Raw genomic sequence first — 72,089 nt, 5'->3', positions numbered from 1 at the left:
CTGAATGGTGGTCAAAGCACTAAGGAACAACAAAGTTTTTGGGACTTTATGGCACACCCGTAAAACTGTTACAAGCACCGCGAACGAGCTTGAGTGAATTACTGATGTAATCACTTGGACCACCGAATGCTCCCCAAGGGGTGGGTAAGGGGAGTACTGAAGAAATGCGGAAACTAAAGTCATATTTGCGTTTTGTTCTGGAACGGATTGAAAACATCTGCAAGCCTGGATCGATGCTAAACAAGTAGAGGATTATGTGCTGGAGCCTCCTGTTTTACTGGAGCCTCCTGTATCGATTAAAATATCGATTTCGATAAGGCTTTTGACAGAATCACAGGAAGTTAATATGTATGACTTTCCTTGAAATATGAAGGGGTATACCAGATAAGTTATATGCTATTATAAGAACATGGAGGAAAGTTGACAGACAAATTCGAAGTTTAAAGAGGACTCAGACAGGGTTCCATACTGTCACAAGTTTTGTTTTTATTTATGATAAGCAATGTACTTTGCACAGAACACTGTACAGTAGTGTGGTCCACTCTAGTATGGGAAAAATAAAATTTTCACATCCTATTGGTATAATACTGCTGAATTTTCAGCCTCCTATCTTATATAGAAGGGGTGCTGAATGCTGATCGATATTGAAAATTTGTAATTTTTTGGAAAAACGTAAAAAAAAACTATTTTTTTAAAGTTAAAAATTGCTTGAAATTTGTTTTTTTTACTTATTCTGAAATAACATCAAAATAATAATTTCTGGCGCTTTTTCCAAGTTAATTTAGTCAACATTTAGTACACAGACTTTTTTTTTGCATTTTTTACTTATAAATTTACTATTATTAATTATTGCTGACTTTTTTTTCGAAAAAATAAATATTTTTTGGGAGCGGGTCATAATTCTGCTTGTCAAAATTCTGTACGACAAAATTCTGTGGGGTCAAAATACTGTAATACCATAATTCTGTACGTCATTATACTGTAAATACAAAATTCTGTACGTCAAAATACTGTATCAACAAAATACTGACACGCAAAATTCTGTTTTGTAAAATTCTGTACGGCAAAATACTGTATATCAAAATTCTGTAAAAATGCTGTAAAAAAATATCGTTTTGATAATGTAAAAAAGTGCGCGCGCACTTTTTTACATTATCAAAACTATATTTTTTTACAGCATTTTTACAGAATTTTGATTTACAGAATTTTGATGTACAGAATTTTGAAATACAGTATTTTGACCAACCAGAATTTTGCTATACAGAATTTTGACTTTCAGAATTTTGTTCCTACAGCATTTTGCACATACAGAATTTTGACATACAGTATTTTGGCATACAGTATTTTGAATACAGAATTTTGCAACATACAGAATTTCGACCCCAACCCATATTTTTTATGGTTTATAAAGACAAGTAAAATTTAAATAAAATATTAAATTTTCCAAAAAAAAAAAAAAAACTGAAAAAAAATCAAGATTACGTAAAAAACCTAAAAATTTAACTGTTATCAGCACCCTTAATGTTATAGATAAGTGGAGCAAATTTAGCGAGTGGCGCGACCAAAAATCCTGTAATTTCATTACAGGCCAAGCAATGCAATGGAAGACCGAGAAGCTCATAGCCGTGAACAGTCGAGGAAGAGGCAACACAGCTCGAGAAAAGCAAGATTGAGCTAAAATACATCTTCCAAAATCGTTCACGTGTCGCGCGAAGTGTACTTCAGGCTCTAGGGATCACCCACAAGCTTAATAGTACTCAAGACCTAAATCAGTAACATTGTAGACAAATAAAAATAACACAAAATAAATAGTGGAGTAACAAAGCCCGAAAATTGGCAATATTAGGGAACCCGGCCGAACAGCTTAGATTTTGATGATCTTTTTTTCAAACGTAGGTAATTCAAAATACTTTAAAGTCTATACATTAAAAATTGCCGGTGTTGCCGTAATGATTTTTTAAATTTAATTGAAGATTTTTGTGAACAAAAAAAAATTTGTTTCAAAAATTTTTCTTAAATTTCATAAATTAATTGATGCCAAAAGATTGTCTAGGAAATTTAAGGAAAAAAAAATATATGGGAGTGAGGGACAATCTTCCATCGTTCAAGCGATTGATGCAATTTTCTTATTAATTGACTTCAAACACAAAAAAAAAATATTTGAACACAACGGCAACACCTACCATATTTAAATAAACATTTTTATAAAGCTAGAAGCTTATTCATATTTGTAAGATTAAAATTAAGTAAATTGAATTAAGGGCTTTTGAAAGAGTGGTAACTGAACTCAGATTTTTGAAAAAAAAAAAAAAAAATTATTGAAAAAATTTTAATATGTAGTTTTTAAAACTTTTTCGTAATATAAAATGCATTTATTTTCAAATTTTTTGGCCACATTTATTAAGTTTTGAAATTATAAAAGGAAATGTCAATATGTATTACGGTTTATGAAAAAAATTAAAAAATATTTCATTTTCGAAGAACTTTTTTAATACCTAGAGTTTTGAAAAAAAATGTAACTTATTTTTTTTTTTAGTTCAACATCTAAATATAAAATTATTTTTTATTCATTTAATAATCCTTACTGTTGAAAGTTAAATAGCAAAAATTTAAAGTTCTTATTTACCAAAGTCTTTGAGAAAATTAATTATTTCAATGCAAAAATTCAGTTTTTATCAAAAAAAAAAAAACCCATTGAAATTGAAGTAATTTTTAATTTTTTTCTCAAAAGTGTGATATATATTACCATTTTTGCTTCGGAATTCAACTGATAATATTTATGGCCAAAATTTTTTTAAAAATAAATTCATATTTTATTAGAAAAAGTTTGGAAAAAAGTCATTTTAAATTTTTGTAATTACCTTTGTTTTTAATTCTGAGTTTGAGGAGCATTTTTTCAAAAACTCCTAATTAAATTTAGTGGATTTAAATTTAAGAGATAAGAATGAGCTTCTGGCTTTTTAAAAATGTATTTCAAATTATTTTAGGTGTTGCCGTTGTTTTCAAAATAATTTTTTTGTGTTTGAAGTCAGATTGTGAGAAAATTGCATTTATCGCTTAAACGATGGAAGATTGTCCCTTACTCCCTAATATTTTTTTTCCTTAAATTACTTAGAGAATCTTTTGCTATCATTTGTTTTATGAAATTTCAGCAAAAAAAATGGTTTTAAAAAAAAATTAATTTTAATTAAAAAAAAAATCGGCAATTTTTAATCTAAAATTTTTATTTACCTACGTTTGAAATAAAAGGTCATCAAAATCTGAGCTGTTCTACCGGGTTCCCTAATAATTTGCTTTAGTTACCCTACTAAAAGTCTCTTTTAAGAAGCAAGTGCTAGACAAATGTTGGGGTACCTCAAGAAGGTGTAAGGAGTCCAATTGAGGTTTTACTGTTGTCGCCGGTTGATAACCTATTCGGTGCGTTTATGTGTAAAATATTGAATTATTTGTTTTTGTCCGTTCAGAATTTCTTTTCGGTGTACATACATTATATTCAAGCTTTGAATTTAGTTTTACCAGCTAGGAATTTGTAGTTTCTGTGTGGTTCATTTACTCTAAAAAACAAAGGGTAAGTCGCCCTTATATTGAGTTGATGCAAAGTGATTACTCTGAAAACCGATGGCTTTTCTTCCCTTAAGAATACTATCCCATGAGTAGTTTTTAAGAGTTTTAAAGAAGCTAGAAATTCTTTGCACCAGCAGAGTACACGTTAAAAGATATTTTAAATCGTTTTATTATACCGTCAAGATTTTGAAACAACATTGATATCGTAGTTCGATTCATTTTTTAAACTTAAATTCAATCAAAATAGGTAGTACACTAAGTTTTTAGCTCATATCAAATGCATGAACACATGTTAATGCAGAAAAAAACATAAAATAAAACTTTCTTAAACAAAAATCCATAAACCACTGCATAGATTCCAAACAAAGCTATAGAAACTGTAAACTTAGAAAAAGCATAAAGTTTTTGAAAGGATTTTCATATGCATATTACCCCTCTTATCCTTACTTGAGGATAACAAAGAGTGCATTATTGTCGTGAGAACTAAAGTATATGGCTTCGGCTTTATGTCTCGCGGTGTTCAAGTTTATATGTTGATATATTATACATGTTTTCTTGTCGTTGTGGTTTATGCACGCACATACACAAAAATTGTGCTCAAAGTTAAGTCCTTTTACATAGTTTCTGTGGTACAGATAATATTTTCTAGTTTTTGAGAAGTTTTTCAAAGAGTTATCTTAGATGTTGATTCACAAAATATAAAAGAAAAAAATGAAAAAAAAAAAAAAACCAGCTAAGAAACTTAGTAACTTTACATGATGATGTACTTTTTTCGGTTTTGAACAAAAGTTTTCGTTAAGTTTTTGCATTTTGAGAAAGTCAACAAGGTATGTTCTTTTTGTTTATAAAGACAAATAAATGACCATTTTATGAGGTCCTTGTAAAAAGGACTCAATTGTTTTTTTTTAATTTTTCTTGGTAACACAATTTGGTTAAGTACATAAATCGATAAAATCGAGCATCGTAGAAATGTGTTCACAGAACAGAAGAAATAGTGTTTTTTCACGAATGAATGATCAAAGTCAATATTTTATTTTTGTTTATTGTTCTCAGAATTCAGAAATAGTAGAGTAACTAAAGCAAATTATTAGGGAACCCGGCCGAACAGCTCTGATTTTGACGATTTTTTTTTTCAAACGTAGGTAATTAAAAATACTTTAAAGTCTATAGATTAAAAATTGCCGGTGTTGCCGTATTGTTTTTTAAAATTAAAATTAAATTTTTTTTTTTAACAAAACAATTTTTTTTGCTTGAGTTTCATAAAACAAATGATAGCAAAACATTCTCTAGGTAATTTAAGGAAAATATATAAAAGGCAGTAAGGGACAATCTTCCATCGTTTAAGCGATAAATGCAATTTTCTAACATTCTGACCTCAAACACAAAAAAAATATTTTGAAAACAACGGCAACACCTACAATATTTTAAAATACATTTTTAAAAAGCCAGAAGCTCATTCTTATCTCTTAAATTTAAATTCACTAAATTTAATCAAGACTTTTTGAAAAAATCTTCCTCAAACTCAGAATTAAAAAAAAAAATGTTATTAGAAAAATTTAAAATGACTTTTTCCAAACTTTTTATAATAAAATATGAATTTATTAAAAAAAAATTTTTGGCCATAAATATTATCAGTTGAAGCAAAAAATGTAAAATATATTACACTTTTGAAGAAAAAATGAAAAATTACTTGGTTTTTTTTTATTAAAACTGAATTTTTGCATTTTGAAATAATTAATTTTCTCAAAGACTGTGGTAATTAGGAAGTTTAAATTTTTGCTATTTAACTTTCAACAGTAAGGGTTATTAAATGAATAAAAAATAATTTTATGTTGAACTTTAAAAAAAAAATAAGTTACATTTTTTTTCAAAACTTTTATTAAAAAAAGTTCTTCGAAAATTAAATACTTTTTAATTTTTTTCATAAACCGTAATACATATTGACATTTCCTTTTATAATTTGAAATCATAATAAATGCGACCAAAAAAATTTGTTAAAATTTTTTCAATAATTTTTTTTTTTTTCAAAAATCTGAGTTCAATTATACCATTCTTTCGAAAGCCGTTCATTCAATTAACTTAATTTAAATTTTACATATATGACTAAGCTTCTAGCTTTTAAAAAATGTATATTTGAATATTGTAGGTGTTGCCGTTGTGTTCAAATATTTTTTTTTTTGTGTTTGAAGTCAATTAATAAGAAAATTGCATCTATCGCTTGAACTATGGAAGATTGTCCCTCACTCCCATATATTTTTTTTCCTTGAATTTCCTAGACAATCTTTTGGCATCAATTAATTTATGAAATTTAAGAAAAAATTTGTTTTTGTTCACAATAATCTTCAATTAAATTTACAAAATCAAAACGGCAACACCGGCAATTTTTAATCTATAGACTTTAAAGTATTTTGAATTACCGACGTTTGAAAAAAAAAGATCATCAAAATCTAAGCTGTTCGGCCGGGTTCCCTAATATTGCCAATTTTTGATCTTTAGTTACTCCACTAAAAACAGAGTTTTGAAATTGAAAAAGGCGTTTTATTATTAAATACGATTATGTTCCTTGGGTAGAATTTTTTTTATAGTCTTATACTATCCTACTATAATGGGTCGCTAAAAAAATAAGAGACAACTAGGTTTTGTCTAAAAACAAAAGTTACAGTATATACTGATTAATTATTCCATCCCTCATAAAAAAAAAAACAACAAACTATTTACTAAGGTCGTGTCAAGGGTTTGTGAGAAAATCCTTAACTTTTTTTTACGACAGGAAAAATATGTTTTTACATGAATAATGTTTGTATTTTTTTTGGAGAAAACAATTTTTGTGTTCATTCTTTATCTCAACTATTCCAAGTCACTAACCCAGGAAATGTTCTTTTGTACCTTAAAAAAAGGGTGCCTTTTTCTTTATAACTGCTCAACTTTTTTAAGGGTTAAGTAATAAGTCTCTATAGTCTCCAACTTTTAAGTAAACAAAAACAACAACAACAACCATTGTCAAAAAAGGACGAATTATTTAATTTTTTTCTTATTTTTTTCTATTTATTTTTTAAGTCTTTGTTTGTATTTTGGAATTATAATACCTTTTTGTTGTCGTTGGAATTCCTGTTGTTTGTGAAGGTATTTTTATTTTCTTCTATTTCTATTTTTGTTCTTTGGTTTATTGTTATGATATCATTCAGTCTCTGGGTCAGTGGTTTAAAAAAAAAAAAAGAAATACCTCGCGATATCATTTCAACGGCAATGTTGATGATTCAATAACAAAAGAAAAAAGAAATATTTGAACAAAGACTTTTTTATTTTGAACTGTTTCTTTTTGTTTTGTCTTTCTTTCCTTTTGAAGAAAAACATTGTTTTGTTATCCTTGAAAATAATATTCAGAGAGAGAATAATTTTTGCAAGGTGAATATTATAATCAGATGGTCTGGTTTATTGAACCTATTAAATAGATAAATTTAAAATTAAAAAAAAATTGATAAATAATGAAATTATTGGTTTTTATTGTATAATTTTTTCAGAATAAATAAAAAATCACGACCAGATTATTATTTAGAAAATATTTAGAAAATAAAGTAACATTGAAAAAAAAATGTTTTTAGGTCGTATTTGAACCCAGAACTTTTATTTATTTATTTATTTCGTCAAGCAGAGTTATAAATCTCTTATAGACTACAGAATACAATAAGACTTATAATATATATATTCTACCCACCACAGAAGAAAAAAGATATAATATTTTTTCTAAATACATCTCTGCTTAAAAACATATTGAAATCAGTAATGTTACAAACTGAGTTAGACTGTCTTAAACAACGAGTAATAGCTTCATTGTAACCATAATTCACCTTGTGAAAAGGGATCTCAAATAGCAATCGAGAACGAAGATTACGCTCAGGAGCATACCAACAGACTAAAGAAAGCAAAAAAGGACAATTGATTTTAAAGTTAATAATATCTCTTATAATAATTATTTCAAAATATATTCTTCTAGATTCAAGAGATTGAATTCCCAATAACAAACACCTCGAAGTATAAGAAGGCATATCAATATTCCCATGAAGAATTTTGATAGCCATTCTGGTGAAACGCTTTTGAATCCTTTCAATTCTCAAAGAATGAGTTTTATACATAGGGTTCCATACAATGCAGCAGTATTCCAAAATAGATCGAACGAAGCTGAAATATAGTGATCTTAACGTAAAAGGATCAGAGAAATCTTTTGAGTTACGATAAATGAAACCGAGCATTGAGCTTGCTTTGGACACAATATAGTCAATGTGATCAGAAAAGTTTAATTTAATATCGAATATAACCCCAAGATCTTTTTTTTTCAATAATTCTGGCTAAAGGTGTTTCACCTAAACTATATGAAAAAATTATTGGGAATTGACTTCGATAAAAAGACATACACTGACATTTAGAAACATTTAGATGAAGGTCGTTAACTTCACACCACTCGAAAAGCCTATTCAAGTCTCTTTGTAAATTAATACAATCTAAAGTTGACTTGATTCTGATATAGAGTTTAATGTCGTCAGCATACATTAAACATTTGCAATTACTGAACTGATCAGGAATATCGTTAATGAAAATAAGAAACAATAGTGGTCCTAAATGACTACCTTGCGGAACGCCAGAAGTAACATTTACAGAATCAGAAAGAATATTGTTGATTTGAACACGTTGTGTTCTTCCTGTAAGGTAAGATTCTAACCATTTTAAAATCGAGGAGAAAAACCCAATTTTTTTCAATTTTGATAGCAATATTGAATGATTTACGCGATCAAAAGCCTTTAAAAAATCCGTATAAACTACGTCACATTGAAAACCACGTTCAAGGGAGTTAACTAAATAGTTATTAAAGACTACAAGGTTCGTAGTAGTAGACCTCCCGTTTACGAAGCCATGCTGGAGAGGAGAAATAACTTATTTCAAAAGAAATACTAATTTGTTTTAAACGATTTTTTCGAAAAGTTTAGGTATTACAGGAATTTTACAGATCGGACGATAGTTACAAACTTCATTCTTACAACCTGATTTAAAAACTGGGTGAATGTATGATAATTTCCAAGCATCAAGGAACTCTGAGTTTATAGTCCATCGCTCTAAACATTTTGCCATGGGGTATTACATTCGATCAATGAAACAGTAAAATTAATACAAACTTTGTGTCATGAGCATGATTTGAATTTTATTTTCACCGCTAAGAAATAATTTGTCCTATATGTATACAGAACTCATATCGTAGTTCAAAATCATACCTAAAGTTTTCCTGCAACCATAAAGAAACTACACTGTCGAAAACATCTTTAACTCCTATTTTTATTTCCACCATCTTTTTTTTTGTGTGTTCTTGAATAGATTATTTAAGTCTTGTAGGGACAAAAAAAAAAAAAAACAGGAAAAAATTTCCCCCCATTTTTTCTTCTTCTTCAACTATAGCTACCTCGTATATTTTCAGGAACTTAATATGAGAAGTATTTCCCTTTTGCACAAAATGTAGTCGCAGTCAGGTATAGTTCTAATAAGAAGAAAAATATCAAAAAAAAAAAAAACTCCCGGAATCTGGGACATAATCATTGAAATTTTTTGTTTGTCTGTTTGCAAGGATGTTTGTATACCTACCAACATGTGGTGTAGAAAAAAGCTATAATCATATGTATATGACAAAAAAAAAAAGAAGAAAAATAAAAAAACATAAGTAGACATCCGTGTGCTGAATCTGATGTGTCGAAGGATGAAAATTCACCCCGAGGTGATAGTAGCAAGTCATTCTTCTAATAGGGTTTTTTCCTTGTCACGATATTATGCTCTAAACCAGGATTTTTATTTTTGTTTGTTTGGCAACATGGCAGGATAACAATGTTTATATAGGATTTTTTATATATATTTTTGTGTACTCTACTTGCTTGCACTCGTATATATTATTAGGCTGAACTAAAGCTAAAGACATTTTCATCACACACAAAATGATCTCATTTCAAATGGAACTTGAAACAAATACCTTACCTACTTGTAGTTCCCCTTTTTTATTAAATTCACAGACTATGTTGACTATACTAGCTGCCACCTTTATTTCAATTTTATATTTTTGGTTAAAAGGGAAAAACTACACAATCTTATGTAGGTAAAGTGTGGTAGTAATTACAATTTTTCTATTTTAAAATTAATAAGTCGTCTTTAAAGAAATCGAGATCATTTTCAACCCTAACAGGAAATAGTTTAATTAACTTATATGTCAGTATGTCTCTTACTTTTGATCCATTTTAAAGGATCTTTGTAGTGCGCCATCTGAAAATAATGACATGTGTGGTTAAAATTTTTCAATATAACAGACTCGATATTCAGAAAAAGTCATAATTTCCTTTCAGAGACAGACAGAACTAGTTTATTGATATAAGAAGACTAATAAAATAATAACACTGGTCTGCAAAATTTAACTTTTTTTTTCTCCTTCAAATAATTATATTATGAAAGATTAGACCTTCCTGAATCTAAATCTGGTTTCAGAAAAATTCTATCGGGTACAATTTTTGTAAAAATGATTTTTGAAAAATGTGGGTAGTTTCTGAAAAATCAACCTTTTAGATTTATTTGAACTCGTGCAAAATTAAAACTATTTGTAGCATTGAGCTCAAATTTGGAAGACTTATTCCTCGTAATATGGCCTATCGATTCACACCAAATATGTCCTTTTTCATTAATGTTTACTCACATTTTAAAATAATGATTTATAAAAAAAGCATAAATATCAAAATCCTTAACTTTTTAGTAAATCTAACATGAACAAAAACAACTTAATTAAGGAAAACGTAAAATATCTACGCACATTATATTTAAAAAGTCAAATATGTAAAGAAAACCATAATAAAATACATTAAACAAAATTTTTACATGTTTTGTAATTTTATATAGTGCGGACAGTGAGACAGTGCAAACAGTGAGACAATCCATTTTTCTCTTTTCTGAAAATAAGCACAGTAACGCTAGTTTGGGCCAAAACGTTTATTTCCCCGGCTGCGTCTTTTAATTTTGTCCCGACTTAATTAAAGCTGTCCATTTCCCTATACCGTAAAATATCACACAAAATCAGGTGAAAGTAGTTTTTGGAGTCTTATAAAAAGAGTGTATAACACAAAAAAATCTGGTTAGTGGAGAGAACTTTTTTTACATATGTATTAAATTTATATGTTCTTTCATAAAAAAATATCATGTAATTAGAATTCCTTCTCGTTTTTTATAATTTTATATTTTTCCGAAAAATGACAAAAAGTAAACAGTGAGACATTATGTAAAAGCAAACAGTGAGACATAAGATTTTTAAAAAGCAAACAGTGAGACATATAGTTTTTAAAAAAATCTATTATTTTAGAATGTTCAATATGATTTCGAATTTTTTTTTCTTTCGTTTTTTTTTTTGGGCTTTTTGTTATTTTTATTTGAAAAAATGGGTTAAAGGAACATAAATTAATTATTTATATACTTGTCAATTACCTAATTATTTGACGTTTTCGTAAATTTTTTGTTTCACCTAAGAATGTCTGACTGCTCGCACCCCTTGCAAACAGTGAGACGTTTTGACTTTTTCTACATTTAAGTCCAATGTGATGCTTTCATTCATTCTTTAACTACAAGTTTTTTTGCAACATTAAGATAAAATGTGTCTTAAACTGTCTTCAAAGTTTTGTTAAGCTATCTTGAAAACATTCTAAGATGTACCAATTTAAAAAAAGGGTGTCTCACTGTCCGCACCTCTCCCCTACTATTTATCTATTTAGAAATATCTTATTAGTAATAAACCATTCGATAAACTGCCTTGTAAAGCTACAGATTTGTTTCTCCTAGAAACAAATGTATACTTTTTTTTTTCATAGTCTTTGATGTGCTGAGTTAGAATTTGAAGTCAAAAAAATTCTATCACGTGAGGATTTTAAGATATTCGCATTAAAGTATCACAAAATCAAGTTTTTTCTTAGAAAATCTCAATAAAAACTACTATATCTCACAAACCAGAGCTGACCGAAATTTTTTGAGTTCGGATTCCAAATCAGCACACTAAAGTCCATAAGAAAAGTATATTTTTGTTCTAGGGAGAAAGATATATTAATTTTTAGAGATCAGTTTTTTTTTATGATAAGATATGCCAAACCTACTAAACTTACTTAAATTAAGATATCTCGCAGAAGAAAAGAGATATTGAGAAGATTGAAACTGAATTTGAAAGAAAAATATAAGTTCTTTTGTAAACCGTAACAATTTTAAGTGAAAAGTATTACATTATGCCAAAATATTTCTTCGAAAACAGCAAAAAAAAATGGGTTTTTGAGATTTTCTAATGGAAATATCTAAAAAATGTGACGTGCTAGATCAATTCTGACTTCGGATTCGTATAGTTTTATTTAAAGGAGGATTTCCTTGCAGACCAGTGTAATTAACATTTTTAATGACCTGTTCCTCTCCTTCTTTTGAACAATAATCTCAGTAACTGGAATACATATGTATTCAATCCATACACGAGTGATAAGTGTTATATTATGATAAATGATAAGTGATAAATGGTAAATGGTAATTGATTAGTAATAAGTTTTGAGTGATAAGTAAAAAATTATAACTGGTAAGTGACAAGCAATAAGTGAGTGAAAACCAACTGCCAATTGTGAGAAAAAAGCAAGCGAAAGGACAATGGCAGACTAGACGTTTGTACGGTGTGGAAACTGTAGTCAGATGGAAGGAGTTTTAGCCAATTTCAAGGGGTATCCAACACTAAAGGCATGATTAAATAAAAAAAAAGGAGATTTTTTGCGAAATTACGATAAGCAGGATTTTCATATCATGAGCAAATTGACTATCCATCCGCTTCGAATTCAACATCTTAATTTGAATGACTACAAACGCAGTAAATTTTGCAATAGAGTGAATAATGAATAATGCGGCTGGCACTGATCTTATCCCAACAACATTTACACAAATTTAATGTCCATTTTTGAAAAAACCGCCTAATGACCTCCACCTATCCAACTTCATGGAAACAAGTCAAAATATTTTCCATTTCCAAAACCACATAATATTCAAAATTTACAGAATATCGGCCGATAAGTATTTTACCTGTTTTATTGAAAGTAAACGCAAATGGTTAAAGGCTAAAACATTATTTTACGGCTTTGCTCAATCTCGTCTATTCTAATCATAAGTTCTTAAAATGTGATGAGTTTATCCTAATTATTGTTGTGTAAGATTTCTCAAAGGCATTTGTTTCCATTAGTCATAACATTCTATGCATAAGGCTCATTTGTGAATTTTATTTTCATACAAAAATCTTGGTGAAAGACGCAAAGCATTTTTTCTAATGACTTTTTTACATTTTTTCTATCGGTAACATCTGGAGTTCCACAGGAATCTATTTTTGGGCCCTTAATCTTCGTTTGTGTATTTACAACATTTAAACTGTGTTACTTTCATTGAATTCCATCTTTACGCTGATGAACGAACCACAGCTTTTCTTGTCAAGGCTACTTTGTCTTGTTGAAGATGACAAAAGTTGCCTCAATGACGATTTCGACTCTTTTCAATAATTTTCTTGTTAGTTTTTAACCATAAGAAGTCTACTATGATTGGAAATTTTTCGCCAATTTTGCTAACAACTGTGATAAGTGATAATTTAAAGGTAACAATAATTGAAAAGTGATTTAATAAGTGATGTTGAAAAGTTAAAAGTGACAAGTAAGAGATGGCAAGTGATAAATAATAATATGTGATAAATAACGACATGAGTGTGAGTGAGCAGTGATCAGTAAAAGTAAGTAAAATGTTATACAGCCATATTTATAAAAGAATCTTAAAGGTTGTTTAATGTTAAACAGCCTTTAAATAGCTTTTAAGTACAAAATGTGTATTTATAAAAAATTTACACATTTAAGCAACGTTGCCATTCACCGCGTTATGAGCTTGCTTAGAGCCATTTTAAGATTGATTTGACCACATATGAATTATTACTAAGAATTATTACTAAGATCGTGAGCTCAGTATCATGGTAATAATTTATCTAGGGTGTGGAGTGAAGGCGTCATTTTGGTTTGAAATTAAATTATTCCCTTAAAGGAGCTTGAATTTTAAATTAAATAAAATGCACGACTGGGTCGCACGAACTTGCTCTTAGAGTTAAAGTTGCTTAAATTTTTAAGACTTTTTATATAGAAATTTGGAAAAAAAAAATAAAATTCGTTTTAAAAAAAAATAAAATAAAATCTAAAATTGAATTGCCCTCCAAAACAAGTATGCAGTTTTGATTGATATGTTAACATGCATTTTTAGAAAAAAACTTTTCAAAATCGTTAGAGCCGTTTTAAAAAAAAATAATTTTTTATAAATAATTTTTTGGAAAAAAAGTTTTAAAATAAAATTGGTATGCCATTTTGTAGAAATCACTAATCAACATCTAAAAACAAAATTTCAAAAAAATTCAATGTCCCGTTTTCGAAAATTTGATTTTTCAAAAAAAAATTTTCAATTTTTTTTTAAAAATCCAAAACTTATTTTTTTGGAAATTTTATTTTTGGTTTATATTTAAAATATATAAATGCTTCTTCACAAAAAGTTTCGTTGAAATCGAATAAATAGTTTCGGAGATAATCGGATTTGAAAAAACCGTTCTATGGCAGGTTCCGTTAATAATGATTTTCAAAAAAAAATTTTTCATTGCAAGTTAAACCTTAGCTTAAAACTAACATTTGAATTTTTTAAACAAAATCGTTGGAGCCGTTTTTGAGATATTTCAATTTTACTTAAATCGGTATATGACAAGTACCGTTATTTTTGGTCCAAAAAAAATAATTCCTAAAACCCCTCTGGAGAGTCGCCAAATAACGCTACATATTAAGTTTGACATTAATCGGTAAATCCGTTTAGGCTGTAGCTCCTTATACAGACAGACAGACGGACTTCCGGGACCCACTTTTTGGAACTGTATACCATCGTATCGTAATGTCATGGAAAAATGTTATCTCAACTTTTTTTTTTGTATGAATGCATAACTTGATATATAGTACCTATATCGCAAGTAAAAATTAATGCTCTCTGACTTTGTTCTGTGCATTTTATTAAAGAACCCGACGAAAGCAAAATCATCGTCAACGACCTAATCATTTTTTTTTTTTGCAGTCAAGGTTAAGAATTTTTATTTACAAAAATACATACCCTCAAGCTGTCAAAAACCACGTGATGTTTCTTAAATGTATTTTGTACTAGATTAGTCAATTCCCCTTCATTTTTTGACACAACTATCGATTAGTAAATCATCTGTGGAAATTCGATTATAAATAAAAATTTAAGCAACGTTGATTAAAGGCGAATTAAATATTTAATCAAGCTTAACTACACAACGTTTGAGAACCAATTCAAGCAAATCTAATAAATACGGCTGATAGTGTTTTATGGTAAATAAATTAGTGATAAGTGATGATTGATGAATGATAGTCAAAATTGAAAAATTATTTTCTCTTCCTGACTTTATAACTTAAAGTTAAAAAACCTACATGTCTTTCTTCTTTGATTCCCATTTGTTTTTGATGAAAATTCTTTATGTTTAAAGGAGTAACATCCTTAAATCAGATAAAATTGACTGTATTTTTTTTATATTTGTTTTGAATTCAATCCTTTTATCAAAAAACACAAACAAACAAAACCTTTTTACATACCTCGAGCGAGATGTACGTTTTTCGTTTATACGTTCTTCTCCGAATCAAATCACACAAAAAAAGGTTTAACCATCATAAAATCAAGAAAGACATTGAAATTTAATGACTTACCATAGAACGACTTAAAGAAGATTATTTCTCTTATCTTGTTTTTTTTTTTTGCTTTCTGCTGGCCCCGTCGACTATTACATTAAACTCGCATATATTTTGTTTTTCTTTCGGTGTTCTGGTGTGTTCTATTTCCGTTCACCGACTTAATATCTATGCGTATTGCTCTCTCCATTTTTGGTGCCTTTTTTTATATAGCTATGTATATTAGATAAAAAATACAACAAAAAAAAAAAAAAAATTAAAAAAGGTTCAGTTCAGATACAGACCATTGGCAACCTTATTTATATGTTTTTTGCACCCAAAGGAGAGAAGAAAACGGGTTACTTTCATTATTACCGTACTAAAATTTTAAGAGCTTCAAAGCTTTTCACGCCTTAATTCTTTTTTTTTGTTTTGTAGGAGTGTGTAAAGGAATCCAAAAAAATATACAAAAAACATGAAATTAAGGCAAAAAAAAAGAAAATAAAGGAGTCAAATGGCCAAAACACCTGAGAAAAACCGTTAGGGGTTTTGGGAGCTTCTGTCCGTGTGAATTACAATAATTTTTACAATAACACTTTAAAAGTATTCTCCTTTTGAGAATTCTTCTTCTTTGCTTTGTGCTTTAAGAAAGGATAGACGAGACACAACCGGACGCAGTATTCTATTCATTGCACACACTCACACAAATATTTTTAAGTCGCCAACCATAGGATGAAATGACTTTTCCTCTTTAAGGATTACTTCTCCATTTTTAAGCTGGAGAGATCTTTGTAAATTGTCTAAGTTTTTGTACAACATGAAGCCATTAAAATGTCGGCAACAAGAACCAATGTGTTTCTTTTGTAATGCAACGTAGTGAACATTGAGAGAAAAAATAGGGGATTGTGGGTTATAATACGGCATGTTTTGAAATTTTTTTTTTTAAAACAGAGTTAAGCCTGAACTACATCAAAACACAAAGTCAAAAAAGTACAAAAAAGTAAAGAAGCTTGTTTGTATATCTCCCTTTCATTTTAAAAAAGTATTCGATTCAAAAAGCTTGAACAAGACCAAGCTTTCAATTTTCACAAATTTTTAAAAACAAATACACTCAAACAATATTTTATATCCTTTCCGTAAGGTAGCTCTTCGATCACATAGTTCCTGTCATTTTGCGAAAAAAAAACTCTTTTGACAAACAATTGAAATTTCAAATACAGTCGATTCCCTATAAGTCGTACTTCCTTTAGGTCAAATTTTCATCTAACTCAAATTTTTTTTAACGTTTTTAATGAAACCGACTGCAGCAAAAAGATTAAATAGATTCCTCTTTGTCGAATTTCCCTCTAACTCGAACCAATTTTCGTGTCCTGTGACGATTCGACTAAGATGGAGTTGACTGTAATTTGTTTACTTATTCAATTTTTTTTTTATTTGAAATTTAAAAATTCAAAAACAAAAGAGCTTTTTTAATTAATTTTTTTCCAATAGATGTCAGGTAAATATACATGTGATTTTTATATTTTGAGCTTTTTTTACTTTTTTGTACTTTTTTGACTTTGTGTTTTGATGTAGTTCAGGCTTTAATGGTAAAATTTTTAAGTCTTTCATTAAGAAAATTATTCATAAAGTTTTTGACTTATTTGATTTTTTTTTTATTTATGGGAAATAGCGACATTTTTATATTTTGTTTTAGTGAATAACATCATTTTTTTTTTTAGATTTTTTAAAAAATTTCACTTTTTTCGCTTTTTTTTTTTGTTTTTAGTTGCATTTTATTTTTATATGCCCCAATATGCCCTACAGAAGAAAATGAAGACATTCAAGCAGGATGTCCTGTAGGTAGGTGTGATACCTTCTATGTTAACTTCTCTTTTTTCTCTGTTTTTGTATTGTTTTCTGTTGCGATGGGATTGCACACTGATTTTATTTTTTTTTATCGTTTTAACTCTTTTTATTTCGTCTAGAGTTTTTCCTTTAAAAAAAGTTTTGAAAACAAAGACTATGATGAGAAGAGAAAACGACACTGAGGACAGTTAAAAGCAGTTTGATGAAATCAGAAACAGGATTAAAAATGGGATAAGGCAGGTATATTGTCATTTTCAAGAACAATATGTTTCGGTGTTTTTTTTCATCCGACAAAATAACAGAAAAAAAAAAAATAGAAGAAATAAAGAGATGAAGAAAAAAGCAATGAAAATAGTCTAGAAAGTTTTTTGGCTTTAAATGAAAAAAAAACATTTATTTTTATCCATTCCTTAAATTTTTAACATAAAATGTTTTACAATTTGGGCGTAATTTAAATATTTATGATTTCAACTAAGGTGTATATCTTTTAAATTGTAGTTTTTTTTTTTATACTTCAGATATCTTTTTTACGAAGTGATTATGTATTGCACTAAAACAAATCATATAATTGGAATATAGTCGTTTATGCAAGACATTTCAGATCAGAGCCAAGACATTTTTTTGTTAGCCTTTAAGGTGTTTTAGTAAAAAAAAAACATACGCCAAAGTAAATTATTGAGAAGACTCAAGTCAAAGGCAAGCAATCAGGCAAACTTGTTTAGTCTATTAAAAACTGGACGATTTTTAATCAATGTAGTATGTATAAATGTATATATTTATTGTTCAATTCAAAAAATTTATAAATTTATTTTTGTAAAAAGTAAGCTTCCTATCAAGAAAAATTAAAAACAAAATTAGCTTATCGTGTCGCCACCGCGAATCTGCATTTTTGGACATTTTCACTTTAATGTTCTCATAGTTATCGGTCCCTCTAGTCTATTCATTGCATAGATCCCAATCCTCCATCTGTTGCCTAGAAGCCTTAATTATCAATATCCGTTGCACGAGTTTCCATAAGATTGCATGACTTTACAAAACTTTAAAGTCGTTTTTCTCAAAACTTCAATTTTGCAGAATCGTGGTTTTGGTTTAGTGCCCACGAGCCACGATAAAGTAAAAACATCTACAACTTTTTATCCCAATAAAATGCAAAAATATACGATTTTTTTATTTTATTTTAAATTTTTATCTTTTACAAAATAATTTGATTTTATCAAAAGTTGGTTCAAAATCTATTATTTATGTTTTTGGAAAAATAATCAAATAATGGACTCTCCAGAGGGATTTTTAGAATTATTTTTCTTTATCGATTTTAGTAAAAAAAATCAAATGTAAGTTTTAAGACAAGGTTTATCTTTTAATGACATTTTTTTTTTTGAAAATCATTATTAACGATACCTGCCATAGATCCGTTTTTTTATTATTATTTTTATTCGATTTCAACGAAACTTTTTATAAAAAGCATTTATATAATTGTAATATAAGCCAAAAATTAAATTTTGAAAAACTAAATTTTTGGATAAAAAAATTTTGGAAAACGGGACATTAAATTTTTTTTTTAAACTTTAGGCTTAGATGTTGATCAGTGATTTCTTCAAAATGGCATACCAATTTTATTTTTTAATTTTTTTTCAAAAAAATTATTTATAAAAAATTAGTTTTTTAAAAAACGGCTCTAAGGATTTTGAAATTTTTTTCTAATCAAATAAAACTATACACTTGTTTTGGAGGGCAATTTGATTTAAGGTGTTGTTTTATTCCTTTGAAAAAAGATTTTAATGTGTTTTTGTTTAAATTTTTTTTTTATAATTTTACTATTACATATACTAAATTTCGATATAAAAAGTCCTTTAAATTCTAACAACTTGAACCCTAAGAGCAAGTTCACGCGACCCAGTCGTGCATTTTGTTTAGAAAATATTGGGAACAATTGAACAAAAAGAAAAAACGAGCTTTTTTAAAATTTGCCATAAAATATCGAAATTTGTCCCAACTCAAAACTCACGTACAAAAAAATTTAAAATATGTATGTATGTATTTTTCTTTTAAAATTTCAATCTTCAATCGTTTACACTACAAAGTTTGCAATCAAGGTAAATCACAGCACAACAAGGTATTGGATGAATAAACTATACAATACTTTTCCAAGGGTTTTTGGTATGCTGAACTCGAATCCTGTTTCAGAAATGTTCTATCAGCTCTAGTTTTTGAAATATTGCCATTAGAAAATGCAAAAACACGTTTTTTGGCTGATAGCTCGCTGGTCAACAAAATTTGACTATTTTTATTATGAATAAAACAAAGTATACTTTTCCAATAGTTTTTGGTATGCTTAACTCGAATACGAAGTCAGAAAAAATATTCTATCAATCTTAGTTCTTAAAATATTGCCGTAAGAATTTGCGAAAAAAGCTTGTTTTGGCTGTTTTTGAGGTTATGCTATGATGTGAGGTACCTTATTTCAAAACAATTTTTAACGGTTTCTATAAGAACTGTCTTCCTTCTTTGAAAAACTGTTTAAATCATTCCGATATCTGTTTTATTATCCGAGATATCTTAAGTTTAAGTACGTGCGTTTTGGCTTATTTTATCAATAACGTTATTTCAAACTGCAGTAACTTCAAATTAAAATATCTCGGATTATAAAAAAGAAGAAAAGCAATTCTTTATACAAACCTTCAAAAAGAGTGTTGAAAAAAATTCCCTCACAATGCAGCATAACTTCAGAATCAGGTGTTTTTGCATTTTCTAACGGTAATATTTTAAAAACGGGAGCTGATAGAATATTTCTGAATTCGGATTCGAGCTCAGGACATCAAAAACCTTTGGAAAAGTATTGTTTGGTTTATACAAATGATATCCAAATCCGAAATTTCCACGGGTGCAAAATGTCTAAGAAACAAAGAAAATATTTACTACAACGCTTTCACCCACATATTTTCACACCGTTTTTTCATTCCAAGTCAATAATTACTCAACGGCGAGGGGTAGTACAATTTTCCTATCACATTTTTATCCGTTGAAACGTTAAGTAAAAAAAAATAAATAGTACTCATACACCACCGTACCCCAAACTTCAATCTTGTTTTTTTTTTAATGGGCATCCTTGTCAAAACCTTTCAATTTAAACGATTAAGACACATTTAATAAATCAGAAGAAGTTGGTATTATTTAACAAAAAATTAAAAATGTTTTTTGTTATGCAAACTTGGTTCCATCAAATTTTTTCGAAAATTTGCAATGTGAAGTCTATCTTAAAAGTTTACTTAGAAAACACACATATCACAATAATTACATTGTATGTGGGTATGTTTTCATTTTATTTGACATTTTTGTATTCCATGAGAAAGATTAAAGGCTTGGCCACACCGGAGGGTATGCGGTAGCGGTACGGATAGAGGTAACGGTACTTGTATGAAAAAAATTCCAAACTGACATATCAACGTTCAGATGTTGAATTTGTTTCATACAAATATCATTACCGCTACCCGTACCGCTACCGCATACCCTCCGGTGTGGCCAAGCCTTAATTTCAAAAACTATTAAATATTTTATAAAGTATTAATTTTTAACAAACAATAACAACAATTTTCTAGGTCTTAAAAGTTTAACATTCTATCTTAACTTTCCATTTATGGTTCAGATTCAATAGTGTTTTCATTTTCTTCGGAGAATTTCGAATACGTAGAATTTTCATCATTTTGAAACTAACTTAACCATAGTGACAGCTTTTTCTATTATTTCCCCCAAAAATCATTGCATATTAATTTATTTGAAGTCATATATCTAAATCAACTTTAACTCAATACAAAAGACTTTTTCACCTAATGTACACGTTTTAGCTACACAATTTGAGTAACTTATAAGTCAGCATCCTTTTGGAGTTTAATAAACCATAAACGCAAACGCATCGTGATGCCCCCAAGGTTCTTCTTAACCAAAGTCTGGCTGGAAGTTTAAACAAAGTGTCCGTTTGCCAATTACTTCGCTGAAATTATGTGTTCCCTAAGTCAACTTTTGTGTGTCGTGTGTGCTCGTGTGTCGTGTCACATAATATGTGAAGTGGATGATGGCTTGAGGGAATGTTATTAAACTTTCGTAGAGCAGAAAAGGAGCGTTAATGAATTTTAAATAACCGAAATCAATTGAAGTGAAAGTTTGAAGCGGCTTTTCTAAGATTTTGCCAGTGTGATGGCATGGCTTCCATCTCTGTGGAATGGAGTGTGAGTCTTGTGGGAAGAGTACACGACATATGTAGCTAATCGAGATGTAAAACTGATGGTGATGGTATATGAGTTTTGGCAAACGCAAAAGGCAAGCAACATCACACATATCCACTATAGTCACTCGCTCGACTCGAAGGATCTAACGTTGGCATGAGAGCATGGCTTAGGGTGAGATTTGAACTTTTGAAACAATTTTCGGTACCCAGCACTTTGGGGGATTTTGAACTTTTGCACGTGACTTTTATTTGAAAGTGGGATATGTGCGGTGTGGTTATAGTAGCGCGATGGTTTTTCTGATTTTTTTCTTTTTTTTTTATTGTTTTGATTTTGGTCGAGGGTAAAGAACAAGTTTCCTGTACGCGATGTCACTTCTGTTAGCGATTTGTTGGTTTTTTGCCGCTAGTGTTTCGTTAGGTAGGGTTTTCGTTTGGTTTTTTTTTTTCTAAATAGGGTGCGATGGTAGCTACAGGATGTTGTGGGTTTTTTTTTAGTGTGAGAATATATTTTTATGCTTTGGGACGCATTGATTGCGTTTTTTTGGCGATATTGGTGTGTTGGATTTTATGGTTGGTGGTTTTTATGTTTTTTTTTTGTTATGTTTTTTTTTTATTGCAAAGCAATCAACTTTGGATTTTAGAAAGTTCAAATGGTTTAAGTTGCTTGGTTTTTAGTAATCACTGATTTGAAAAATCAAAGTTAAAAGGTCAATCGGTTTGTGTTTCTACATTTGAAATTTTCTAGGAAAAAAATGTTTCTTCTGCTAACAAATTCAGTAAAATTGCTGTAAAAAAATTAATGGAGAACCGGAAGAATTGTACTGCTAAACTGATGATGCTAAAAAAAAGTTATATCAAAGAGCTACGAGAGAAGAACATTAAATATTTGTATATTAATGTGTACAAGATGCTTTCACCATGCATTCATAACGCTCAAAAACACAAACTAAAAAATACCGAAAAAAAGTGATTGTCTGTAAAGTCGGTCTAACGTGTTAACGTCATAAGAAAACGGATTGAGTGCTTTTGTTATAAAAAAAGAAATGATCTAAAAATTATTTATTTGTCAACTTTCTTGTAAAAAAAAACGGAATAACTTTTTGAATCCAATTATAATTTACAAGAAAAAGCTAAAAAGAAACTTTTTTCTTATTTTCTCATTACATCAATTTTTTTTTATATGAAAAGCTTACAAAAAAAATTAAAACCATTAAAAACTTTAATATTTTTTCTAAAGAATAAAGCCATACTTAAGTTTTTATAATGCGTAAACATTCTAACACCATTTTTAAATTACAACTTATAATAAAATTTAATATCAGCTGAAAGCTTATTATTTCACCTTTTATATGACACTTCAATCATATTTCTACGATGCCTACAAAAAAAGTTAGAATTTTTTAAAGCCAACCATGTCGAAATTTCAAACTAAGATTACCCACTGTTGTGTTGAAGTATTTCTGAAGTTTTTTAATTTAACATTGTGTAGTAAATGTTCCATTATGTGTGATATATCAAATGAAAGGTAATATTATCAGCATGCTATATAGAAATTTTATCTGCTCTAGATCAAAAGATAGAACGTATTGAAAAAAGAATTTTATGTTACCGTTATCTCAAAATTGTGAATACGAAAGTGATTGAAGTTTTGCACAAATATAGTATAGTATTTGCAATATTATCAATCTGCAATATAAATTTAATTTATGTATCTATTGATGAAAAAGAGATAAAACTTATAAACGGTTTGATACAGTCAAAAAACATGTTCCCGTTATTCGGTCAAAATTTTACCAATCTTTGCACATTCATGCGCATGTCCCATAAGTTTTTGCTTTTTTGAATGCTCCAATAAATTGCTAAAAATAAAAAACTACCCAAAAATGGAATTTTTCAATTTTTGCATTATTAATTTTTTGCCTAAAAAAGTCATTTATCAACCGAAGAAACTATTTTAGTGGTCTTAGCCTTCCATGAAGCCTCAAAAGTCCCCAGATAGTCCTGAAACCCATGCGTTACGAGCCTACCACAGTACAAAAATGAAAACTTTAAATGCATTTTTCTCGAAACACGTTTTTTTTCCGCGCCGTGCAACGTAACTCAAAAACTAATGAAGCTATCGACTTGAAATAAAGTGCAAATTACTCGTTAACTCATTGGTCATTGCATGAACCTAAAAGTTCAATACAATTTTCACAATAAATATTTTTTTTAACAATTTGTTTATAAAAAAACATTGTGTTTTTTCGTTTTTTTAGTCTAATTTTTATTTTAGACTTTTTTTTGCTAAATTTAGGTTCATGCAATGCGTATAAATATATCTTAATGGAAAAAAATTTCTCTTATTATAATTATGTATGATTATAAATAATTACCTGGACCTGGGCATTGCACGGCGCAAACGCGAGGCATCAACTTTGAACTGCTGTAGAGCCGCCATTTTGTTTTTTTATTACTTCAAAAAAATTGTGTTAACACTTCATGATTTCAATAATATCATGTATTTTCCCAAATTTAAATTAATGCTTTCGGTTTTCCAAAAAAAATTCTTGAAAAACCCATCGTCCAGAGTTATTTCCCCCCTTAAAAAAATCCCCAAATTTAGAAAATGGCGTCACTTTTTCGTTTATGCTGCAGTGGTTAAACGATTTATAAGTCGTTATCACGTTAAAAATTCTTCAGACAACAGCAGTATACCATAGACTTTTAAATAGTTTTCAAAGGTTTAAGTTTCTGTTAGTTGTAGATACCTGTGTTTTATTGCTTTTAAAATTGTTAAAAGCCGTTACCTTTAGGCCATTAACACCAACAAACTTTCATAAACAAATATTTTCAGGTGAATTCTCAGACCTATTTACCTCAAATACATCCATTCATATTAAAAACTCTTCTTATTAATAACAAAGAACAAACAACTTAGAAAATAATGAAGTACAATTGAATAAACATCCCTTCCTTAATTGTTTTCTCATGAATTCTTATTATTATCCCCAATGCCCATGTGGTCATACATAATTCACGCTAAGAAAAATCAACACAATAAATATATATTTCTTGCTTATAACCAAAAGGAAATTGCATTTAAAAAAAAAAACAAGGAAAGCCCTCAAGCTATTATAGCAATCCTACATCATAATAATATCCATGTAAAATTACAAGTACTGGCTGCTCGGTGGCGGCTGGCGAGCGCTTATAATGCAAATGATTTATGAATATAAAATATTCATGGACATCAATCAAGTTCGCATACAACGTAACTTAAGCGAACAATAACAACAACAACTACAGAAAAAAAAAATTACTCTCGAGAGCCTTTTAATTTGTTTTCTGAAGAATTTCACTTTTAACCCAGTTTTTTTTTTGTTTCCTGGTTTAAATTCCTTACACAGTCATTTGTTTAAAATTACATGGAAAGCAATTTAAACGATTTCTATAAAGTATATTATCCTGCCAAAGAAGGTACAAGTACATATATATTAAATTTATCCCACCTATCCAACCGATTCGATTCACCGCCCCTCGCAAAATTCAGTATGCAGAATTGTTTCCGAGTAATTCAACTGGGTTAAGCGATTATCCACATTGACCGAATTCGCATTCACTGATGGGCTAATTTGAATTCAGTAATTCTCGTTCCCGTTCTCGACATATCTCCCATCGATGTCGTCATGGTCGTTGGTCATACAGCCGTCGCCGTGTTGCCGTCGGTGGATATGTCGACGTTATTTCTGGAGTCCATCCACTTAATCGTCCCAATTCGGCAGCCATTATGTAGGTTGTAGGTAGGTAGATGGGTTTTCGCCATCCATCAAGTGCTCTGTCTGCCTGTCATTATGCATCCAATTACATGCACAATTGCAACGCCCAACTACCTACCAATCGGCCAACTTTGGATCCTCTCTCTGGATCCAAGGATGCACACGGAACTGACGACCACCACCAACGACTCAAATTGGCCAATTGATGAATTTTACGCCCGTACACACACTCACTATCACATCAACAACAACTCTTTCCAACTGGCCTATACACTGACAATTCCCTATAAATATATGTATGACTCTGTTCATTCGTCCTTGGCAGCTTGAAAAGTGTATAAATGAGCTACCGGGTGTAATTGTGCGCTTTTGTCGCGGGTATAGCGAAGGTATACGAGACGACTTATTTTTTTAAAAAGCAAGAGATATCCTTGTGGCGATACGGAGCAACAATTTACATTTCATTTGCTTCCATTTCCAACAATACAGGATCAATATAAAATATGTGGGTGGTATGGCAGGTGGCTCCATCTGTGTGTGTGTAAATGTGTGCATTTATTGTTTGAGTAGACTGCAAATTGCATTTCCTTGGAGCAACAATAACGCCAACGTAAACACAAGATGGAATAAGAAATCCTTATAATCTGATTCGAGTTTTATCTCAGAAAGGATATCACAACATCCTGGTTTTGTTGTTGTTGTTATTTTTATAGTTTCATCCAGGATTTTAGTTTTTTTTCTTAGTATTTTTTTTTGCCTTTCTTCAATTTAATAAAAATTGAACAGTCCATTAAGATTTTTCTTACCTGACTGAGCGTAAAATTGAGCTGAACGTTACGGTTTGGTTGCTTGCAACATCATTGCATCGGCAGCAGCATCATCTTTCGCATTGAACATCCTTGCAAGCGAAAGCGAAGAAGAAGAATCTCATCGCGGCATTCACGCTACAGTTGGTTTTCTAGACCTCTTCGGGAGCGCAACCAGTATTCTATCTTGTATTTTTTTTTTTTAATAGAAACTGGGACATAAGATTGCTAGAAGATGGGGTTAATAGTTCGCTGTTATCGGGATATCAGGATCGATTGCATTGATATACCGTTATAGGTGTATCCTTTCTTCGGTATTGTATGGAAAAAAATACAAAAGATAGAAAAGAAAATGCAATTCATTTATGAAAACGGAAATGTGCACAGATTGACAATTTGTTTGTTGTTGTTGATTTATTTTTGTATTCGTTCTCATTCTTGTTGTTGAAAAGGATGATGGCGGTTTTTATTTTCATTCCAAATGCACTTTCGAGTTTATTTTTCTGATAAATTTTTATTTGCGGGAAAGGATTTGTTAATAAAAATAAAATGCACACAGACATTTTTGTGGACATATTGGGACATTGAAAGGAAGACAAATTTTTAATCGATGATGGGTAAATGGCGTTCACCAGAGATGTTCACATTTTTGTGGTTTTTTTTTTTTTGTTTTTTTTTGGTTATTTTTATAGTTATTTATGTTACAGTTTTTATCTGTAGGTAGAGAAGTATTGTGAGGGAATTTGAGGATTCGGAGGAAAAGTTTAAAAACAAAACTAAAAAATACGGACACAAAGATAAGAGAGAAACCAATATAGTTGAATGCTACCTCAAAATAATTCAACTGCAATGCATTAATTATAAGATATGAACAATGAACGATTATATGTTTATAAAATGAGGAGAAGATTAAAAAAGAAACATTGTTAATTTTTAAGTAAATATTTTGTGTTTCAAAGCATTACTAAAAAAAAACTCGCATTTCTTTACTGTGCCAAGTAAAGACTCTACTACTTATACCTGTGATAAAAACCTTAGTGATATCACGAACTTATTTTATTACTATTTGTCTTCTGACTTATGCAATTGAAACCCTTTTATAATTGATTTGCAACCAACTCTTAAGAACCGCTTTTAAACATACAATAATCTTTTTTTTTATCAAAAAACAAAACCGACTTCCATGGATCAAAACTGGGTTTTATGGTTTTTCTAATAGTTCCTTTGGCTATAACTGAACGAAATTGAAATGGGACCACATTGCAGCCACAAGCTTTCTAATACAAAAAGAATTATCAAAATTGGTTCACTCAGTCCAAAGTTATGAGGTAACAAACATAAAAACACAAAACAAAAAAAAAATACAGGCGAATTACCTCCTCCTTTTTGGAAGTCGGTAAAAAGTAGGTATATCCATAAAAATTGCTGCAAGAATTCGAAAATTAAATTGGTACCCTAGGAAAAGCTCCGCAACGATACCGAAAATCGATGAGGAATGCTTTGTGAAAGTGAATTTACCAATGTTCTCAATTTTAAAAGAAAATGTTCACAATTTGTTTTTAACATTACAAAAACGAATTATGCTAGTCAGTTTTAACCATAGCAAAGCGTTTAAAAAAATTCAAAAACATAGTTTTTTATATAAATATTTTTTATACGTTTTCCAAAAAAGAAAAAAAAGGGGACCTATGTAATTCTTATAAAGTTGTTAATCGACATAGAAAAACAAAGTATCAAAACAATTTATCAACCCGTTAAAAAAAAAATTATTTTTCAAAAACACTAAGGGAAAAAATAAATTGAAGTTTGTTTCAAAGATGATTTTAAAATGATCATCTTCAACACAAAATCATTCTGAATAATAGTTAAATCAATGTAGTTTTCATTGATTTTATGTTGTATTATGGTGGCTTTTCCATCAGTGAAGAATTTTTTTTTGGAATTCAAAACCGCGTTTTTGAACATTATGACAAAATTTTTAATATTTCGCTTGCAAAGATTTCCATAAAACTGGATAGCTCGCTTATACGAGTTGGTAAAAAATCAGGAAAACTGTTTTTGACAAAAATACATACGAGGTTGAAGTATACTCAAAAACTAAAAAAAAAATTATTTATGTAGGTTGAGCCAAGGATAATTTCAGAAAAAAAAATTTATTGAAGTGATTTTTTTCAAATTTTACTTACTCCCTCAAGTAGTTCATCGCATGTATGTACTAAGCTTGGATGAACAGGTAAACAATCCAAAAATGAAAAAAATTGCTTTTCAGATTTTTCAATACCTATAAAAATATTCCACATACGCCACAGTGATCCTCTAAGTTTAACCACAGATATTACTACAAAAAATGACACCGCTAAAAAAGTTGATTGAGATTTGTTATTTCGCTTATTTTTTTTGAAACATGAAACAATATGGCGTAAATTGGCGAAAATTTGTAGGTATATATTTAACTGATATCGGATAAGAATATTCTGCGGAAATTTTGTAGTATCAAATTTTGAAATATTTATCTCAAAATTTGCTACTACAAAAATTGCATATCGAGCAAGGATGCTATAAATTTGTTTGAATTATTTTTTTTATTAGTTTATATATTTAAATTACAACTTAACGCACTCCTCTAAGTTAATTAAAATAAAAAACAATAACTTACAAAATAAAATAGTTTTGGAAATCAAAAAGTGCTTTTGAAGTAAATTTAAATTCCAGTACGACTTTTGAAATGCAAAATAGGAAAATAGAATTATGTGCCATAAAACCACTTCCACTAAATTTCAAAGAAATAAATTTAATTAAATAATCTGAAGTGATTAATGATTGACAAAGGTACGTACCTACTCAAATAAATTTGCATTCAAAATCAACTCAATCTAATAACTGGAAAATTAAATTTACCTACCACTTTGTTTCTCTTTGTTGGCATCACTTTCATATTTATAAAAAATCATATTTCATAGATACAAAAAATCTTTTATGTTCGTAGGTACTTCTAATTCAATCTGTGTCATTTGTTGCAATTTTAAACTTCATTTCATCAGTAACATATGTACCTTACCTACACTATTCCAAATCCGAACATAAAACACAAACACATACAAAATGCTTATTGCTTATGCAACATAATTCGTTTTTCATTCCATTTATTTTAATCCGCATAGAGACATCAATAATAAAGTTAAACAACAAGCAATTACCCGCAAAATTTAATTTAAATGAAACTTTATTTATGTTTCAACTGGAATTCGTTTAAATGTGAAAAATATTCTTTTCTATTTTTTTTTTCATTTTTTCCATTTAGCACACTTTTTACACAAAAAACACACACAAAGAGAAAAAGAAGTGTCCTTTACTGTAGAAAAGCTTTGAACTTGCTAGTTTTTTCCCTCTTTTTGTTTTTGTTCTGTGTTTGTTTTGAAGGGTTTTCGTTCTAGTGGCAGATCGTTGCCAGTTGTATGTTACGACGAGTATATAGCGGGTCAAATTTAAACTTGTCACACACATACTTCGTTCATATCCGGGGTGTGTGGATCAAAGTCTCTACTTCTGCTACTCGTCCTTGCCCCACTCTATTCACCATCGTCATCGCCGAGGACGACAACTCGCTTGTTCATGAATTTAGTGTGCATACAAAGAGTGCACAAAATATTAATGATACAACGCTCCAGGACATGACTACAACTGCCACACACTACACAAACATCATGTGTGTGTGTATCAGATGGTGTGCTATAGTTTTAGTTTCATACTTCATCCTGATGGATGGATAATTCGGGGAGATGGACATGGGTTTCGGTGGCGTATGTGCAATTAAATTCTCACACAAACGACAGAGCTCTCTCAGCCCAGCCAGACTCGGCTCCGGCTCCTCGCGCTGGAATTTGCAATCAAAACATCCACCCGAACAAATAGGGTATCTATATCATGTCAGTCATCAGGACTCAACTCGGAACTGGATAGTGGATAAGGCACCAAATGCAATTGAAATAGGGTATATCCAGTTTCTATTCGCATAGTATCGTTGCTATCATCATCCTGATGGCGGTGCTCATGAATAGTTATTAACAAGAACTGGGCAATTGGAATTTTATCGTTAGTTTTTCAACACCCTGCCACCCCCACTTTTGCCATCTGTCAGTGAGTGCGGGTGGATTTGGTTGAAATGTTGCGGGGATATAATTTAAGCGCGGAGACAGCCTCGAAACATAAGGACAATCAGTCTTATCAGCAATGTTGTGGGGTAGATAGGTGTTTTGTTTCAATTTGTTTTTGCAGCAACTTATGTTATGCTTATTTGGCAGGGATAAAGATTTGCATCTCTTAAAAAACATGTAATTGTAAACTTTTAAATTTGATCTTTTATTTCTTTCAAAATGATTGCAGAGAATTTGTTAGCAGAAGCAACAGAATGTGTCTTTCGTTTATTTTTTTGGGAGATGGGAAAAAGGAAATGAAAGAACTTTTCCTTAGAAAATATTTTGTCATCCAGGAAGCAGAGAAGACGAAATGAAATGAAATATAGCGTTGACAAATTCGATTTCCTTTTTTCCACGAAGTAAAAGGAGTTGCTTGAAAAATGTTTCAAAAAAGACTTAGTCGAAGATACGAATTCTTGTTTAAAGCATATTTTAGGTTTTTTTTTTTAAGTGAAATACATTAAATTGAGTTTTTGAGAGAAAGTTTTTTTTTTTTAAACTGCGAACAGGTGAATCGGATATTTTGAAAAGGAGATATGTGTAAGGCAATTTTATAAATTTTTTTGGCAATACATAAAAATGTAGAAGTATTTGTGTAAAGATCATTGACAAGATTTGTTTTGACTTTTTGTAAAATGGATTAGGTATAAGAATTTAATAAGCATTTAATAAGAATTTATTAAAAAAAAAAAAACAAAAATAGAGTCAGTTGGGGTTAGTGCGCGCACTTTTGACTTTAAAGCAAAATTGTGAAGATTCTATAAGAGATATCAGCGTAAAGTTTTTTACATTCAATAAACCTATATTTTGGGAACAAGAAAGAATGAAGTCAAAGTGAGCACTCTTGCCCCAAAGTCAGTTTAAGATCACGCAAAATCTTGGATAAGAGCGCGCACATAATTTTAATAGGAATCGTGATAGTTTACGGTAACAAAATTTCTAAAAACTTAATGTTATACTTAGTTAAATAAAACTTTCTTTCAAAACTTCCAAGTTTGCACTAAAATGAATGAAAATATTCAAGAAAAATCAAATTAAGTTCAAATACAACAACTTAAACTTTATTTACTAAACAAAAAAAACAAAAAATATTTTTAATTAAACTAGAAAATTACGGGCTTTTTTTTGAAATTCATGAATAACAGCCTTCGTTTCTCAAGATTCAACTTTCAAATTTCTCGGTTCTGTTAAAAAAGGAAAAGTTTAATATGGGGAGAAGTGCGCGTTCTTACCTTTTTCTTACTTTTTTTTCTTTTTATCAAATTTATAATAAAATAAAACAAAATCTAACAAAATTTTGACTTAAATCAAACACGATTAAAAAATATATGCTACTCTCGGTATATAACGCTCCCACGCCGACGCACAGTGGGGCACCTTGTATGGGAGACCGGAAAAAACTCAATTAAGACTAAACTACTGAACCAATTTTCATGAAATTTGCAGGAAAGGTAGCTAATAGCAAGACAAACCTACATCAATGACCACCCATTACCACGTCCACTCAGAAAAAAATTATATTAAAAAATCAGAAATGAAGTTTTTGCAGCTGTAAATGACTTACTTCCGCTTTTTCGCTTTTTTAGAAAAATCAAATTTTTTTGAGTTTATTTGAACATTTTATTAATGAATACCGTTAAAATTTTACATACCTAAATCAAAAAAAAAAAAAAATCAAAAATTTTCAAAAAAGGAAAAATATCCAAAAACAGTAGGTATGGCATTTTTTTCAAAATTTAACTTTTTTGGAAACTTTTTTTTCCTTGGTTAATTCTAAAATTTAAACGGCTACCAAGCCTAAACTTTTCCTTCAATTAGCGGAACATTCCATAAGAGAGGCTTCAAATAACCAGTTTTACTGTATTCCGATTCCGATAGTTATAAATAAAGTCAAAAAAGTGGCTTAGTGAAAAAAACATTTGTTTTAATAGGTAAATGTGCAATGCAGGTTTCATTAACACAAACTTTTGATCCCAACAGCGACTAAATTGGGAAAAACTTTAAAATTGTGGGTTTAAAATTGTTTTTTGAAATCTTATCAAAAATTTTGGGCTGTTTAGCAAAACGGACTTCACATTCAGATTCAGCATACCAAAATACATTTAGAAAGATTTGTCTGGCGAAAATAGCTGCATATTTCTTTTTTGCCTTATTTTTTTTTTTTTGGTTTTTTTAATGACTTTTTCAGATTGAAATTGCTATAAAAACCGAATACGGACGTCTTCGGGTGAGATTTTTTTTGAAAACTATTGCTGAGATTTAACACTATCTAACGAAACCTATCCGCCAACAGAGGCAAACAGAGGAAGTAGTTAAAACCTTATGTGAACATAAAAAGTCACTAAAATGGAATGTTTTTTGTCAAAAAAATCGTATTCAATTCTTTTTCGCTAAACTAATGTACCATATTGTTTGTCAATTTATTTTAAGCCTATTTACAAAAAAAGTTGTTTCAAACCTTGAAATTATACGGTAAATGGATCATTTTGAAACTACTTGTATTTTTATCAGTTTTCACTATTTTTCAACTTTGAGCGATAATCTCCAGGCCCACAATTTTTTTTTTTGAAAAACAGTTTTCATTTTCTGATTCTTCAACTAATTTACTGTTAGAAACACGTGCAGTATCAAAATAAATCGTACTTCCGAAAGTTGGGTTTTTTCCGCCTTTTCCTCACTGTGCGACGCCACACACTTTTCCCGTACAACTTTTTTTTTTGGTTTTAGTCGGTTTTTTTTTAACCCTCTTTTAAAACAAAGTGGAGCTGAGGACACACTCGCGAAGGTCATCACTTATTGACTTCTTACGAAGCGCTGATTTCCTCATTTTTAGTTTTTAGTTGTTTTTTTTTGACACAACTCGAGAAATAAGCAGTGTGCGCTCTTACCCACTGTGCGATCTTACCCCAAATGAATCTACATGCGGTATGGTTTGTAGTTTAAATTCATAATACCTACCAACATTTTCCTTCCGCTAAGCATAGAAAAATGTACTGGTTACTTGGTAACAACTCTGATTTATCAACCCAAAACAAAATAATGCTTTATAATCAAGTACTAAAGCCTGTTTGGACCAATTAGAGGGCTGTACAAAACAAATACCGAAAACATCCAAAAATTCCTAAACAAAGTCCTTCGTGGAATAGTTAATGCACCTTGGTACATAAGAAATAGAAAAGAAATACATCGTGACTTACAAATACAAAATGTTTACAGAAGTTGTTAAAAAATACGCTGTATCGTACAATCAGAGACTGCAGGGAAACCGACGAAGTTACGAATACCAGAGTTACGGGCGAAAGAGTTACGAGCGTCAAAGTTACGCGAAACCGAAGCTACGAAAAACTAGAGTTACGAATTCTAAAGTTATGTTAAGCTATGACATGTGATTTTTGGGTTGGCAACAATTGCGAGGAACGATATGGAATTATGGCAATACAAACAAGTGATTAACATTTTTCTCATTGGTCAGAACTAAATGAGTAGGTAAAGCGAAAATGGGTGTTATTAAATCTTGTAAAATTTTGATTGGATAGGTATAGATATACATACATATATGGTTTTGTTTTTGTGAGAAGATCGCAAAAACGTTGAAATAGAAAAAAAAAAACACAAGTATACTTATGTAAGTTTGGGGGACATAATTGAATTTAACTTCTTATTTGTCCAACTTATATTGCAAATACCTACGTATTTTTTTCTTCTATTAGTTAATATAATTATTCATAGCGTATTTGGTAATACCCACTTTGTTATTATTTATATTAAAATAATAACCAAACCACCCTTTCTTTTACAGACGTTATTTTGGTGTGGTGAACTGTTGTTGCAATTGTTGCCAACCCAAAAATCACATGTCATATCTTAACATAACTTTAGAATTCGTAACTCTAGTTTTTCGTAACTTCGGTTTAGCGTAACTTTGACGGCCGTAACTCTGTAGCGCGTAACTCTGTTATTCGTAACTCCGTTACCATTTCGAGACTGCAAAGTCATACTAATTCTAAAATGGTGTCTGAATTTTATTAAATACATTTTTGAACATAAACTGAATCACTGCACTTTCCCTGCACGAGATACAGACTTGGGACGTTGCTTTCATTTGATGTATGCGTCAATGTGTTACACCAATGGCAATGGTCTCCTTTTATTTGGAAAACATATTTTTGACAGAAAAATTTTGCGCGATTTTTGATATGATTACATAATTATTAATTTCTTTAGAAATTGGATCTTAGGCGCTAAAATAAGAATTTCAAGGTATTAGTTATCTCTAATGCAATTTTGTATATTAGAGCCTTTATGCAGTCTGCCTCTGCATCTTAAACAATTAACGTCATTTAATTCAAACTTGCTAATTAAGATATTTTGGTGATTCCCTTGAAGGGAAAGTGAAATTTTATATTTTGGACCAAAATAAAAGTATTTCCGAATCCAATCCAATCAAAATGGAAAAGCTGTTTTTATCAAAAACGGCTCTAACAAATTTGATAAAAAAAAATAAATGTAATGTGCAAATATGCTCATGTTTTTGAAAATTTTCGGACCGTTATTAACGGCACTTGCCAAAGAAACGTTTTCTTGACGTCCTACTTTCTCCTATGCGAAACAACCGATTTCAATTAAAATTTTTGTACAAAACCTTTTGGTAACTATAATTTTAAAATTAAGACAAATTTTCAAAAAAAAATTATTTTGGAATTTAAGAAAAAAAGTTCAGTTTTTTTTTTTTATATATCTTTCAAAAACTGATAAATGAACTTCATTGAAACTCACTTAAAACTTAAAAAAAAAACGATCTAACGATTTAAAAAAAATTCTTTGTTATACAACAAATTCAATGGCAAACCTTCTTTGTTGGGAAACCTAATCATTTATGGAAAATTGTATGTTATTTTTAAATTTCTGAAAAAAAATCTGTTATGAAGCAAAAGGCATTTTTAAACATAAGACCAAGCTCGTGCGACCCAGTCGTGCATTTTATTTTGTTTTCCAAGAACGTTCTATTCAAACTACATATAAGTGTTTGATACACATTTTTAGCTAGTTTTGCAGTAAGGAAGATTTCTAAGGCATTTATTTGTTGTTGCACAATGATGAAGTTTGAGTCCTATATTTATAATAATATGAATTTTGGTCCATTTTCCAATGGGGAATTAGATTTATGGGGATGTACTCTGATAATTAAATAAAGTAAAACGATTTCTTTACTCAAGGACATGCAGATATGTCTCATTGCTCTGTTTTTTATTTGATACTTTTAATTTGACTAAAACAAAGCCAAAAAAAGGCTTATGTGTTATGGGTTTACCAGTATGTATGCATGTTTTTCATCTGTGGCATCAAAGCTTCTAAACTACTCATCGTTATTTTATAAACGAAATATCGTTGTAAGCTTTTTGCTTGTCCACTGGTTATAAACTACGTGGCTTCCTTTAGAGGAAATATTCTTGAACTATTTTAATTATTTTTTTTTTTTGAATAAAGTTTGAGTCCCGCAAATTATAAAAAAAAGTCAATTGGGCTGACAAATTCTGTGTTCCGGTGATGCCGGTTTATTGAAGACATACAAAATATTTCCTCAACATCTCTTCAAGGCCTTTCAGTTTCATATTTTCTATAATTACTAGCTGATGTTCCAAGTTGCCGGAAATAATATATAAATATATATATATATATAAATATATATAATATTCTGAAAGTAAATTAAACTAGACGTTACTATAATAAGTAGATAACGTAGTTATAGTCCAGAGTAATGAACTTCATTATTATAGGGCTCAAAGCTGTTAAATTTGTATGTCTGTTTTTTTTATGGTGGTTATCAAGTCAAAAGTGGCCTTTCAATTCTCCAAAACTTATGATTGAAAAGTTCGCCTGATTGATGAGTTTCACAGAACCCTTTGAAATCATTTTAAAAAAGCTAATACACTCCCAGTATCATTCAATATCAGTAGATGTAGACTGTAGACACTCATATCAAACTTGACCTTTCAAAACCCATTTCTAAATATTAAAATATTCTTTGATAAAAATGTAAAAATTCAAAATTCCATTTAACCGCTTCAAAAGCTACCTACCCACCCGCAAATGCAAGCACGAGTAGGTTTTTGCAAAACAAAGCCAATTAAAATTCACTCCAATGTGTGCGAGGAGCTCCCCAACTCGCGTTTATCTATAAAGATGTTTGCTACGCACGTTCGGGTTGGGTCATGTTGGATTGCTGTCACGGGCAACCCTCTCCCCATCTATCTCTGTCTGTCTGTTTATTTCACAAAAAAATAAACCGTTCATTGGCGCATCCCAATAACTGATGCCTCATAATGGCCCAAAATGATTTAACAATTTAAATGGCCATAAAAATATTTATTACGACCAGATGGAAGGGTATCGTAAAAATGCAATTACTTCATAACCGCATATCCTTTTGTATCGCATATACATGAGTAGCTGTATAGCAGCTAAAGGATGCTGTTATAGAGCTGATGGGATGCGATGTATCCTTTTCCTTATTCTGTACTGAGTGTGTGGGTATTTTTTATTCTGTTGAATGGGAAAATGATTTCCCATCGTCTTGTATCATTTTTTTTGGCGCGTGAATTTCCTTGAAATTGCTTCACGGCTCGTCGTCATACAGAAGAATGAAAAGAAGAACGAAGAAGAAAAGTCGTCGAATTTCTGTATGATGGGGAAGTGTGGGTTCCACTTGAAGAAATTTCTATTAAATTTGTTGCCAATGTATTCCTTTGGGTGTGCGACATTTTTTTTTTTTTTTTATTTTACAGAAAAAATGATGGAAAAAAAGGAAAATACAAAAAAAATGAAGAAGGATATTACGTACGTTGCCTGAATGCGTATCTACAATGCGAACGTTATTCGCGCAATTCGCTTTTTCTCGACATGAAGAAGATAACACAGAGCGCGCCCCATAGCATGCAACAATCCTTGTTGAGGTTTTTTTTTCTTTTTTTCATTTTTTTTGTCCTATGATGAAGAGGAAATTTCGTCTCTGGCTTTATTATGAGAAGAATTACCAAACCAGGACAGAGGAGTGAAAAGAGAGGGTCTTCAAAGGGAAATAAAATGATAACGAATATTTTAAAAATTCTTGTGGTGTACGCTTGAGTTGAAGTATTTCGTGTCAGTAATGCGTGAGGGAAATCTTCTAAAGTGGCAAGTGATTTAATTTTAAAACAAAAGTAGGGTTTTTTTGTTGTTGTTGTATTTTGCTAGAAAACAAGAAGATATAGAAAGACAAAAAAGAGAATTAATATAGACTTGAGGGCGGGACACAACAAGCAAGTTTACCAAAGAATCAGAACAGTGTGAGGAGTGTTGTTAAGGATACTTTCAAATTTCTACTGAGGCATTAAAAATGTTAAAAGTGATATCTTCTTTTAAGTATTTTTAAGGGGTGGTTTGTTTTTTGAGAAGAAAATTGAACTTAAATGGTTGGGAAACGTGAAGTTCAAGAATGTGAAATGTTATAGAATTTATACAAGATGATTTCATAAATGATTCGGCATAGAAAATTGAATGTTTTCAAAGTATTTGGAAAATTTTACACAATTTTTAATGGCAGTTATTGGAAAATAACAGATGTTTTTTTTCTGTTACTTTAAATGGTTGAAATTTTGGTCTTTAAAATATTAATAGTAAATTGTATACAAAGGCATATTATCAGCAATACTGATATGTGCCTATAAAGATAATAATATTCTTTTCTACGTAAATTGTTTGGTTGTTGAAAAAATGTAATTTGTTGTGTTTCAACCTATGTCAAAAATGTGTGTTTCTAATAATTATCTATAATTGATAAAGAAATATGATTGAAAAAATTAATTGTTAACCCTTTCGGTACCAGCGTTACTCTCATGTAACATATCTTTAAAAATTCGTAAAAAATATTCTTTTAAATAATTTTTTAGGTATCGATGGCTTAATTGAAAGATAATAATGCCTAGTTACTAATTAGTACAAAAAGTTAGTCAAATACCATACTTTTAATTTTATTTTTTATCGAAAAAGGGACTAAAATCCAATTTTTTTTTTTTCAAAAAATTCTTTTTTATGTGGCCATAATTTTGAAAAAAAAGAGGTTGTCTGTAAAGCCGATTTACGGGCGATGATTTTACGTGATAACGTCGTCAGAAAGCAGGTTGTCTGGTTCTGTTTAAAATGAGTCAATTGAAGAGTTTACTTTTTTCAAACAATCATAATTTACAAGAAAAAGCTAAAAAAAAATACCTTTTTTATTTTCTCATTATATTATTTAAATTTAAAAGCCAAGTATTTGTTCTTTAATTTTTAAATTTTTATAATGCGCAAAAAGTATAAAAATAATTTATTGAAAACAATCATTTTCATCAAAAAAAGCAAAGAAAACATGAATTTTTATCTTCTTACGTCATTAATTTCATTTTTTTCCCTAACAACCTATACAAAATTTTGTACAATCTGAAAGTTTTTTGTCTTAGCTCAAAATATATATATCGATCAGGTCTATGAGACATCTACAAAAAGAGCTAGAATTTTTTGAACTCGATCAAATTTCATTAAAAAAAGCAAAAAAAACATTTATTTTTATGTTCTCAGGCTATGGAATCAATAAAAATATATACCGTGTGAAAGCTTATTATTTCACCTTTCATATGACGTATCAATCTCATTTCAAAGATGCCTACAAGAGAAGTTAGAACTTTTTAAAGTTAACCATGTCGAATTTGGTGACTGAGACTACGGTACTTCCTTTACTGGTGGCTGTTCGGGGGTCAACAGATCTTCACTGGTGTTTTGAGGTTTTTCGCAAGTTTCTTGATTTAACATTGTGTAGCTTGTAGTTAGTGTATCGTTATGTGTGAGATACCAAATGAAAGGTAATTGTATCAGACTGCTCATAAAAGTTAATTAAAATTTTTATCTGCTCTTGGTCAAAAGTTATAACCTGTTGAATTCTAAAGTTAAAATACCGTTATCTCAAAATTGTGTTTACGAAAATGATTGAAACTTCGCACACATATAGTCGTAGTCATGGTCTATCATTACTCTATATACTTTATTCCTGTATCTATTAAAGAAAAAAGATAAAAATAAAAAACGATGAAAATCGGTTAAAAACGGTCAAAAAACGTTTTTTTTTAAACTTGTTTCTTCCGTTATCTATTCAAAACTCCCTAAACGATTCTAAGTTTTTTCACATGTATGCATAAAGCCAAAACCTACATGTTCTATAAAAGTGAGATTTTTTTAACGCTCCAAAAGCTAAAAATCAAAAATTACCTAAAAATACCCCTAAACAAGAAGGTGTTTTTCAAAAATTCATATTTCAAAACTCAGAGTGTTGGAAAAAAATCTGTATCAGACGCCTAAGATTTTTTTTCCTCATCTTTCACCTGGCATCTTTTGAATTGTCAAAAAAAAATTCCTTTACCCAAAATCATCATTTTGTCATAGTCCCATCACGTGTACAACGTTCAAACAAAACGTTATAGCTTAGTTTAAAAATTTTTTAGAATTTTTTCTTAGATGCAGTTATTCTTAAATTAATCTCATCTATCTATAACAAAAAAAATCAATTCTCTACGACTTCGCGTTTAGATTTTAGCCCAAATTTAATCTTTCCGTTTTACCCCTGTTTACCCTATTAAATGACGGAATTTTTTAAATCCTTCATTTGGATTAAGCCTTAGAATATTATCTTTCAAATAAGCTATAGAAGATTTTTGTATCTCAAATAGTTTATTTTTAATTTTGAATTGAAATTTTTTGAAGCACTGCGAAAGTGCGAGAGTGTAACGTTAGTAAATGGCGTCACTTTTTTGTGGTGGTGAAAGCTATTATAAATCTCAGCCTTTAATATTATTTTGTGTAAGAACTTAACTTTCAATGTCGCTATTTTCAAATATAATTTAACCACGAGAATAACCACACACTGTATTTGATTACTTTTTTTTAAATAAAAAAAAAAATAAAAAAATAGTACGCATACGCCACAGTGACCCCTTAAATCAATACTCGAGGTACCGTTCTTTTAGGTTCTATAATAAAATTTTAGTAACTCTTTCCTCTTTTTTAAAGAATATTTTTTTTTAATTAATTTATCTTCTTATTGTTAGCTTAACCCTCTGTCTTTGGCAAGACAAAAATAAAAAAATAAGGATTTTTCAAAAAAGTGTTCACAAAAAAGTGTCTTTATAAAGGTGAAAATATATTTTTTGGAATTGAAAATATAATATTTAAATTCCTCGGAAAATTCTACATCAATTTCATGTATGATTCTCTATAAAATATTGAGACTGAAAAAAGTTCTAGCGACATGAAAAAGTACAAACCAAATTCGCACCCGTGTGCCTACCACGTCACAAAAAAGAGATGTGCCTGCAGAGGGTTAAAGTGAGCAGTCCTATTTGTAATAAACAGTCCACCCATTGTCCTTTATTTTCCTTCGATATCTTTAAAATACTTGTACATACTTTGATAAAAACAATAATTATTATTCGCCATTAAAAAACTGGGGACTATTTATATAGGTTAACGTTTCATTACAGTGAAATAATTTTTAAATATATTTTTCCTTCCTTTTTTATGGCAAGGCATATGTATGTGGAAAATTTAAGAATTCAGCTAATTGGGTATATGCTTTAAAAAAGACAGTAGTTACATACTTACTTGCCTTAAGTAACGTTGGTTACATTTTTCCAAAAAATAAAACTTTTCTGCAATTTTCATTAAACTCACTTGTAATTCATAATTTAATAACAAAACCCATCCGTTTCCACGTATGAAACTTTTTCTCTGTAAAATTTTTGAATCTCCAGATTATTTTTTTTTTTAATAATAAACTTATACAGGGTGTCCCAAAAGTAATGGATCAAACGAAGTATGCTGATAAGGGGTCTTAAGGGCTCTCAGAATTTGGTAACTTGTTCATCCCAAATCCTTACGGTTTTCGATTTAATGCAGTTTTTGTGAAATTTCGAAAAATCCCGACTTTGCAACAGTATTTTGCTTCCAACGCTCATAATTGATTTTTGTTTTTTACAATTCTTTCACTAAAACATTGCCTAATAATAAGAAATAGTTAATTAATCAAAATATTTTTTATTTCATACGTCATTTTGCTGCAAATTAATTAACAGTTCCATGTTTTATAAAAACTCGATTTCTTTCTTTTATTTCAGAGCAACACCCTGAAAAAAATTTGTATGGTGTGGTACTGGTTTATAATTTTAAAAACTTTCCGTGTTATTGCAGTTTTCAAAAATGTATAAAAATTTCCAAAGTTGAAATTAGAACGAAAGATATTAGAATTTGAATGCAAAAAAACAGACGTTTTCAGAGCAAAATAACAAACAAAAATCGAGGCTTTTATTCAAAAAGAAATAAACAAACAACAGTCGAGAAAATGTGTTTATTTTTCTTTGTTATTTTTCTCTGAAAAGCCCTGTTTTGTTGCTTTTAAATTGTAATATCTTCAGTTCTAACTTCAACTTTGGAAACTTTTATACATTTTTGAAAACTGCAATAACACGGCAAGTTTTCAAAATAATAAACCAGTACCACACCATACAAATTTTTTTCAGGGTGTTGCTCTGAAATAAAAGAAAGAAATCGAGTTTTTATAAAACATGGAACTGTTAATTAATTTGCAGCAGAATGGCGTATGAAATAAAAAATATTTTGATTAATTAATTATTTCTTATTATTAGGCAATGTTTTAGTGAAAGAATTGTAAAAAACAAAAATCAATTATGAGCGGTGGAAGCAAAATACTGTTGCAAAGTCGGGATTTTTCGAAATTTCACAAAAACTGCATTAAATCGAAAACCGTAAGGATTTGGGATGAACAAGTTACCAAATTCTGAGAGCCCTTAAGACCCCCTATCAGCATACTTCGTTTGATCCATTACTTTTGGGACACCCTGTATAGGTCAAAGTTTATCGTGTACCTTTGCTACTCAATTTTCCACACGAAGTCCTCCTGTTACGCAATTTAATTTTTAACAAAACATTTAACTCGTGTTTTTACTTTCATTTTTTTATAAAAAAAAAAACGGGGTACCTTTTTCTTAAGAATTCATCTCCTTTCCAAGTCACAGCGATATATACACCTTCATTTTTGTAAAAAAGTTTTTAAATATTTTACTTCCTACACATTTCTGTTTTTTTTTTTTTACATTTCTTTTGAACTTAGAACTGTTTATATCACCTTTTCATTCATTCACGACACTACATTATACGTTCTTGTTTAAAAAAAGGCTTCTAATAAGTTTATTTTTATCTCAACTTTGTATAGAATCAAATCTCTAAAAGATGTCGTCTCATCATTATCTTCTTCATCGTCATCATAATCATCAACATCATCATCATATCGCCAGCATCATAAGGTTCTGTCCTAAACCAATTTGCACAACTTTTCCTTAACTTTTATGAAGAAAAAGAAAAAACAAAAAAAAAGTTCCTTTTTTCAATAAACACTTGTAAAGTAATAAAATCTTTATCCCCTCATAAATCATACGACTTCCTTTGACATCCTTGCAGTAATGTGTGTGGTGTCATGTATCTGCATAAAGTTTAAAAATCTGAGAATGGATAAAGAAGAAAAAAAAAACCGAAATCAAAGGGCACTACCTCACCTTTAGGCTAAAACCGCATATAATGTATGTACACAGGACTTTTTTTTTTCTTCCTTCTTTATTTTTGAGATCCTTTGAAATCGCTTTTCAAATATTCGCCTTCTTCATTGCCTTCATCATACAACATCGCACGACCACCATACCACCACCATCATCATTATTAACATCATCGTCATCATCATCATGATTTTCATCGTTATCCTCAAAATTCAAAAGAGAAGACAGCAAAATAAAAAAATTGAAAAACACCCACAAACTACCAGTCTATATAAAATATCATCCCCCCATCATCTGCAACCCCCATTTTTCTTTGACATTTCAAGGAAAAAAAAAAAAAAAAAAAACTGACACTAAATGTATTGCAGCAGCAGCTGAATTCCCCGCACGTCAAAAAATGTCAATCATCTCCTTTTTGGCCTGGGAATTTTCCCAGGCATATTTATATTCAAACATTTTTTCTAATAACTTTCAACCAACATCGCACCCTCTGCCCCCGTTTCCCCCCCTCCCCTACCCACAAGCATTTTGCCCTCGTTCACAAATATTTAAAAAAACGGTTCTCATTTATTTATTATATTTGTTTTGGCATGGTAAACCTTTGAACCTACACACATCTCTCTAGAATTTCCTATATTGGATCATCTAGAAAGGAAGTTATGTTGCATCCTTATAACGGTAAGCAGGAGGGAGGAAGACACATGTCCTGGGATTTCTTGATTTTAAATACTTGTCCCACTGTGCGCGTTGATATCGTCGTCGTCGTTGTTGTATTCTCGATGTCGACACAGCAAGGACATACACATCATATTTATGAATTTATTAAGGACTAGTCAGGTAGGAATATCCTGTGGGGATGAGATCTGCAAGGAGTACAAAAAATATAGAACGGACTCACAAAAATTCCTTTATTTAAATCTAGAAGAATCTCAGCTGGAGTACAAAAGTAGTGATGCGGGCTGGTTCTGGGTGTATGAACAGAAGTTAAAGAGAAAATTGTTTATACAGTTTTATGCGACAAAAAAAGAATCCTTCACACACACACACAAACATATATTGAAAAGCCAAAGATGAAAATAAGGACATCCTGCTAAATTATTAATTTTAATATTGTAGACTTTGTTTGATAGAGGACGATGGAATTTTGTTTTTTATTTTTATATATATTTTTTTTAGACATTTATGGGGAGAACCTCGTGTGACATGTGACAGACATTTTTTTTTTTGTCATTTTGGGTCCCAAAAAACTCTCTTGGTATTTATTTTTATTAAATTTTATTTTAATTTTTGTTTATTTATCTTTTTTTTTTGTTCGTTTTGTTATTTCTAAATAGGATAACATTTAATTAGTTTTTTTTTTTATTTCATGTCCCTGAATGCTGTTTAACTTTAAGGATAAGATGGACATTTTTTGAGGAGGGTGGAAAATGTTGAAATTCTATTAAAAAAAGTATGAAGAGAATAATAAAATAATATACAATCTGTTGATAGGTATTTTTTTTTTTGTTGGTTTTGAATAAATTTTAAATGCGGCTCGGTTGCAATTATTGGAGGATTGGGAATTTTCGAGTGAAAGAAAAAAAAATTGCAGGGTTTTTGGGAATTTTTGTTCAGTTAATTTTGTTGTCTTTTTACCATCATCATTGAATACATTCTGTTAACACGTGCAGGCAAATCTACAATAGAAACTCTTGTTGGTATTACCAGACTAACTGGTTTTGAGTTAATGCTGTAGGTATATTGTATTTCTGACAAGATATTTGTTCAGCACTCCAATTTTACTTGAGATTTAGGGTTTTGGCAAAGAAGGTCATACTTTCAATTCATTTTGCCAATTTTTATAAATAAAAGAAAATTGCAAAAAAGAGCCGAAAATGTTTTTTTTTTTTAAGAATAAAACTACATAATATATTCAATACTATATAAAATTTTGTATAAAAATGATTTTTTAAATCACTAATTTTTTTTTTGAAAAAAAAAAAAAAATTATATTATTGATTGAATACGATTGACAAACCTAAAAAAGACCATCCTTTTGAAGTTATCTCAGAAATGTGACTATTTAAATAATTGAATAATTAGTATCTATCTTTTCTGAAAATTTCATTTACCTATCTATGTATTAAAATAAAAAAATAAATAAGGTAAAATTAATAATAAATTTAAAACGGTCAACAAAATGGGATCAAAAATTTCGTAAAATCCAAGTTTTGCACACTTCCGTAAACCAATCTGACTTACATATATTTATTATGTCCTTGTAGTTCGAAATCCTTTTCAAGCTTTAAAAAATTACTAGAAAAAAAAAAAGACTTAAAAACACCACCTAAGAAAAATGGTGTTTTCAAAAATTCATATTTCGAAAACTTGGGTCTCAGAAAGGTAATTTTTGGATGTAGTGATAGCAAAAAATGATTGGTTTTTCTGGAACAAAAATTTCTAAAATAATTTTCGTACCTATCAAGAAATGCCTGGTACCAAGAATGATCTCCATTCGAAGGTACCAAACATTTCTGTCCAGGCACTAATTGTTTCCTTTTAACCGGAAGGAAAATTTGAAAACTTATAGTTTAAGTTCATGTTGCGAGCAGCTGAATAATATAGACTTTCTGAAAAGCCCTCTTGGAGTCTTAATAAAAAAAAAATAAAATAAATAAAAAAACTGAAGTTCTGTTTCAAACAAATATTTGTTATGACTCCAATAAACACTAATAATGCTTATCAACTCTAGCATTTAAATAGCATATTTTAGTTGAATTAATTAAAAACAAAAGAACTCACCTTAAAGTTCAATAAATCAATCGAATCTAAAACTCAACTCATAATAACCTCAACTAATCCAAATCTAATAAAAAGTTAAAAATGTGAGTAATGTGTACATTTATACTCTTCCTTTAATACCAATTCGCAAAGTATCCCATAGCAGATTTAAACTTTCGCATTATAAAATCTCTATACCCTCATCATATAGCCAATATACTCGTATATACCTTATCATTTCAAATACATTCTCATGCAACCGAATAGATATAAAAGTTTTCCTCTAAAGCTACAAGGATTAACTTTTGATATCATCAAATTTAAAGATATCTCGCTTCTTCCACTCCCACTTTCTATCTCTATCTCTTTTATCCGCCCACAACCATAGCCATTTTTGTCCTGGTTAACTTTTCCCTTTATTTTTATATCAACATTCCTAGATAAACTTGTACAATTTTTTGTATTTATTTTTTACACAAGGAAAAAGTAAAAATGAAAAAAATAAACTTAAGGTACAAATCGGAGAATTCAATTTGCATTGGGTGCGCCACCGTAATTGAAAGGATAATCGTTTCCATCGAATAAACAACACAACGAAAATGTACCTCGTATACTTTCACATTCACGGGGCACAAAAAAAAATACAAAAAAAAGAGAAAACCAAATACTAAGCATTATTTTACTTTTACCTTGGGTTTGTTTTCCAAATCGAACAACTACAAGGATTTGAGTATTATAGCCTCTTCCATAGGTTTTTCTTCTTCTATTGTGATGTTGCATAGTTTGTATAAATTGTAGTAGAATACTTTTTTTTTGTTGTTCCATTGCCATTGTGAAAGTGAAATAATAAATAAAAAAAAAAGGAATTTCCAATCGAGACAGATATTGAGATCGTTTGTGAAATGACTTTTCTTCTTTCTTAACTTTTTGTCGACTTTTGATTTCCTAGAGGGCAAGAGTTGTGAACTTTTATAAGTAGGTTCTTCCAATAGCTAACTGTTAGCTATATCAAACGACAACAAGAGAGAAAGAAGTTCAAGAAGTTTATGTATTTATTTTTTGTTCTTTGGTTCTTGTTGTTGGTTTTTTTCTCTTTTTTTTTAGTAAAGTAATTCAATATCCTGGCAGAATGACAGTATTGGTTTTATTTAGATTTTATTCAATCATAGCACTGTAGGGGGTGTCGTTTGAGGATACTTCTTATTGTTTTGTGAACAAGCAGAAGAACTAAAATAAAAGAGAATTGAAATAATTTTAAAAGTTGAATAAGACTTTAATGGTGGAAATTAAATTCTTAAATTGTTTTCTATAAGAAAAATAAAAACTACTATACTACAACAAAGGAATTTAATTTTTATTCCAGGTACCAGCTTAAATAATGAATTAAGAGTTGAAATTTTTTTAAGTAGGTAGGTATTTCTTGAAATTAATAGTAAAGTATGTCAATTCAACTTGAGACATTTCTAAGCTGGTTGTAAACCGGATAAAGGTACCTATCTTGCAACCAAATTGATCATTCGACGTTTTCGAATTAGTCACCTCGATGCATCACCCGCCCCCTCCAATGCCTACTTTTCAGTTGCGTATTGAGGGGGGGGGGGGGGGCTCAAGCCTTCGCAAGCCTTCAAGATCATATTATTATTTACCTGATTTCATCATAAAAACTGAATCTTTTTTGTAAATCTTACAGATTTAGAGGCAATTCAGATGCTCAAGCCCCTCCAAATTCTGAAACGGGTGTTTTGTTTAAGTAAGAACCTTTACTGACGTTGAGGGTTGGGGTAAATTTTTTTTAGTCCAATTCGGAATTTTTCACATCATATTTTTAGTATTTTGATGTCGAATTACATCACCGTTAAATTTTACAAAAATTCTTATGCAATCTTAAACGCCGTATTTTTTCGTCTTAAATCTACTTTTTTTCAAGAATAATATTTAATCAAAGAATAGTGGTCAACAAATTAATGGTTTGTTTAAGCAGTTTGTGCTTCTTATTTGGATTATAAAAGCAGAGTTGCCTATTTTCTGCCGTCTACAGTTTCCGGCCACCTTTCGCAAAATCGTTATAACTAGGGATTTCGTTGGGTTTATTCTGTCGTTCGAGAGCAGTAAAATAGTAGCATTTCAGTCGAGTGCTTCACTCTTAATCAAAGATGAATGAAAAAGAAAGATAACATTTTCGTAGGTACATTAACCCACTTAAAAACTTTCGAAAAATTTTCCAGCCCCCTTCAAATTTTTTTCTGGATGGATGCTACTTTTTTTTATAAATATTTACCTATATCTTAAAAATGGCTTGCACCATGTGAATAAAACACAAGAAATTTGATTTAGGCGAGTTCAATAACGTAAAATAGTGCCAACGAAATCCACCCCAAACCACGCCCATTTTAGTGGCTAAGAGTAAAAGATTTGCAAATCTTCGTTTTTTCGTCTCTGTTGAGGCTTGTAAAAATGGTGTACGGAGTCTTCTCTTACTATTTCCTGGTTAATAAAGTAAAAACCGAGTGTTGTTTTCGGTGGATTAAAAAAAATGTGTTAAAAATAACGTTGTCTTGGTTAAAAACTACGTAGTTCTTGTTGCTAAAATTATCATTTTAGAAGGTTACTGGTCTGGAAAATTTATCTTCTTTTTCTCCTTTAATTATTTGAAATTTTGAAAGAATTGACTTTCTTGAATCTGGTTTCAGAAAAATTCTAGGACGTACCATTTTTTTTAAAATGATTTTTGATAAATATGAGTAGTTTGTACAAAATAACCCTTTTAGATTCGGCTGACTTTGTACAAAAATTAAACTGTTATTCGTATCTATTGAGCTCAAATTTGGAGGACATATTTCTCATAACATGATCTATCATATGAAACCAAATTTATATTTATTAATTAAAGTTTACACACATTTTAAGATACTTATTTTCTTTTCTTATGTTTTTTTGCTGTGCTGAGTTCGAATCCGAAGTCAAAAATATTCTACCAAGTCAGGATTTTGAGATATACGCATTAAAGAATCACAAAATCAAGTTTTTTTTAATAGAAAATCTCAAAAAAACTACTGTAGTTATTTCAAAAACAAGAGCTGACCGAAATTTTTTAAACTCGGATTCAAAAATCAGCACACTAAAATCCATTAGATAAGTATACTTTTGTTCTTGGTAGAAAGAAATATGAATTTTTAAAGATCAAGTTTGTTTATGGTAAGATAAGCTAAACTTATACTAAACTTACTTTAATTTAGATATCTCGAAGAAGAAAAGAGATATTGAGAAGATTGAAACTGAATTTGAAAGAAAAAAAAACATCAATCGGCATACAAAAAGCCTTTAGAAAAGTATAGTTTTATTAAAAGGAGGATTTCCTTGTTTATATTGATCGGGAAACTCGGTTGAAATTTGAGATTTTAATACAATTTAAGTAAGATAAAACAATTTTAAATAACCGAGTCAACTCGTCTAATTATAACACAGGTTAGTTTGCATATTTTGCAAGTGCTATATTAGCAAACTTCCTCTGTTAATTTTACAAGAGTTTTACGTTGTTTTTAACCGATAATTTTTCTGCGTGTAAGTTTAAATGCTACCAAGAAGTGTAAAACTATTTTTAAGCTAAGTTTGGAGCTTCTTAAAGAAAGCAGTATTCCTTGAACATTGCTTTTCGATTCAAGGTTTTAAGTCATAAGGTTTAATTTTGGACTTCAAATCAATTTTAATTTGTATGAAATATTTATTTATCTTCCATTCATACAAATTAAATGTTAACAATTTTCAAATCGTTTTTGACGTGATAACGTCTTATAAATCGATGGACCATGGCAGCCACCACAAAAAAGTGACGCCATTTTCTAACGTTACACTCTCGCACTTTCGCAGTGCGGCAAAAAATTTAAATTCAGAATTAAAAATAAACTATTAGAGATATAAAAATCTTCTATAGCTTATTTGAAAGATAATAACCTAAAGCTTAATCAAAATGAAGGATTTTTAAAAATTCCGTCATTTAATAGGGTAAACAGGGGTTAAATCTAAACGCGAAGTAGTAGAGAATTAATTTTTTTTTGCTGTAGATAGATGAGATTAATTTAAGAATAACTGCATTTAAGAAAAAATTCTAAAAAATTTTTAAACTAAGCTATAACGTTTTGTTTGAACGTTGTACACGTGATGGGGCTATGACAAAATGATGATTTTGGGTAAAGGAAATCTTTTTTGACAATTCTAAAGATCCCAGGTGAAAGATGAGGGAAAAAAAATTAGGCTTCTGCGACGGATTTTTTTCCAACACTCTGCGTTTCGAAATATGAATTTTTGAAAACACCTTGTTTTTTAGGGGTATTTTTGGGTAATTTTTGATTTTTAGCTTTTTTTTGGAGCGTTCAAAAAATCTCAAACTTATAGGACATGTAGGTTTTGGCATATGCATACATTTGCAAAAACCTGGAATCATTTAGTCAGCTTTGACTGAATAACGGAAAAAACAAGTTATTAAAAAACACGTTTTTTGACCGTTTTTAACCGATTTTCATCATATTTTATTTTTATCTTTTTTTCTTTAATAGATACAATATATGGAGTAATATATAATATATGGAGTAATGATAGACCATGACCACGACTAAATGTGTGCGAAGTTTCAATCATTTTCGTTAACACAATTTTGAGATAACGGTAAAATAAAATAAATTTTAGATTTCAACAGATTATAACTTTTGATTAAGAGCAGATAGAAATTTTATTAAACTTTTATGAGCATCCTGATACAATTATCTTTCATTTGGTATACCACACATAACGGTACACTAACTACAAGCTACACAATGTTAAATCAAGAAACTTGCGAAAAACCTTAAAACAACAGTGGAGATCTGTTGCCCCCCGAACAGCCACCAGTGTGGGAAGTACCTTAATCTCAGTCTGTAAATTCGACATGGTTGACTTTAAAAAATTCTAACTTCTCTTGAAGGCATCTTTGAAATGAGATTGAAAGGTGAAATAATAAGCTTTCACATGGTTCACATGGCTTTTTTTAATGAAATTTGATCGAGTTCTGTAAATTATGATTGTTTGAAAAAAGTAAACGCTTCAATTGACTCATTTTAAACAAAACCACAGAACCTGTTTTCTGACGACTTAAAATCATCGTCCGTAAACCGGCTTTACAGACAACCTGTTTTTTATAAAATTTGTAAATTTTTTTAAGATTTAACCTTATCCCACAAAAAGTTAATTATTTTGACGGTTATTCTTTCTATTGAAAAATTTTATTCAAGTGAAATTCTTTACCCTTAATTTCATTATTTAACTCCAGTATTCTTTTCAATTCTTTTTTTTATATTATTATCATTATTATTAAATATATTTTTCAAGCATAACACTGACTATGAAGTATTTATAATCCTCGCATACTTTAGCAAATACAATTACCTTTTGTTTAAATACTTTAAAAAATATTAAATACCCATACAAATAAGTATTTATTTTAATTTAAAATATTACAACTACTTTATCTTTAATTAGGTTACAACTTCGCATTTACTCGTTTATAGAAAAAAAAGGAAAGTTACAAAATGGCTAAAAAGGTTTTCAACAACTTTCTCTCTCACTCAGAGTTCCAGACTCACTCGCCATCGTTGCCGCTGCTGACATGGCAATAACTAATAAAATCAGGATAATTCGTTGCCTTCTGTTTCCGAAAAATTTATAAATTTAGTTTGCCCTCGTTTAATCTGTGCTCGCTCTCTTGAATTTTATTGCTCATTTCTACTTTCTGCAGACGCACTCCTGTGATGGAAGGCGTCCTACTCCTTCTACTACTTTATGCTCAATCCTATTTAGATGTTGGGGATGGCTGGTTGGCTACAACAGGTAAATCGAGTTAGGGAACAGAGCTTATGAAAATTCTCAAGGACTATACGCTTTGTGTGTGTTTTGGCTAGAGTTGGTCTCTATGTTTAAAAAGCCCTACAATATTTCTGCGGAGTTTTGTTTGGAGAAAGTTTCTAGGATTCTTAACTTGAATTTTTTTCTCTTTTAACCCTTCTTCTTCATCATCATAGCGCGGAGCCCTTTAGTCGTCTAAATAATGAGATTTAGTTCTTCTTTTTTTTTCGTGCCATGGTGGAAATAGTAGAGGTACTTCTTGCGGCATTGTTGCACGCCATTTTTTGGGGGAATTTCGGAAGGGAATTAAACTTTATTTTTTGTACAATCCTGATTCAAACTTATTCCAGACCTGTTTCGGATGGATTACTCTGTGATGATGATGATGATGATGGTATTGGTGTCAAAGATCGGAAATTATTTCGCGAAATTGAGTTCACTTGAACAACATTGTAAAAGTTTCACTCTCTTCTGTGCGTTATTCAATTTGAAATGATGAGGCAAAAAGTTAACGAGAAAAAGAAAGAGGATGAACCATCAGCCACTCGACCTAATTGGCTTCGAATGAGAAAAGGGAAAAACTTTTAATTTAATTGTATGATTTCATTTGGTAACAAATAAAAAAAATTAAGTTGATAAGTTATGTTCGAAAGTTGTTGAAAAAGATATCGTGTGGAATGATTTATTTTATATTGAATCAATTCGTTTAGCTTATTTATAAAAGTTAAAGGGAGAAAATATAGTTAAACGATTTGAGTTGAAGGGGATTTTTTGTATACAAAAACTTAAAGGGTGAATTTTTGAAGAAAAATATTCAAAATTAGATGAGTTGAGTATTAATTTAAGGAAGAAGATAAACTCCTTACATTATGACTATTTCCTTGTTTCTACTCATTCTATATGCTTTAGCATTTTGGGCCATATTATTTTAATATCTTTGTTCGGATAAAATTCATGTAATATCCAAACCAAAAACTTTAAAATTTCCTATCTAAGGTAAGAATTTAAAAATAAATCACGTATACGCCATAGTGACCAAAACACTTGTTTTTGATTTGTAACTTGGGAAATAGCTTACCACGCCATCTACCACTTGGAGCAGAAACCTTAAAACGATATAGATTTTTTTTCGATTTGCCATTCAAAGTATAGTTTCCATAAGAAAAAAACAAAAAAGACCTCGAAAAACATTTTTATTTTACGAATTAATTTTGGGTTGGCTTCAAAATTCTGCTTTCAAAATTCTGCTTTCAAATTTCTGCTTTACAAAATTCTGTTTTTCAAAATTCTGCTTTTACAAAATTCTGCTTTTCATAATTCTGTTTTTCAAAACTCTGCAAAAAATTTAAAAATTTAATTTTTTGCAAAATTTTGTAAAATCATCTTCTTGAAAAATTATCTGCTTATTTGATTACTTACCTACATAATTTGTCATTCTTTGAATGCATTTTAATTTTTGTTTTATAAATAAATAAATTTGAAAATATTAAGAATAAGTTTTTAATACAAAACATTTCCGAAAATAATTCAAAATTTTTTTTATTTATCAAATAAAGATGAATATTCAAAAATTTGAATAAGAAAAGGAATATTTTGTATCAAACAACATCGGTTCGAATTAGTTATAGATTTTATTTGAAAGAAAAGTCAGTCTATGCATTTTAAAAAACAGTTGCGAAGCTTAAACAAAAAAATGTAGGAAAGTACCAATGTTGAATATCATTAATAAGGTGTATTTTTCTTTAGTCATCGCATATGCTATAAAAAAAAAACAGAATTGGAAGAATTTTTTTGTTCAAGTATAATGCTGGCAGAATTTTGAAAAGCAGAATTTTAAAAAGCAGAATTTTGAAAAGCAAAATAGAAAAAAAGTAGAATTTTTGAAAAACAGAATTTTTAAAAGCAGAATTTTGAAGCCAGAATTTTGACCCGATCCCATTAATTTTATATGAACGAGTATCAATTTTATGATTGTAAAATGATAATAATATGTTATTTCTAAATCGGGTTTAAAATATATCAAAAAGTATAATAATTCCTATGTAATTTGACTTCAAAAAGTGTAAGAAATCGCAGGAAAACAACAACAAATACTTAAAAAAAAAATAAAGAAACAATTTTGGTCTAATTTTTTTTTTCAAATTTGGTGAAAACAAAAAAAAAGCAAAATTTAATAATTTCTTAATTTTTTATAATATTTTTTGTTGTTTTCAGGCGATTCGCTTACACTTTTTGAAGATAAATTACACTTCACATTTATTATTATACTTTATATGTTATATTTAAATATTAACTTCAATATTAATAAATATGCTGAGTTTCTAAGTTCATTAAAATAAAGTCTCATTCGAAACATTGACAAATAAATATTGTATATGTATATAGCTTTTATATGTAAGCCACTTTATTGGCAAACACCATAGCTAAGAAGAAAACATCTAAACACCTGTTTTCTTTCTCCATTATTTTCCCGGAAATTAATCCTACATTTTTTTTCCAAACAAAATGTGGTTTCATTTTACTCTTCTGAAATAATGGTCCCTTGAGGAATCATCGGTTAAAGACAACGCGCGAAAAAAATACCCTAAAGCCAAAAAATACTGTCAACATCATTTCGTTATTTTTCTGTGAATAAATAAACAATTTTATGAGTGTCCTGAGACAAAAGAAGAAAATTGGATAAAATCACAATATCTCGAGGGACATATGATTCGATTATTTTAAAGATAAAATACTTTACACAAAACAAATTGTTTTTTGTTTTTTTTCGGAAATATAAAATAACATATTTTAACTATCTCAGGTTGAAATCAAGGAAAAAGGTGGCCATATAAGTAGATATCAAATACAGATTCACAAATAAACTCCAATTAAATCATTGTCATTAATTTTTATTTAGGTGATAAAACCTCTCAACAAAAACCTGATCAAAGCCAATTATTTCTCTCACAAAAAGACCAAAAACTCATCGCATCTCTTTTATTACAAAACTTCTCATAACCACCTCATTTAGAACCCTTCCAAACATAATAGTCCGTTAATTTTAAAAGTCAATTTAATTTTATTGCATCCCAACCCAGTATTACCGCATTGTCTTCCTTCCTTATACACATGATTAGTAGATTGAGCTATGAGTATCTCTTCTTTTTTTGTTCTTTAAAAAAGTCATTCTCGTTAAAAATCTTAAGATCCTTCTGATTCCTGTATAAAATCTCAACTGCAAAACTGCAATTATCCTTTTGCACCATTTTGTCTGGCAACTTAAAGAATTCAAGCTGTTGCAAGGCATATCACAGGAGAAGTTGCATTAATAAGTAGTATAGTACTGGATGCTGGTTATAAGGTTTGGTTACGAAACTTTAATGTGCGACTGTGTTGTCGTGATTCTTAGTGGTTTTTATCCTTTTTTGTCTGAGATTGGAAGAAAATCTGGAAAATCTTAAGAGACACATTAACAGAGTCATTATGAAGTCACATAACAATTAATGAAGAGAATGGAGATATTGGTTTAATTTTTTTTTTTTTTTTCAAAAGAATGTTTATGTACATGGAAAAAGAACGAAAAGTTGAACTAAAAGAAATTTTCTAGCAAAACATAAATAATAATGAAATATTTAATGTTTTTTAATTCAATACATTTAAGAGATTATGGACAAGAAGAGGTATGAAAAAAACAAGTATTTTAAGCAGTTTTGTTCAGTAATTAAATATGTATTATAAAAGAAACAATATTTAATTTTTAAGTTAGAACTTGATTTCACCAAAATTTGAAGAAAAAAATATACGAAATAGCTTGCTTAAAATTATTAAAAAAATAGTTTGGAACTTATTACTTTTGTTATATTTTGTATTTTGGTTTAAATGCTGGAACCAGAAATTTATTCTTCTGTCATAAAAAAAGATACCTGCAAGTTAAAAATTTGATCTGTACGTGTACAACAACATTACGATAGTGCTAAAAACATAATTTCTTCTTGGTCCATTTATACATAAATTTATATTTTTTTGTTGTATTTTTTTTTCTGATAATTTTAAAAGTAAACCTGGATTTGATAATAAATATTGAAAAGTTGCTCACAGTCTCAAATTACTTATTCTGAGAATGAAAGAAAATTTAACAAGTAAATCAATTCATAATTTTTTCCTATTGGGTATATTTCCATTGTTTTGTTTCTGGTTTTAGATATAATATTCACTGTAATAAGGTATTTTATAGTTTAAAAACCTAATATATTAATTATAATTTCGTTAGCATGCCTTTTAACGCCACAATCTCTTTAGATTATATGTAACTCTATGACGTTAGAATACAAATTAAGTGTGCTTCTGTGACTTTTAGAAGTCATTTTACAGATTTGTTTTAAAAGTCGTAGATATCGTATTCAATATGAAAGGAGATCTTATCTTATCTATAAAATTCTCCTGTCGCAGTGTTTGTTATTAAACTCTTCCGAAACGGATTAACCGTCTGAGAATCGGCCAACATATATTTTTCATACCTTTAAATTGTTAGGGTGGCCCAGTCAATTTTTTTTTTTATCTTTTTGGAACGATCTTTACGAAATTTTTTGTGTTTGTCGGGTAGGTCTGAGAATCGACCAACATAATTTCCATGCCATAAAATGGTTAGGGTGGTCCAACCAAAATTTTTTAAATATACTTTTGGAACGATTTTTATGAAATTTTTTGTGCATATCGGGTAAGTCTAAGAATCGGCCAACATCTATTTTCATACCACTAAATGATTAGGGTGGTCCACTCAAAATTTTGCTTTGACGTACTCGAAAATTGGAAGTAAATAGCATAAGAGGTGTAACGAAGTCCGCCGGGTCAGCTAGTTAGTATATATATTTTTGAAGGAAATATATAAACTCTGTTTTTATTACAATTCAAAAGTGAAACGGGTGTTACATATATTTGTAACCAGTGTAACATTGTATGACTTACCGACTTCCAAAAGGAGGAGTTATTCAATTTGTCTGTTTTTTTTTTTTTTTTTTTTTTATGTTTGTTTTTCCTCATAACTTTGGACTGAGTGAACGAATTTCGATAATTCTTTTTGTAATTTAAAGCTGGTGCCTGCAGCTGCAGTGCGGTCTCATTTCAATTTCGTTCAGTTCAGAAAAACCATAAAACCCAGTTTTGATCCATGGAAGTCGGTTTTGTTTTTTGATAAAAATGATTTTATTGAAGTTTTCAAAAGAAAAAAACTAGGTATAATTTAATTTCTTAAGCTTTAACCTCTTTTTTTTCCTGCTAGTGGTCAACTTAAGTGGAACAATCCTATTTTAACTGACGCATTAGTTTACTCTTAATAGTAAGTGCAAGCTCCTCAGAAAATTAAGCTTTTTTTTAATTTTTTTATTTCAGTATGAGAATTTTTTATTTATCAAGTTGAAATATTAGCCCAGGGAAATTAGTAATTTAAATCGCATTTTTCGCGGGACAAAATTTTTTTCATGGAATGTGTTCGGGTGGTTGTCCTTATCATAAAAGTCAGTTTGTTGGGAAAATTGGAGGTTGGGAACAGCCGCCATCTTGGAAAAGAGATTGGTATCGTTTTTATTGAATAGCTCCATTGTTATTCATTTTAACAGAAAATGACAAAGGTAGGACTTATTAACAATAAAATTATCTAAACAATGATATATAAAACAATTCCGTGAGTTGATTAAATAAAATTTTATAGTTGGTCAAAGTGCGGGTTTGTATCGCAAGGTTGGGACAAAATGACATTTTTTCATATATCTGACGAATTTTTGATTTGTTTGGATAATTCTTCAAGAATGAATTATAGTACTTATAATTACCTATAAAATGCTAAATTTATATTATTTGAAATTATAAATATAGAAGCTGATGCTCTATTATTTTTCCTTAATCTTGACACCTCAATCTCGGCTATTGGGTTAATAGAACTCACGATATAAGCTTTTTTAACTAACCATATGAGGCTTTTTAATTCAAATAAACAAACAAAAATCGAAACAAAAAAGCCTCTAAAACATAATCGTATAAACGGCTTATATCTTGAGTTCTATTGGTCACATCCTCAAGATTGGGGTGTCTAGATTTAGGAAAAATAATAGAGCATCAGCTTCTATATTTATAATTTCAAATAATATAAATTTAGCCCATTCACGTTAACTGGAAAACTTACGTTATTTAACCCCCCAAAAATCGTATAAAGCCCAAAATTAGAGTTGTCAGACATTTGAAATCGATATTAAGACGCGTATGGCTGCAAAACTGCGTACTTATATTTTGGTTGTACCTCTACTCCCAAAATTTTCTCGGCCTACTAGCAAAAAACTAGCTTTTTTCTCACTTTTGACTAGTACATGGAGAGTTTCGGAGTTGGATTACTTCTACAATACGATGGTGACAATAACGATTGTGGGCTCATTTTATAGGTAATTATAAGTACTACAATTCATTCTTGAAGAATTATCCAAACAAATCAAAAGTTCGTCAGATATATGAAAAAATGTCATTTTGTCCCAACCTTGCGATACAAACCCGCACTTTGACCAACTATAAAATTTTATTTAATCAACTCACGGAATTGTTTTATATATCATTGTTTAGATAATTTTATTGTTAATAAGTCCTACCTTTGTCATTTTCTGTTAAAATGAATAACAATCTCAAGTAGCACAAAAGTCTAAGATACACCAAACTATTTGGTGTATTTTTTGCACTTTCGTGATATGCATTTTGAATATAAAAAATACACCATTTTCTCGTATAAAATAAACTCCGGTGGTTAAAAAAATATACCGATTTTGGTGTATAAATGGCACTAGTGGTATATTAAATGATCTGTTTTTGGTGAAAATTATCCCTTTGAAATTGAAAAATACACAATAAATCTATGGATAAAATACACCATTTAAATTATTCTGATTTAAAATTTGAACCAAAGTTTATTTTTTATCTCAAACAGTTTGATGAATTCTAATTCACACCATTTCTTATGAAATAAATGAAAATGAATTTTTAATCACTTTCATAATATTGCCATAAGAAACCAATGGTTAAATATGATTTTGTTTGCCAAATTTTAAAACGAAACACATTCTATCTACTAATTTTAGATGCTACCCCCCTCTAAAAATCGAGCGCCTCAAAAATGTCAGTGAATTAATGATTTTTTTTTCGATTTTAAGAATCCATTTTTCAAAAATTATAATTTTTGTGTTGTTTTACATTTTTTTAAGAAAAGTTATTTTATAATGAATCGAAAAAACTAAGAATGCGGGACTATTAGGTCGATAAATTTACTATTTTAATAAAATAATTAATCGCTGTCTTCTATTTTTAAATGGCGTCCATTGAAAAATATGGCGTCTCCCACATATGCATTTTGGTGAATTTTATGTCCACAGGGTGTGCTTCCTACACCAAACAGAGTGTACAAAATAAACCGTTTTGGTTGATTTCAGAATCAAATAATTTTATGCACCATTAATGGTATATTATAAAAACAACTGAATATCGGTGTATTTTTTGCACGGAATCTTAAAAAACTGTTGAAATTTTGTACAGAAAAGACAGTGGTATAATTTTTATACCACTCATTTTGAGAAATACACCATATTTTTTCAATTTTCTCAATTTTACACCAAAATTAATGAATTTACACCAATTTATACACAAGTGTGCTACTTGAGATGGAGCTATTCAATAAAAACGATACCAATATCTTTTCCAAGATGGCGGCTGTTCCCAACCTCCAATTTTCCCAACAAATTGACTTTTATGATAAGGACAACCACCCGAACACATTCCATGAAAAAAATTTTGTCCCGCGAAAAATGCGATTTCATGCCCATATTTTGACTAATTTCCCTGAGCTATATTTTATGTTGATACAAATTAATCATATAACAATTGATTTAAAAGTATTTTGTATGTGTATTTTTTTTATTAGGTACAGTAAGTTCAAGGTAACAACCTTGTTTAAAATAATTATGGTATGGCTTTAAAAGAATACAAAATCTAAAAAAAGTAAATGGTCTGTTTTTTTTTTTTTTTAAGAAATAGGAAGATGGGGGTCGCGAACAAAACACAAGATATACTTTCAGAAATTTTTTGATTAAAACATTAAAAAAAAAAAAATATACTAAGAGAGAAGACGACATTTTTTTTGTATCATGGACTCTAAAAAAAAATTAAATGCGAAGATAAGTTTCATAATAACTTCTATCAGAAATAAAAAAATTACAATAATGTTAGTTTTACTATACCTACAAGTTGGAAATGTTAAAAAAGAATTCAACCCATGGAAACGTGCACATATTCCTAATAAATCAGTATTTGTTTGGTTTGTTTCGGCATAAAAATAGAAATGTAAATAATAACGAAAATAATATGGTACACTGTGGTGTATACGTACTATTTTTTTTTTTTTTTTTTATAACTTGCTCCTTTTGCTTGATTCGAATTAGGAATATTAAATTAAATGCATGATATTACGATAATGTATTGAAAATCTTTTCTTAGTCTGCAGAAACACCTTAAGCTAGAACTTAAATCAGTGCAGCGATTTATTTCAAACTTGGTAGAAATATTTTTTTTGTTAAAGTTAACGGAAACTTAATATAGAACTTTTAAAGAAAAGTTAAACTAAATAATATTTTAGGAATGCCGAAATCGGTTTGCAAGTTTTTCAATAATATTTTGTATGGTATTGTGTCACCAAGACAATAATGAACAAAATTTTAAGTTCTCGAATTGGTTTACAATCATATGAGAAACGAGTAATTCTTTAAAGTACTCTTAAAGTTATATGCTGAACTATCAAAATTGAATTTTCTTCAAGCTTCCTCTAACGTTTGCCCAAACCAATGATATCCTTAGATTAAATCATTTTCTATGGTAGTTTTTCTACCAAATTAAACCATTCAAATGAACTTAAAGATTTCTCTTGCTCAATATTAGTATTAATTTGTGTATATTAACAAAACAAGGACTTACTATACTGATGAATTCTCATGAGAAATCAAAAGCAAAAGAAAGCAAAGTCAGAAAATCATAATACTACCAAAATAGAGTGACCTAAACAAACATCAGCACAAAATAAACACCATAAGTTGTATAAATAACCTTTCCTTATGTCTCATTAGAAGTTCAACGAATTTCAAATCCCCATTTGATTTTCTGCTGCTGTCCTTACACTCTGTCTCTGTGCTCTAGCAAACAAACACATTAAGCGACGTGTTGGGAGAACTTTGTAGACAACTTAAATGCCCGACTAATAAGCCAATTAATGAAATCCACATTGCACATTTGTTGAACAAACAAATAAATCAATAAAATAAAAAAAAAAAGTGGTTCCAAAGGACACATTAAGAGTTCCTTTTTTTTTTCTTGTTTTTTTTTTGTTAATGTGTGTGTTCGTTTAGAAAAGACAGGACATTATTTTGTTTCTCTGCCATGCCCACTACAACTTGTACACAAAGCTTAGAACCGCACCACCTCCATGTCATTCCAATGTGTTGCTTAAGAGTGTATAGCATCTCGTCATTTATATGAAGTGCTCAACAGCTTTTTCTGTCACTATTTTTTTTCTATTCTTTTGCTTGTTTGTTTTGTTCCTTTCTCCTTTATGTAGTATAGTATCCTTACGGAAGATCTTGCAACCAACAAAAAAAAAATATATAATTTTTTTTAGCGACAACAAACATACCTACATTTTTGTGAAAGGACATTATTTTTTTCGTCCTTGATGATGGCAAAAGACGGACAACGGACATTGAAGAAGAAGTAGTGACACGCCATCTGTTGTCCTCATCAGTTTCCTTGTCATTTAGATATAATTTCTATTTTTTGTGTCCATCAAGGTTCTAGGATATTATCTATCAGGGTGGTGCTGGGTGTGAATGTGATGGTCTTTTGTGTTTGACAACACAAAAGTAACACAGCGAATATAATGAATGGAGAATTTTATTTATAGTGATTTTTTTTCCTGATGTCCTTTTTTTTTCAAAAGTCCTTATTTGATTTTATTTTTTTGTTTTGTGAATTTTTTGTTGATTTATTTATTAAACAGATTGACAATGGAAATTTTATAAATATATTAATTTCTGAATAAACAAAACTACAATAACAAATATTTATATTTATTTTTATTTTTGTTAATTAATGAGATTCATTTTCAATATGAGAGGAGAATGAGAGTGAGACAAATGAAGCATTTCAATATTATTGTGTGCAGACTAATGAAATTGCGACCATGGGTGATAATTGGTTAAACAATAATTTGGATATATTTCTATAGCAAACTCACCTATAGAGATGCATAAAATTATGATTTTTTTTTGTTTTTGTTTTAAATAAACATTTAACTTTGACACAACAAAGAGAATTATTGATTAGCTTTATGGTTATGATTGCAATTATTTATTCTGGCGCGATAATTGTGTATGCAAGCAAAAAATACAACAAAAATTATATATTTTTGTTTTGGTTTGTACAAACAAATAAAAATTTTTGATTTGATTATTAACATTTTTTTTTTTTGAACCGAGTCTACTTTTTTTATTGGATTTTTTATTTGTATAAAAGAAATCATGTACCTTTTAAGTAGATTGACAGTTTAAAAATAATACATATTATGTGGCTTTGTAATATTTTTTTAAACTTTTTTGTTGGGTGTCAAATTTGAATTGATTGATCTGTATCGATTAATATGCTATTAAAGGCAGAATTTTAATTTTTTTTTCAAACATAATTTAATTTAATTTAATAATAAATTCTTTAAAAATATGTAAATAATATTATATTTATTTGAACAAAAAATTAAAAACCGCTTATTTTGAAGAGTTATATTTGAGTTTCATTTATGAATACTTAAAAATATACTAAAGTTTAGAAACAAAAATTCACCCTACAAGGAATTTTAAGGTATTGAATTATAATAAAAAAAAAAACACGTATACACTAGGTCCATTTTTTTTGATTTCACACTTTCGTTGTTCCCCACTTAAAATCTTGTTATTTATGAATTTTGTATTAAATACGTAAAATATCAGCTTTTGAGCTCAAGTGAAACTGGGCGGTCAACAAGCTCAAAGTTTTTACTAGAATGCTGTTCTAGGCAAGTGCCCATAACCTACTTAGACAAATTAACTTATTTAAATTTATCTGGTGAAGTTAGTTGGGATTTAGTATAATTTTTCATGATATGCCTTTCGTTTTTATAAAAACCGTTAGTTACTTGATATTTTTGACTTATTCATTTTGTTTATATAAATTCGTCTGTAAAGTTATTTTTTCCCAAAATAAAAAAACAACTCGACACGACGAAAGAAAGTTAAAATTTGTTTTACTGGGCTATCGGGAACTTGTGGACTAATCGTTTTTTATCGAAATTCCAACTCCAAGACATGTCCAATTACGATACCATCAGATAAAAGGTGTTCCGAAATCTGATACTTCAAAGCTGATGAGCGCCCTCTTCCCAAGACTTAAGAGGGCTTAAACTTTCAGCATATGTTGGTATTGATGTGTCTAACAAAATAGTGGATGGGGAACTAATGATTTATATGGTTTATTTTGCTTGCCTCGTAACGTGGACCAGACTATTATAGGGTAAATTAGGGCTTTATGGCATACCTCAGCACAAACTCAAATAACTTTACTACGGACAACAATTTTTACTTCCATCATTTTTTTTTTTATTAAATTTCATAAAAACGTAACATAAATAAATTATTAAAGAATAGAAGTAAAAGTTTTTTAACAAAAAATAAATTAAATTAAAAATAGTCAAAAACAAAAACCATATTGCCCTATGTACGGGCAATATGGCGAACCCCATTTATATCGGAGCACTTTACTTTTTTTACGTACATTCGGGATTTCTGAAATATAATTATAAAAAAGTATCATAAAATTAACGTCAAATTGAGGTTATTTTGAATTTAAAAAAATGACATTATTAATTTAAACAGGGTTGCCAATTTGTAGGCCTACATTCCGAATATTATTTTATTAATTTTTCACTATTTAGGCTTTTGTGTGACATTTCAAAAATTGTCTCATTTGATCTTACTACAAAGACATGTTATATGTCATATTTTCTTTTAAAATAGGGCTGCCACCTAGAAGTTCCAATTTTAAAAGCGGTAACCCTACTTTTTCATTTTCTCTATCAATCAATCTTTCTTTTGACACCAATTTGAACCCCTAACCTCGTGAGCTTAGTAACTGTACGGCCATTTCTCCGAATATTGCCTATTCTTACCCTACTCTAATGTCTATAACTTTTTTCACACAGCGAATTGAAGTTTGTCGCCATACAAACAATTGATGCACGCAAAAATACCTTTTCAATGACATATGATTCATCGTTATTGGTCTCAGGGCCAGCTCCCATACATAAATTATTATTGTCCTTTAAACACTGAACGGTTTTTTAAATTCATTGCAAGATTTAGACCTTCGACGAAGTAATTATTAAGGTAAGGGAAATTTTTTTACAGAAACTTAAGTTATACCTGTGAGAACATAATAAAAAAAGAATTATAAGTTTTTAGGAATCTTTGAAAGCTTGCAAAAAAATTTTTTTCATTTACTTTTCATCGAATAACGGGAACAACTACATATTTCTTGGTCCCAAACTTTCTGACCGTTTTAAACGGTTTTTTATTAATATTTTTTTTATTTTCATAGCGATTAAAATTTATTGGAATTTATTTTCATATTAACATTTCCAAGATAATGGAAAAAATGGTCCTTTTATAATACATAATATCTTGTTGCATAGACCATTTACAAATTTGACTTAACTTTATTTAGCAAGTATATAATACAGTCTTTAAGTTAGCATATAATTAAATTAAAAAAAAAAAATACTCAAAACTTCCACACAATTCGACATGGTCGCAATCAATAAATCTTATCATTTAGATAATCATGTAGACATCATACAAATATACCTGAGGCTAATATGTATATAAAATTGATTATAGGCTGTTAAATAAAATAAAATTCACGACTGGGTCGCACGTACTTGCTCTTGTAGTTCAAAGCATCTTTATCTTAAATATCTATTGGAAATTTAAGATTTTGTGGAGAAAAAAAAAATAAAAACAAAAAAAAAAAAAATCGAAAGTTAAAAAAATTCAATTTTTTAAATATTTTTTGAAGAACTTTTTTTTTTAATTTTTTTTTACATTTAAAACTTCAATACCTATGATGTCTGTAAATTTAAAAAAAATTGACTTATGCTTTGATGAAATATATGAACTTAAAAAACATGTCAATTTTTGAAAAACGGCAACGCCATATTTCCGCTCTCGGCATTTTTTGAGAAAAACTAAAAGCGCAGTTTTGTTAGAATCAATAAGAGTACTGCGCACACCAAATTTAAACCAAATCGTTAGAGCCGTTTTCGAGAAATTTGAAATACCTCGAAAACGTTATATAGGAGATATGCGTTAAATTGGAGATATTAAAAAAATAAAAAAAAAAGTCCTAGGGAATTACGTTAAAATCATCTGTACCAAGTTTCAAGCAAATTCATCCATCCGTTTAGGCCCTAGCTCCATGTACAGATGGACGCACATACGTACAGACGCACACACGCACAGACCGACGGACGGCATGACGAAAACCACTTTTTTGATCTTCTCCATCATCGTAATGTTGGTTTTGATTAAAACCAATACTTGCCCTATAGAGCAAGTAAAAATGTACAAAAGGCTGACGTAAAGAAAAAAAAAATTGTTATTTTTATGTTTTTTTATGAAAACTTATTGCATTTCTAAACCTCCAGCTCTTTTTGTAGATGTTGCACAGGCATGATTATTGTAAACATTTTTAGCTGAAATAATAGGCTTTCAGAGAGAATAAAGTTTGTAGTAGTTTGTCAAGTAAAAACATTGACAAAATTCTGTTCCAGTAAAAAAATTATTTGATTTTTTCATGAACAATAAGAGATTTCACAAAAACCATTAATGTTCTTGAATAGGTATATTCTTTAGAAAATAATATAAAGCTTTTAGATGGAAGCAGAATAATACAAAAAAGAAGGTATTATTTTTCGTTTAGTGTTAAGTTACAGACAGTGTATTAAAGGGAGAATTTTTAACGAAACTAAATTATTATTAATTTTTTATTATTTGAAAAAAATGTGAATGAGACGGCCTTGACCAAACGATATTAAACATAGAGACATCTCAATGTAACCCTTTTGCTTTTGAATAATGCTATCTTATGACCAAAAGTTTTGTTAACTTAAAACTAAACTAACACAAGTTATAAAAAAATCAACACTTCTTAAAAGTTTCAAATAACAAAAAATGTTCACACCTTACAATTTAATTCAAAAGATCGACCCTGGAAATTGTCTCAAGAAACTCAAAAGAACCCTTTTAAATTTTTTTATATTGTAAAATGCAAGTCCTTTTGTTTTGCCAGTTTTCCCACAACATTGTCACTCATTTTCAGCCCAAAAATAGCCAGACTACTGCACACAAAAAAAAAAAAAAGAAAAAAACATTATGAAAAGTAGCAATTTAAAAATTCACCTGCTACTTACAGAACAAGTAACATAACTGTGCCTTAAGATAAACCTTTGCTTCAGTAACTTTATACATACTGTAGCTCATCTCATATTCTTACAAAAGTAAACATTATACCGACCTTCTTTAACTTGAAAACTTTCAAAAAAACACAAAAAAAAAGGATATTCACATAGTCAAAACCAAAGTTTCATGTTTACAAAAATATATTTGAATATAATGAAAATGACTCCTTTCCCTTGCAGCTACTGAGAATACATACATACGTTAACAATATGCGACGAGTTCATAAGTATCTATATGGTAGTGGAAGAATGGTGCATGTGTGTGTGTGTAGAAGAAGAAACAAAACAAAAAAAACTGGCCAAAAAACCATCAGACTATAGCAAAGAAGATGCAAATACTTTGCCTTGGGACAGGACACAATGTTTATACTCTTTCATACAAAAGAGGATGTGCTCCTTGAATTTTTTATTTATTTCATAGTTGTTATCCTTACCACTACCACCCTACTACCCCACCGACCGACCATACTGTGAACGTAAATTAATTTATTTTACTGCTCTGCGGAAAATTGGTGGAAAAACTTGTATGAATGAATGTAGTTACGGTTACTCCGCAAGTTTTTTGGGCCGCATCAGAAGTCCGCAGAGCAGAAAAAAACATTGAAGGATATGCATAAAAAATAAGAATAAGAAGAACAAAAGCCAAAAAAAAAAAAAAAAAAAATTGAAAAAATCAACATTGAAAAACTATAAAAAGGAAGGATCCATTCACATTCATATGTATATCACTACACTTAAGTTTGTATATATTCCTCCGAGACCAAGGGCGAGACCTCTATGTTGTATGACTCTTGACTTGGTTGGAGCTACTGCGAACCTTGCATAAACCCTAGCGCCATACACAACTCGCGTCTGGCACCATATCAAACGAATGTGTTTGTGTGTCAGACTTTTTTTTTTATTTTTCTGTTTGTTTTTTTCTTTTTGGGAAATAAATTTATTTCGGAAGTTAATTTTTACTCGTGCGTTGCACGAGGAACCAAAAGAACTTGACCACCGAGAAAAAAAAGACGCAAGAGCTTACTGGTTTAAAATCTGATGGTGTACCACAAGAGCACATACTGTGTCCCGATATATTTTATTTTTTATCTTAATTTTTTTTTTTCATTTTCCTTTGCAGAGTGAGAAACAACCACAATATTCACAACTTGATGCTTAAAAGCACTTAACAGCTCTTGCGATGTATGTACTTTGTGTTGTGAAAGGATGAGGTTTCGTTTATTGGGTTCAATGTATTTAAACAGAGGTTGTTAAATTAAATTTACACGTCCTGATGAAAACTTTTTCGATAGGCAGTAAAGTATCGTTTTCTTTAAAATTGGTCTTGTTTAAGATTTTTGCATTGTTTGAGGTTAGTTTTAATTTTAAAACTAGTTAATTTATCTGAAATTTTATCTTACAATTTTAAAACTAGTTAATTTATCTTAACCCTCTGTCGGGTTTATGAGGGTGAAAATACCTTTTTTTTGAAATTGTGAATACAATATTCGAATTCCTCGGAAATTTCTACATCAATTTCATATATGATTCTCTATAAAATAGTGAGACAGAAATTAAATTAATTAATAAATAATTTATCTTAAATAATTTAAATAACACTACTTAAAAAAAAAAAAATTATAAAACCAAGTGCCGTTATATTTGTCGTTAAGATTTGAGCCCAAAAATTTTTAAAATCGTATCTTAAAAAAATGTTTAATGGATAGGTTTTCGAGATATGATTTTTCAAAGTTTTTTGTTGTTGTTTTTTCTAGCATATTTAGTATTCGGACCATATCTTGAGTAATAAGCGATCAATCTGACTACAAAAACAAGCACCTGAAAGCTGAATAAATATGAGAGCAACGCTAGAACAATTCTTCTGCGCCACTCCAGATTTTTAAGTGCAATGTATCAAAACATTTTAAAAAAATTGATTTTTTTCAATTTTTGATGAAAAAAAAATTCTTACTGAAAGAAAAAATCTAAATCTTTCAAGTCCTTATAGTTTAAAATTTTGTATGTGTAGTACACTTTCTGAAAAAAATAACAAAATACATGGATATATTATAAGGATACTAGCTGACCCGTATTTTTGTATTTATTTTTAATTTTCGACTCTATAAATTGTTAACATTTTAAATGAAAAAGGGAATCAAAACTTGAAAAGTTCGTAAAATGAGTTTAAAAATATTCACTAAAAATTTCACTTGGCCTATGTTAAAAACGGCCAAAAAAAAAAACTTGTTTTTCCTGTTATTCGGTCAAAAATCATTTTAAAATTTAATAATAATAAAATTAAATTTTGTAAATGCTTGCGCATGACTAAAGCCTATATTTCCTATAAGCTTGAGATTAAAAACTACTCAAAAATGTCCCTAAAAATTAGTTGTTTTTCAAAAATTCAAATTTCAAAATCCAGGGCCTATGAAAAAAATCCGTATAAGACGCCTAAGTTTTTTTCTTAGTATCTTTCCAATCAATTGAGTTACACTCAAGTTTCCGTAAACAATTTTCCCTACCTTTAACAAGCCTTTTGTCGAAGTTCTACCAGATGTTTTCACTGCACAAAAACCTTCACAACTTAGTTTTGAAATTTTTTAGAATTTTTGCAATACCTTTTTCAACCTTACAATAAATTTATCTATCATTTAAAAAAGAAATTCAACTCTCTACAACTTACCGTTTAGAAAATAGCCTCTATTTTCAATGTTGTGTTACCCCTTTTTACCCTATAAAATCATTAATTTTTTTAGCCTAAAACCTTCTACTCTTATTCCCCTTTGATTTAAAAAAAATAAGTAAGCCGGTGTGGCCGGTTAGCGAACGTACAAAAAACCAAACTTTAATATATATAAAAAGCAAAAAAAAACATGTAATTTTATTTTCTCACGCTTAAAATGTGGTATCAAATGAAAGGTAATATTATCAGGATGCTCAATAAAGATAAATCAATTTTTTATAAGCTCCAGATCAAAAGATGTAACGTGTTGAAAAATAGAGTTTTATTTTACCGTTATTTCAAATTTGTCATTACAAAATTAATTGAAACTTTGTACAAATATAGTCTTGCCCATTATCTATCTACACTGTAAATTTCATTTACTTATCTATTGAAGAAAAAAAGATAAAAATAAAAAACTGTTAAAAACGGACAAAAAACTTGGGACAAAAAAAATTTTGTACATGCATGCGCATGATTGAAACCTTTTTTTTTCTATAAGTTTGAGATTTTTTGCAGACTTTAAAAAATTCCAAAAAAATAAAAGACTACTCAAAAATATCCCTAAAAATTAGGTTGTTTTTCAAAAATTTTTATGTCAAAATACAGGGCCTATGAAAAAAAAATCCGTTTTAGACCCCTAATTTTTTTTTTAATATCTTTCTCATGGTGTAACTCAAATTTCTGTGCAAAATTTTGCGTACCTCTAATTAGTGTTTTGTCGAAGGTCTATGACTGCAAAAAAACCTTCACAACTTGGTTTTGAAATTTTTTTGAATTTTTTCAATACCTTTTTTAACTATTGAATAAATTTGTCTATCATTTAAAAAAAAAGTCAACTCTTTACGACTTACCGTTTAGAAAATAGTCTCTTTTTTCAATGTCGTGTTACCACTATTTACCTTATAAAATCTTAAATTTTGTTTTGCCTCAATCCTTCTCCTCTTATGCATCTTTGATTTCAAAAAAAAATTAAGAAAATGAGTCAGTCTGTGTGGCCGGTTAGCGAACGTACACAAAACCAAACTTTAATATATATAATAGATGACCATTTTTGTAACGATCAATATTTTCGACTCCTTTTTGTTACTTTTTGAATTTTTGTCTATAATTTGAAAAGCAAGCCGAATTTGAAAATTTTTAATTTTTTGTAGATAATTAAATTTCCTATCGATATGTATCCTTTTCAAGAATTTTAAAATTAAATTATTGTATAAAAAACTTAAGAAAAACTATTCAAGAGAGAGAAAAAAAATTTTTGATGTTTTTACTAAATAGTTTATTTTTTATCTTTTGAGCATTTAATGACATTGTATTGTCTTTAATCAAATCAAAAGCCAATTTTTTTCTTATTTTTTTCTACCTGATTATTACATTTTTCCAATTTAAAGTATTTTGTTGAATGTACATAATTGTGAGTTTAAAATTATGAAAATTAAAAGGATTGTATTAAATTCAAATGAAAATTAAGCTTCCCCAGCATAAAATTAACCTTTATCCTTTTTAATATCCTTTTTACTACATTCATTATAATCCAGTCAAATAAGGGTTTAACCTCGGAATGAATGTTAGTAGACATTTTTTTTGCTCAATATCTTCCTTTTGCCATTCTATAACATATCTCAAAAGTCTAGAAAAATCTCATGTCCGCTTGTCGCGATTTCAAGGTCAAATCGCGAAATGGAGATTTTCAAAATTAGCAAAAATAGGCTATGGTATTATATACACATATGATACATGATTTCAAGGTATTTTTTAATGCTAATTCCAAAAAATCTAAAATTAAGACAATCTGACGTCTCTGGAAAAAGTTATACCTGTTTTTCATCTGTCAACTCATATTATTATAACAGTTGCAAACTTACTGCCGAAAAACCCTTAAAAGTTATGGTAGACGAACCAAATTTTGCATGAAGATTTAAGAATCCATCATTATTTAAAATCAAAACAATCCCTTACAAAAAATATATATACCTACGAAATAATGGTATTTTTTGATGGAGGGGCAAATTTTAGGATATGCACTAAAGAAGATTCTTGTTCATCTTAGGAATAAGTGCAAATAGGCTAATTTTTTCATTTTAATCTTTGTTTGGATATTCTTTAATTACCCTTAAAAATCTAAAAAAAATCTCATGTCCGCAAGACCTAATTTTCTTGGTTTGAAAATAAGGTGCAGATTTTAAAAAATTGGAAAACTACACTTCAGATTTTTGTGTCAGATCAACATGAATAAGGTGCATTACTTTTCAGGGATGGTCAGGTTGACTTGTTTGTGAGTTTTGATGGAATTAGTGTTAAAAAATACCTTTAAATCATGTCGCTTATGTTGGTATACATATAAAAATTTAAACTTTTCTTATTAATTTTTTAAAATCTGCACCTTATTTTCAAACCAAGAAAATTAGGTCTTGCGGACATGAGATTTTTTTAGATTTTTAAGGGTAATTAAAGAATATCCAAACAAAGATTAAAATGAAAAAATGATCCTATTTGCACTTATTCCTAAGATGAACAAGAATCTTCTTTAGTGCATATCCTAAAATTTGCCCCTCCATCAAAAAATACCATTATTTCGTAGGTATATATATTTTTTGTAAGGGATTGTTTTGATTTTAAATAATGATGGATTCTTAAATCTTCATGCAAAATTTGGTTCGTCTACCATAACTTTTAAGGGTTTTTCGGCAGTAAGTTTGCAACTGTTATAATAATATGAGTTGACAGATGAAAAACAGGTATAACTTTTTCCAGAGACGTCAGATTGTCTTAATTTTAGATTTTTTGGAATCAGCATTAAAAAAATACCTTGATATCATGTATCATATGTGTATATAAAACCATAGCCTATTTTTGCTAATTTTGAAAATCTCCATTTCGCGATTTGACCTTGAAATCGCGACAAGCGGACATGAGATTTTTCTAGACTTTTGAGATATGTTATAGAATGGCAAAAGGAAGATATTGAGCAAAAAAAATTTCTACTAACATTCATTCCGAGATTTACCCCTTTTTTCTCCTTATTTGACTGTATTATTAACTAAGTATTTTTATTATTTTTATTTTTTAAAATTCACAAATCATTCAACAACAAAACATCAACCAGAACACACATTTCCCATCAGAAAACATCACGAGTGTATGGCGTATACGTATTATTTTTGTTGCCTCTCTTATAATTTATTTTTACATATTTAAGTCGATCGGATTTATTTACAATTTCAATTAACCAATTTGTTAAAAGCAAGACTTATGTACGTCGTTATAGCCTTTTTACAATTAACAGACACAAAATGTTGCTCATTTAGCTTGAACGGTATACCTACATCAAGCCAATTAGCCATTTTTGTTCTACTTTTTTTTG

Source organism: Episyrphus balteatus, chromosome 1 (assembly GCF_945859705.1).
Source record: "Episyrphus balteatus chromosome 1, idEpiBalt1.1, whole genome shotgun sequence".
Classification (NCBI taxonomy): Eukaryota; Metazoa; Arthropoda; class Insecta; order Diptera; family Syrphidae; genus Episyrphus; species Episyrphus balteatus.
This window is presented reverse-complemented; position numbering follows the sequence as displayed.